Here is a 72,089-nt window from a genome sequence, read left to right on the forward strand (position 1 = left end):
TTCTGCTTGCTGGATTCGATGTATGTACAGTAATTGTAGGATTAGATTGTGTGACTAAAGTTACCTGCAAAGTTACTTAAAACTTAGTGCGGATTTTGAGCCCATGTAGCTCTTGCTTTGCTCAGTCTTACTGCTGTTGTAATCTAGAGTGAGTTCTTGTAGTGACTTTCCTTGATGAACCAAGCTCAATATCAAGCTACAAGCTTGATTATGTGAAGTGATTATTCCCAAGCTCTGGTTGGTCATGAATTTGATAAAGTTTCCCGGTCACTTATGAGTAGACTCTTGTATTAAGTTAGTTTTTAGATGTTGGTGAGTTTATTAATTGATTGAAAGATGAGCACGCAGTTGATTGTTTTATATTTTATAATCTTCTTTTGAAGGAACCTAAAAGAAGTGGACTTTGACGTGGATCGTTTCTATAAAGATCTAGAATCAATAATGAAGTTTGAAGGCAACGAGGATGCTGCTAGTGATGATGATAATGAGGAAGGGTCCTCATCCGACTTGGACTTCGGTAAGTTGTATATCTTTCTATCATTCCCTTAATAGACTTAATTTTTCAAATATTGTAATGGTCTCAAAATTGAAAACTTTGAGTAAATTGTGTGCGCTCACCAAGAGGAAAAAAACAAGGAACAAAAAGAAAACCATTCCTAAGCACACAGGTTTAATTGAAACCCTTTTGTGTTAAATTTAAACAACTATCTAATAAATGCTCAACATTTAAAATGTTCTTGAAAAGACATGCAATCTTTTCTAGAATGCACGACAAACTGTTATAGGGCTTTCAGAAATATCGATTTCAGCTTGTAGATGGAATTCTTTTGCCCTCCCTCTAAAGGAAAGAGGCACAGCTTGCTGTCTAATTCCTTTCATGCCTCTATTTGTCTGCTCTCTATCATCTAATAAACTAAAGAAGGATGTTTGGCATAACCCTTGAAATCCCGAACAAAGAAAACTGAGTTATGTTGTTCATGCTCATGGAAATTGTGAAGCAACAACCAAGATTCTCCTTTCATCACTTGTGTAAAAACTGAAATTTCATGCAAAAAAAGGGGAGATTATAGTGATACATCGCAAGTTTTATACCAATCTGAAGGACGACCCAACTTTGTTATGTGATGCTTTTTTTGATGGAGTGATGTTTTGATTTGAGTTGCATGATCATAATGTTGTTAAGCTGCTTTGTTTGCTATTCACAGATGAGTCCGAAGATGAAAGTGAGGATGGAGAAGATACTTTCATGCATTCTTATTCTGATGCTTTAAATGAAGAGTTGAAATCTACAACCCTCAAGAAAAGTTTTGTTTGTGCTGATGAACAAGCTCCAAAGAAAGATGAGGTATGGTTGAATTTTTTTAATTCTTATATGTTTGACCTCATATGGTTGCGTATGAATAAATAAATTTAGCTTTCCAAAGTTTTTTGTTTGTCACACATGGTGGTCTCACTGAAAATTTTCAGCGAGACTCTTTGTGGCTATACATGTGGTCTTACTGAAGGGTTACGGCCTGCATAATTCCTCGGACTAGCACTAAATCATGCAGTTTTCTTCCAAAATGAACTTGGTTTTAATAGATAACCTTTTTGTTCGTGGGATGATAAATGAATTGAATTTGTGTATGCAGGGAACGTCACATGCCACAGAAGATATGGAGGAGGATTTCACTCCTGTGGATGTGGATGTGAATCTCGTAAAGAGTCTTCTCGATTCATTTTCTAGTCAACAAGGCCTTCCTGGTCCTGCTTCCAATTTGCTTGGGCTAATGGGTTTACAACTCCCACAAGATGATAACAAAGATAAATGAAGGTCCCATTTCGACGTAAAACACAATTTTGTAACGTGAAAGCTCATGAAGCACGGGGACCTCCGATCGAGTTCATGGGGAGATTGTCATCCTGTCGGAATGAAGTTCGTAACCTTCTGTTGGAACTTTGTAACTACTGCCCCTTTCTGCTCTAATTCTCTTGTTGTTTTGTAGTGATTATGTAGCACGTATTTTTGTCTCTTTTTTTGGTTTCTTTGAATGGAGTTATCAGCTGTGTACCTTTCGTGAAAGAAAATGAAAAAAGTACATGTTTTTACCTGCTATTGTTTTTCTATGTCCTATATGTACAATACATATGTAATAGAAAAAGAGAAGTCATTTTCACACGCCTTTTTTTAATCTGTTACATAATCTTGTTAATTTCGGTTGTTGATTTCGTTTAAGTTATTCAATCTTATGATTATAAATAAAGCGGGGTCTGTGAAAAGGGGGTGAAAATCACTTTCTGGGAAAGAAAGAAAAAAGACGTTTGGTTGTCTAAAATATAATTTACATGGAACGGGTTTATTGTCATTGTTAGGATGTTACAGTGGCGATAAATCTGTTTCAAGGATAATCCTCGGGGCACAGGTCGAGTTTTTGATGAACTGTCGTTTGAGTTTGTTTTACGCAATGCTTAATGTGTACGGCTGAAGGGTTCTCACAATGCACTAGCATGTAGAAAATTAGTATGTGAAAGATGAGATGAGTTCATACGGTAGGGATGAAGAAGCTTGTCTCCTACCTACCACCACTATCACTATCATCATTGCCGTAACCGTCTTCACCATCACTATAAACACAATGGCCACCGCTATCACCACAACTATAACCACGACTGCCACCATGATCGTTGCCGGCATCCTATCACCATTGTTATCTTTGCAGCCTACCATCACTCCCACCATCACAACTATTGCCATGGTCACCATCGTCGTCATCACCCCTACTATCATGTCCATTTTTATTATTATGTACAATTATACCATGTCTACATTAAAATTTACCAAACGTTTTTATGCTGCTTTTCATTTTCACAACGTTTTTAAAAATACAGTTTACCTAATGCTCAGTTAATTATTCTTAAAATACAGCAGAAATAGTATAAAAAAATACAGTAATACCAAACCGACCCTAAATGTGGCCTCGACACACAAAGTGTAGCGCGTGCTAGTCACCCAAATCAATCGTAAAGGCCACATGTAAAATTAGCATTTTCGAACTAAAATGTTGGCTGTTTATGGGATTAAAATGTTGATCACACCCAGGTGACTGACATGATCAAACGCTGAGCAGAGCATCTAACTCTGCCACTTTCCCCCAGAAGAAAACGGGCATGTGGCACCGAACGTGTCCAGCAACTGCACAACAATGCGGGGTCCACACAAGAAAAAGGACCCCAGTTAAATATAAAAGCGGCAGTGGCAATGACAGTGGCAGTTACGCTTGCAGACTCTCCTCCCTCCTCCCATTCAAGTCCCCTCCTGGGGATGCTCTCTGCGGCTCCATTGTAGCAGATCACCCTCAGGTACTTTTTTTCTTCTTCCTTTTTACTTATTTACTTGAAAATTCTGGTATTTGATTTCTTGGAAAAAGTAATCAGCGATTTAATATAATTTTGTGATATGAAAGTGTTCTTAATCGGTCTCGGCTGTAGGGTGAATGCTCTTAAAACAGCTCTACACGCGCGCGCGCACAATTTAACCTTGGCCGTTGTTTCTGTTTAATTTGTTTAATCAAATGGCAAGGCATGAAGTGGGGTGTGCAGAGGAGAAATAAGGTGTGCGGTTATCATTTCCCTGATGAAAATGCTAGCCGGAAAGAAAAAACAAAAAGAAAATGGCATAGATTTCTTGATCCCTAACATGAATTCGTGCCTGTTTTTTTAGTTATCTTTTGATTTATTTTTGTTGGGGTATTAATATTATTTTGATTTGATGAAGTTGGAAATTTATTTCACTGAAACTCCACTGCATGCAGAGACTCAAAACTGATTTCTCTGGTTTTTTTTGGGTGCAGGTGCTAATTCAGCCTTTATCGTTGTATATAAGCTTAAGATTTAAGCATCTTACCTTAAAAATAACATAACTTACATGATTTGCTCCATTTTATGATAAAATGGTGGTTTCTGAAGAGTCTGGAAGCGATGGCTATGATCACAATGGTAATGACAACATGGAACTTGATCTGCCGCTAGAACAACAAGAAGGATTGTCGAAAGACAGCTCTCACCCTTCAATGAATAGTACTAAACACAACTCCATATTCTCACTCACTCTTGATGAAATTCAATGCAAGAGTGGGAGGAATTTCGGGTCCATGAACATGGACGAGTTCCTTGCCAACATTTGGAGCGTCGAAGAAGACCAAGAACCAAGCAAAGGTGATCAAGATTCTGCCAATGAGAAGGACACAACTTTCCAGCCCAAGACTTTGTCTCGACAGGGCTCGTTCTGTATTCCCACCCCGCTCTGCAAGAAAACTGTAGATGAGGTGTGGTCTGAAATTGACAAAAGTCGACCACGATTCCATGACCCCAGCAGCAGCATTGGCAGTTCTGGTCCTTCTGGACCTCCGCAGCGCCAGCAAACAATCGGAGAAATTACCCTAGAAGATTTCCTTGTAAAAGCCGGGGTTGTTCAAGAGTCGCCGTCCAAGTCCAAGCCTTCTGAGAAGAGAGTGGCAAGCACCCCAATTCAACTGCATTGTGGTAACAGATTTGATGCAGATTTTGGAATTGGGGGGCAAGTGTTTGCCTCAGCATTTTTAAACCCCCAAAACGCTATGGAAAACGAATTATTTTCCGGAAATGGATATCCAATTGGTACTACATACCCAATGTTTGGTACACAGAGCATGGGAGAATCATTTTGTCTTAGTGACATTGAGAAATGTCATAGTTTGCCAGAATCGAGTAGCGGGGGTGGGGCAAAGAACAAGAAGAGGATCATAGACGGTCCACCAGAGGTAGTAGTGGAGCGGAGGCAACGCAGGATGATCAAGAATCGAGAGTCTGCGGCTAGGTCTCGTGCCAGGAAACAGGTACTATAGTCAATTATAGTCTTATAAAATGCATATGAAGATCGTAGATGAAACTTATGGTTGTGGCTTTACCAATATTGAATCCTTTTACAAAATAATTTGCAAGTAATATATCATGACGAAAAATTGGAAACTTAAGATTTGCCGGAGTTACCAAGCAAAATAAAGTGTCAAAGTACAAATAAAACTACGATAAAAACAAATATTAGCAAGTTAATGACATAACTAGAGCACCAAAACAGAAGGATATACTTTCCCAAGTGTGAAACACGTTGACAGTATATATGCCATGACAGTATTAGAGCTATCAATCCAAGATAAATAAGGAGGATCAAACTTTGGGACATCACTTGACAAAATGAAAAAGAGTATTCGACTAGAACAACTAGAACAATAGTTAGTCGGTACTCTTACGTTGCTGTAGATGATCACTTTACAAGAGTCTAGTGGTATCCTCTCCATTTGTAAATGAGAGGTTCCAAGTTCAACTCACATTGTTGCAAGTTCAATGCAGATTATGGTTGGCCCATTGTGTGGCTAACTCCATGTTGCTCCCCTTCACAAAAAGAGATGTTATTAGCACTCTAAAAAATCTCACACTTCTTACTATACATGGGGTTAGCCACATTGGCTAGAGCAGATATGCTCCCCTATGCACCTTGAGTTCGCATCCCCTCCATAAATTATAAATTGTTTTGGTAGATTATAGCTTGTGTATAAAAAAAAAAAACAAAATACATTACAATTAATCACACTATGGGGCGTTAAAATTTGTTTTGTAAAAGATCCTTGCATTATCCTTCCTATTTAGGCCAGTAGCATTACTTTTTCCAAAGTGGACGTCTCGAGTCTCTTTCCTCCTTGATCATGAACCTAACATTGTGAAGGCTGTGACTACAAGATCATATTTGCAAAAATTCACTCAAATAAAAAAAAAAGAAGTGTAGTTTTCAAATTGTGACACCTTCAACATGACCCTACATTGTCGATAAACGATGAAATGTTCACGACTGTAATCATATGGCTAAATGTTTCTGCTTCAAGTGAACTTTTTAAAGGATGATATTTGGTTGTTGACCTAAAAAAATGAACTGTTCAGGTAGTTAATGATGGGTCCAAACGAGTAGTCAATGCCTTACTTAGTTACTAACTAGTTAAAGCTACTTTATATGCACAGTGAGGCCCGCTCCACATTATATATAATTAGTTTATGAGTTATCTATTTTTCAGTCTCCATCGAAGGATCATCCGTAGAAAGAGTTAGTCAAATTAAAAACCATATAGACCTCAAACTGTGATATAAATGAACGAACACAACATTTTGTTAGTGAAACACTTAAATGATTATGATAATAATCAGACTGTTAAATGGTTTCTATGGTGGGCCGGGACCTAATAATATTGCGTACCCGAGGATCCTGTAGTAGAAGAGAAATGTATATGATTACTTGAATGGAATCCAAGATTCCTCTCTCCTTAATTAATCTGCATTATTATTACTACTTACAGGCATACACTGTGGAATTGGAAGCTGAGTTGAATCAACTTAAAGAGGAGAACACAAGGCTGAAGCAAAGTGTGGTATTATACACAAGAAAATTCTTTCTCTTGCTTTGAATACAATTTTTGAAGTTCACTAATGAACCATTTTTCACCTTTATTTGGAATAGGACGAGTCTGAAAAAAGGCGCAAGCAAGAGGTAACTAGTAAAACTCTACGTTATGATTTTGGTCCCTGTAGTTTGGTGAAGTTGCACTTTGATACCTACAGTTTTAGTAATCAGAATGATGGTAACTTAGTTTACTAATTGTTTCAATTCAAAGACAATAAGTTAATATAAGACAATAAGTTAATATCGTTGCAAATTTGATCAAAATTAGCATGTCAAGGGCGCATTGTGTTTTTCAACTCGAAAAAAACCCAACTTACCTGCATATGTACCACCGACATGCTAATTTCGTTGAAAGCATTGATGAATTTAAGCCATTGTCTTTGAGTTGCAACAAGCAGCACAGTACACGTTTAACATTGTGAAAATCCGAAGGGTGGAACGTCATTGAAATTACAGGACCAGAATCAACATTTAACTCTAACAAACCTTGTGTCATTTACATATGGCAGGTATTGAGGAGGAAGGAGATTAAACAATCCACAAGAGCACAAAAGTTGGCAGAAAAGTTGAGGACAATGAGGAGGGCTGTAAGCTTGCCGTAGTGAATGAAATTCAAAGTGGCAAAAAGGGCACACAAGGTGGCAAAAAGTTGATCAAGAAAATATGTAAATTGTATTTGTAATATGTAGCAACAAGGGAATTGGTGTCAATTTTCATACGTAGGATATGGTTGTAGAAATAAGTGGATGATGCTGCAATAATAAAATGAATAAAGTGGGACTAGCCCAAATCAGTATATATTTTTATCAAGAAATTCTATTTAAGTCGATAAATAATTTTATATTTCGTCACAGGTCGATGCATAATACATGATCTTTTTTAACAATGTTTTGAATGGGAAAAGTAGAGTCACAGTGTTGGGGTTGTTTTTTTATGTAAAACTAGCTATGTATATGACTAAAGTAAACCTCATGTTCAAAATTTCATGTACAAAACCGTTTAGTAAAGGAAAAAAAAATGTTTAACTTGCAGTTATGGTGGTTGGAGTAGTGGTGGCGACGATGATGGTAGGGAGTGGTGGTGGTGGCGACGATGAGGGTAAGATGTTATGGTAACAATGGTGGTAGGGTAGAGACAATCAATGTGGTGGTTCACTCTATTTATATAGCTTTCAAGTTCTAGAGATGCAAAATGTGAAGGCTCTTAATTACCATATTCATCACGTCTCCCAAAAATCAAACGTCTAAAACAAACGACTAATTGACTTGATGGGTGGGATAATGGTTTGTACTAAAAGTCTTGAACCAACGACAACATGCCACATACGCCTCTCTATGCTCATGCCTTATGGAAGGACATCCCCTTTCCCTTGTGAAATGTAACTGTTCTTTTACTGAGCAACTGTAGCTCTTGAATTTTCATTTATCAAATAAGTCTAACATAAAAGGATCGAAAAACAGGAAGAGAAATTAGATCGCACCATACAAAACACAAAATCTTACATATCTTTCCTTTCGTGATTGCAAATACACAACCACCATTCTCCATCTTGTGTATAATTCATTTCTTAAACTAAAACTTTCCTATAAAATTACAAAAAAATTCAAAGTGAATTTCGTATTTAGTTTCTATTTTTTTGAGAATAAAAAATTGAAAACTTATTTGACAACTACTTTTAGTTTTCAAAAAAATAAAAATTGACAGCTAAATTTTGAAAAATCAATAAAGTAAATAGTTACAATACAAGTTTTCAGTTAAAAAAAAAAACAAAGGGTGAAGTACGAATAACTACCTAACTTTTAAGGATAATTCCAAATAGGTTTTAAAAATAAGAATTCCAAATAACTACCTAACGTTTTAAAAATTAGGTATTCATTAGGTCACGAACGTTAGTGACGATCTGAACAAGTATTGATGTGGGATCTCACTCTCATATCATATATAGAGCTCTAAGTCTCCAAACTTATCTCTGTTAACTAGACAAAATTAGTGTTTAACTTTACTAAGAGGAGTTTATTTGCGAGTTTAGAAGTCTGTAAATGACGTGTTAGTAAAAATTAGTTTTAGTATTTGTTCACACCATGACTTATCGTGAATGACATCATTAGTTAATGATAGTGACGTCATCACTTAATGCTAGTGACCTAACGAGTATGCATTTTTCAACCACCATGGGGTGACCTAGTAGCTGGGAACGAATTAGGCTCGTATCTTACATGACACGTCTTGAGTTTGATTCCTAACGCTATTGAATCCCACAATGGTGGCCAGGAGGAGGCGGAAATATTCTCGACTCCTGGAAGGGTAGACTGTTCTGGCGAAACTACCAACTAGTTCCATTAAATAAAAAAACAAATATGCATTTTTCAAAACGTTGGGTAGTTATTTAAAATATTTTAAAAGGTTATGACCAATTTAAAATCATCTATAAGAGTTAGGTAGTTATTGGAACTTAAACAAAAAATTAAAAACGAAATGATTACCACACTGTTTTTAAAATAAAATCTAATCTCTATCCGTTTTATTGGTTACCAATCCGTATACGTTTTTATTATTGGATTATGATTCTCTCCCCTCATCTTTTCATCCCATCTTCTCACATTCTCTTATTTTGTTTTTCTCTTGCTATAAAAAATTAATATAAGATGTTGACGTGACTTAACCGTAACTGTTTAAATAAGAGGAAAGAGAAGGGGACAGACAAAAAGAGGAGGAGAGTTCTACTCTTTTATTATTAAGGTGTGCGTATTTATATTTTATACAGAGTAAAACGTGTGTGTTTATAACTTTATATATATATATATATACAGCTCGACTTAATCTCTCCCGCTTTAATTACGTACTCCTCTTTCCCCGATTGCCGTGGTTTGAACTTTAATCTGATCTTGACTTGCTTGAATCTCAGGTACTCTTCCAATCCTCCCTTTTCAAATTTTCTTCATTTCATATATTTTCCGTTTAAATTTCGCCTGAATTTAGCCCAAACCCTAGCTTTTCTATTTGTGGTCAGCTTAGGGCTCAGCATGCTGTTTGGATTTGTTAATTTTTTATTAATTAATTCTTTCTAAGTCTCATGTAAGTTTTTGCTGCTGGAAAACCCTGGAAATTAAGGGAAAATGTAAGTTTAAAATTCTGAGCCAAAAGGGTTTGGGTGTAGTTGGATGGAGTTTTGTTTTATAAATTTAAATTTCTTTTTTCGGGAAGAATATGGAAATTTTAGAAGTTAAAATTTCGTTATGTCGAAATGTTTGCCCTTGGAGTAATTTATGATTGTTTTTTTTTTTTAAATTTTTTTTATAGCAAAATTTGATATTTTAATGTCAAAGATGTGATCAAAGTACAATGGGCTTTGATCCAACTAGACATCTTCAGCTTTGGTTACCCAGAGAGTTGTGGAAAAAGAAATTAAAGAACATCTGCTTGCGTTTCTGATGCCGTAAATTTTAACATTACCCAAATAGGCAAAAGGGTTTCGTGAGGCTCAATTGAGGTTGCATTCTTGGTTCTCTCAAGTGGCCATTTTGGATCTAGCTACCGGCATTATATGCTTGTTGAATAGAAGTTATCTTTAGCATTTTGCACTTTCAATTAGTGGATATTTTAGCTTACTGCAGTGTAGTTGCTTGTTGACACAGGTAGGTACTTGATAAGACGCTAACTCCTTTTGTTGGTCATTATGTGATAACAGGTACTAATATATTCGAGTTGATTTAGGACAGGTTCAGAAGTTGCTTAGGTAAGGAACCGAGAGACTAATGCTAAATTCTGGGAATAATGTAAACCGCAGTAGTGCAACACTGTCATCAACTATGCCTTCTTTGCCCCAATGTTTGCCATTGGAGCCTATTATGTTAAGTAATCAAAAGTACACCCGCACAGGAGAACTAAGTAGGGTTCTGGGCCTTCCTCTTGGGAGTATAACAGATGACCATTCTCTTGGAGTTGGCCATTCGAAACCTCCACCTCCGGTGGCAACTGAGGAGCTAAAGCACTTCAAAGAAAGTGTGCAAGATGCCTCTAGAAGGGCCAGGTATTGTGTGTTCACCCTACAACTACTACTTGCGTTGACAGTTTTTGCAACTGAATTATACATCATTGAAGCTGTTGCTCGTGTCTCGAAAGTAATTAAGGATGTTTGCTCAATCAAAATGGTGCATTTGGTAATTGAAGTTGTGCTGCTTGGTATTGTTTATATTTAAGTGTAAATTTACAGCAAACCATTTCCATTGATGTTGGTGGTAACTCATCTCCATTGATAATTACATAAGGATTCGACGTGATCATGGAGTGCCGGCTGTCGACTACCTGACGCCCTCCCCCTCCTCCTTTATCCGGGCTTGGGACCGGCCATGTAAGACATAGGCGGAGTTTCCATTGATAATTACATAATTGTAGTAAATCATCTCTGTTGATATTTTGATTATCGCATCGTTACATGAAATGATTAAATGTTCTAAGAATTTCGATAACATATATTAACAATCTTTTTTTTTTCTACCAGGGACAGAGCAAAAATGTTGCGTGAATCTATTTTCAAATTGGATAAGTACAAAGAAGCTTTAAGCTCAAAGAAGAGACAGCGTAGTGATCTTTCATCAAGTGAGAGGTCCAATGGAGTAAACATAGTGAAACTGGGAAGTCAGATTTATAAAAATCCTCGTGAAAATATGACTCAAAGATTAGAAGACAGGACCAAGAGTGTTGGGTTCAACAAACGTGTTAGGACGTCAGTGGCTGATGTGCGGGTTAGTATTCAGATTTACTTGTGATTTTATCCAACTTAATTAGGTCCGTGTCGCTTGCAATTTTTTATTTATTTTTTAAACGACATTGAATGCAGCAAAAGCTATATTTGATTTAGATTTCCTTTAGCAATTTTTTTTTTCTTAATGTTGCTCTACTTTAGCTTCGTAGTTCATAAGAAACAAACCCGCTTTAGTCTTTATATTTCAAGGAAAAAAAAACCATAGCAAGTACAAAATAAGAGAAGCTTAATTCAAGCATACTTTTAAAACCAGAATTCTGTACTAGATTGATTGGCTAGTTTTCATGCATGTAATGGTTAAACTGTGGCTATATGAATTAATTGGTGTGTTTTCATGCTTTGTAGTCAGATTCCTGTCACAATTAATTGTCTTGATTGACGAGTTTTCATGCATTTAGTGGACCAGTATTCTATACTAAATTAATTCTTTTAATTTAGTTTTTAGCTTCATGCTTCTTTAGGTGATGATCAGTGCAAACTTCTATATACATATCTTAAGATGTGCACATTTTCTTTATGATATCAGGCAGATGTTAGGTCAGCTGCTACCTCAAGGCAGCAGGTAGTCACAGACAAGGATGAAAAAATGCCTCAGGCTGTTAATGCGGCTTCTGTTAGGATTGAAGAAAAGTCCCGTAGATTGCTTGCTCGAGGTGAAGGGTTGGATCAAAAAGTAAAAAAGAAACGTTCGGTAGGAGCAGTGAGTCATAGAATTACAGGTGGCGAACGGGATATACAACGAGCTACGCATCCAAAGCTGAGCGGTGATCTTAAGCTACGCTCTTGTGATGTACAAGGTGTCAGGTAGACATATATGTAAAATATCAAAATAAATTTTCTAATTTGTCATTCTGCTTGAGGTTTGCAGTTTTTTACTATTTAGTATTTGAGCATAGAGAGACTTTTGGATTGGGCAAATATTTTACTTTTCAATTTTTTGGACTAGTACGGTTGTTGCAGTTGTTCTTTATGATTATCCACATTTGGAAATGGTAAAAGGAAATGACAATGATTTTTCCTTTTTAATATTGTTTCTTTTCATTATTGCAGATTAAAAACTTCACTTGGAGTCGGGGGAATCAACAAGTCAGAACCATCTTTTGAGTTGAGTAATCTCAGCACTTGTACAGTACTCAAGAATGATCTGGAAAATGCTCCTGTTCCAAAAGACCGTTCAGTTCTGTTAGAGCAGAGGGTTGTGAAAGGAGACATTAAGTATGTGTTTCGTGCTGTTATCATCCTATCATACTTTGAAGTCATTAGGAATTGTGTGATTAAAACCAGCACATAACCTTGACTCTGTTATTTGCAATCTTCACTTTTAGAGGTTAAAATTAGGCTGTTGATATTTTTTTTCATGGCTCTGTGCATCAGGCTAAATATTCAGGAGGAGAACCCTGTAGGCAGTCTTAATACTGTGATAAAAGGAAAGGTTTCTAGGGCGCCACGAACTGGTTCCATTATGAATCTAGATTCATCGCCTAATGTTCACTCTCCGTCTGCACCTTGTCAAGGTTGGCAACAGCCTGCTGGTGAAAACAAAGGCAAAGTGGCAAGTGTTATGAGTAATCAAAACCGTGCAATGTCGAGTGGTTCTTCCATACAACCCATGGCTCAGTGGGTTGGTCAGAGACCGCATAAAAACTCTCGCACAAGGAGAACAAGTTTAGTTGCTCCTACACCAAACAATGCTGAGGCTCAGATTTCCTGTCACAGCTCTGCAACTTCTGATTTTAGTGCTAGAACTTCTTCTGTTGGGACCAACGGATCACAACTTACGAGCAGTTTAGATAATCACACCCCGAAATCTAAAAGAGAACTTCAGAACGTTTCATCTCCATTTGGGTTATCTGGAAGTGAAGAATCTGGAGCTAGGGGAAACAAGTTGAAAGATAAGGGAATGGACAGCATTGAAATTTCCTTAGCTGCAGATCAAAAAGTTGGGGCTCACTTATTCCCCTACAAGAAGAATAAGTCACCAACTAAAGAAATTGGGGATAGTGTGCGAAGACAAGGAAGAAGTGGAAGGGGTTCATCTTTGACAAGGCCTGGGAGTCCTCCAACTATGGAGAAAACGGAGAATTTACCAACCACGAAGTCTCTTCAAGGCCTGAAACCTATGTCCGATAAGAATAAAAGGTAACTAGACTTTGCCTTATCTGTCCCGCATGTATTGTGTCAATGAATTTAGTATTTTGACTGAAATCTCATCGATATTTTGTGGTACTTAGTAAAACAGGTCGTCCACCCTCAAAAAAGATTAAAGATCGCAAGGTGTTAACTTGTGTTGGGCCTTCAACATGCAATGGTTCGTCAGATTTCACAGGTAGCATTAAAAATGTTTTTGCTTTAAGAAAGTTGATTTTCTATTTTGTCTTTTGCATTTTAAATTCTTCGAAGTATACTGATATTCATGGGCATCGCGGATTTGAAATCAGTATTTCAATTTTGCATGCGAAACTAGATTGTCCCTTCGCCCCTTGATAGACTTTTTTTTTGTTATTTTTCATTTTATGTTATTTTTTTGTTGGCATGCAGGTTGCATAATTTATTTAACTAATTCTGTATGAAATATGGTGGAAACACTTGTGTTAAATATAGAATTTGGGAATAATACCTTTTAATATGTGTTGCCATGTCCTTATCAGGTGAATCTGATGATGATCATGAAGAACTATTTTTGGCTGCCAATTCTGCTCGTAATGCTAGTAGTATGCTTCTTGACCTTTTAATACACACACAGAGAGTTCAACAGTTCTATCAAAAGCAGCATATTTTGTGCCATACATTCATACTTTTGACTTAAGCTTGTGTGGTTTTTGTAGAATTTGCCTGTTCTGGTCCATTTTGGAAGAAAATGGAATTAGTTTTTGGTTCTCTCAGCTCAGAGGACATATCCTACTTGCAGCAGCAGGTATTAAATTGGCCACCTTGATGAGTGTAAAATTTAATGAGTATCCTTGGGCCAGACACTTACAATTATTTTCCCTATGTATATTGGTTGGATTGGATCAGTTAAGTTTTGCAGAGGAGCTTGGTGAGAGTTTGTCTCAGATGTTTAGTGATGAATACAATATTTCGGTAATATAATTAGCCATGGTTCTCGTGACTTTCATTTGTTTTTATGCAATTCATTGAATTTTCAGTTCTTTACAGTTTATTTACTCAACTAAAGCAAAGAAGAAAAAGGCTGTATAGGAAATAGGTCGAACTTTTTTGTGGATATTGATTAGTTGTGAACTAATTCGTTCAGGAAGTTTTGATGCCTAGAGCAGTCCCTAAGCATTCTGGGGAAAGAGAAGGGAGCCATTTTAGTCAAGATTCATTGAAGACTGATGCTTTATGTGAACAACTTGACATGAAAAGGTTGGAAAAGGTCACTCCATTGTACCAAAGAGTTCTTTCTGCTTTGATTGAAGAAGGTGAAAGTGAAGAACTTTACCATCAGAGTGAAGGGAAAAATATACACCTGTGGTGTGCTACTGATGATTCTCATTGTGGTTCATGTAATCAGAATCATATTGATGTTGAACCCAAAGTTTGGGACAGAATGGAATCTGAAGTTGAGTCGAAAGTAGATGTTCCGACTCAGAAATATTGCACGCTGGACAGACTTTCTTGTGATGGAAGCGCTAAAACTTGTACAATTGGTAATGGAAACATGTCCAGTTTTTTACACAGCCAGGAACAGTGGCATGGAGATGATGACCTTTCAGATTCTGATGTGGAGCAACTGCAACCTAGGAAACTAGATACTCCTAGCTTTCCTTCCTCTGACTGCCAATATCAGTTGATGTGCCTGGATGACAGGCTTCTTCTGGAGCTACAGAGTATTGGTTTATGTCCGGAGAGATTGGTAAGCATTCATTTCACGCCTTCATCTGTCTTATAAGCGTGTTGGAAAACTTTTATGCCAGTAATTTTTGGTGTTTTATCCAGATTTCTTACCTTTCTCCCTGTTTCTTCTCCTTTGGTGTGTGCCTTGCTGCAGCCTGATCTAACAGAGGGAGAAGACGTGATTAATCAAGATATAATGGGACTCGAGCAAGAGCTGCATCAACAGGTTGCCTTTTCATAGATATTCTTGTTTCGACTAGCTATGTGAATTATGAGTCACTGTATTTATGCATCTTATTGACTTTCCACATTGATTTTTCTAATTATAAAGCCCCTTCAATTTTTCCTTCTCTTGTTTCTTATGTTTCTTTATGTAACTAATAGATTGCGAGGAAGAAGAAAAACTTAGCAAAAATTGATAAAACTATCCAGAGAGAAAGAGCTACAGAAAGATGGTAGGATTGAGAATGCCTTGGCAGTTTTACGTATTGTACTATTTACCTTATTTTCTTAGTTCAGCCATGATATTTTGGATTAATATGGTTTCGTATCACAGGAGAACTGAACTAGTTGCAATGGACCAGCTTATTGAGATGGCTTACAGAAAACGATTGGTAATTAGTTTCTATTTTCAGCTTTATTTATTCATTTTCAAATTATTCATCCGTTTTAAGTTGTTTTTCACAAATTCACAAATATAGAATTTTGGAGCATAATCTGCCTTTATTGACAGATGTGAGCAAGGAAAGTAAAACATGAATTTTAATAAAGTTAGGCACAAATAAAATTAGGCAATGCCTACTTCTAAGTTTCAAACAAATAAGTCATTAATGTAGTAGCAATGGATACGTTTGTGATTATATAGGTAGTGAACCTTGAATATTACGGTTTCACTTTTCTCGCTGTCTGCCTGTGGGCAAATTACTCTAGCATCTCGACCTATAAATGATTCATTGCACTTAAGTTGTGTGCATGAAGAAAGTTCATAAAACCAATCAACAATATGGGGAGTAAGCCAATTTCTTATAAGCCCTTGCAAGGTTTTTCTTTTCACCAATGTGGGACTCTTTTACCTTCACATCCTTACATGCCCCCTCACGTGTGGCGAATTTTCAAGCCAAACACGTGGACAACACGAATTGGGTGACGTGGAGCACATGTGGCCGTTGGGCTTCACACGTGGGCCAGCCTGCTCTGAAGTCATGAAGAAAGTTGGGGTTCCACCATAAAACCAATTGGCGATATAGGGAGTAGCCCAACCTCTTATAAGCTCTTGCAAGGTTTTTCCTTTCACCAATGTGAGACTCTTTTACGTTCACATCCTCACAGTGCACATGTTACGTTGGTTAATTTTACCGGTCCTAGGACCCTGGATTGAGTGATTCTATTTCCACTCAGTTTTCTATTTCCCCATCCCCTTTTAATAATATTTTATTTCAAATTTGTCCTCATAATATTAACAACAATATTGTCCGCGGGAGATCACCATACTTCCATCGCGGAAATCACTTGGAGTACTAACAAACAGCCCCCACAGCGATTCATGTCCTCTTTGCACTGAGCAATCTTTCTTTGTTCCCATATCATATTAAAATCCGTAGTGCATGTGCCTGGCAATACCATCTTTCTCATTAGGCAATGGTTTGAGGTGGGTGTGGTGCTTTTTATTCTATAATTTTGTTAATGATGTGGGTACCTTGATTGATGTAGTTGGCATGATATATGTCTTTTAGGGTGGGGTGGCACAGGGCTGGGAAAATTTAATGCCAACTTTGTGTGAATGTTTATGAGGAATTCTAATGTCTGCCATAATTGCATGTAGAAGGTGAAATTTTAAGCAGACCAATGGTGAACCTTGGCATATGATAGATGACTGAACATTTTCCATAAACTTAATGATTACAGGCTTCCCATGGGAATTATGGTTCAAAAAATGCTGTACGTAAGGTTTCAAAACAAGTAGCTTTGGCTTTTCTCAAACGTACACTTTCTAGATGTCGAAAATTTGAAGAAAGGGGAATTAGTTGCTTTAGTGATCCTGAACTACAGAAGGTTATATTCTCTGAACCATCATGCAACAGTGCTGCAAAATCTATTGATTGTATTGGCTCTGGAACTGCTAGTAATACCTGCAATGGAGGTTCCCATCAAGCGGAAGTCAAGAGATCCGGTATGTCGACTAGACTTTTAAATACTCGTGTTATCCATGAAAGTTGCGAGTTTTCTTGCAGAGCATACCTTTGTTATATGTTTCTTTACCCTTTCCTTTTTTGTTCTTAGATGATTCCAGTTTTAGGGAAAAATTTATCTAACTATATCATTCAGAAATTGAAATCAGTAATTGTTGTGGGGTACTAAGTAAATAGAAATGTAAGATGTGTTGTTCCATTTGATTTTTCAGGGGCAGCATCCAGTGTGAGTGGGAGATATGATTCCCATAGTGATAATCTCGAAAGGGGTGATAATCTTGAAAGGGGTTCATCAGTGGCTCTTCATGCTGTCATTGACTCGTCTGGTCAAGCTTCTTCGAAGCATGGTTCAGTGTTGAACTTGAACAAGGGGAAGAAGAGGGAAGTGCTGATTACTGATATTGGTGGAAGTGCCTCCTCAATGGTAACTTCAGCTCTTGACGACACTCATCACGAAGTACAGGAAAAGAAAAATGAGAGAGAAAAGGGCCGACATTCAGATAATTTAAGAAATAATTTGCCCAGCGGAGCTGGTCGCACGTCATTGGACTCCTCCGGAAGTGAATTCAAAACAAAAGGAAATTCCAAGCAAAAGAATACTCAGTTACCAAGTCAATCAGTTGCTAATGCCAGCAATACAAGGAGTGGGGTGGGCCCGTCATTACCCAGTAATACTCGTACACCTTCGTCCAAAGAGGCAGATGAACCCGCTGATTTTGCAAACCTGCAACTACCTGAATTAGATTCACTGGAAGAGAATCAAGATCTCAGTACATGGTTGAACTTTGACGAAGATGGCCTGCAAGATCATGATTCCATTGGCCTCGAAATACCAATGGATGATCTCTCAGAGTTGATGCTTATGTGAGACAGTTTAAACTATTTGTTTCACCCTCATCGCCTTCCTGCGGTTACACCGCAAATCCAATACTAATTCCAAGATTGAAATCATGTTAGTCTAACCACTTGGTGCGATGGCAAGTGCCTTCGCCCATGAGCGGTAGGTCTCGGGTTCGAGACTTGGGAGCAGCCTCTCCATAAATGGGGGTAACGAATATCGAGGTAATTGAAGAAATTTGATTGTGAAACCCAGATCTGTTTTCTTTGATTGTAAAAGTTGTTGGCGTTCTTTTCCGGAGAATTATACCAGGCATTACTCCCACTGATGTAATTTTTTGTGTCTGCATATCTGCAAAGTGATTTGGTCTCACTTGTTAAAATGTAGGACTGAAACTAATTATAATTTGAAAGGTAGCTCTTATTCTGCATCTCTTCTTTTATGTACATACCACTGACTTCCTCGGCAAATTAATGTTTAGATCCTGCACATAGTGATCTAATGGATCTTTACAATGGGTAGATCTCGTTTTAAACTAGAGTAAATGTAACGATTGCAGACGTTAGATTGTACTTCTAGACTGATCCCAAAATAATGATCTGTAAATTGCATGCATTTCTTAGCATCTCTACTGGCAAGATTGAAGTATGGCTATTCAAATCCTTTTCAATTTTCTGAAATCTCAAAGCGGAAATTCTCGGTGATTCAGCTCAGACTATGACAAAAATATAGAAACATAAATACAAATATTACTTCATCTATCCACTTGTCATGCTCTAATTCATCTTTAGCTGTGGAATTTTTTTGGTGCGACAAACTAAGTTGTATTTTTCTCTAATGTAGTATTTCGATTTAGTTGATTTCGCTAAAATATGTTATCATAGCCTTACTTGTAAAAGCCCTAAATTTTATGTTGAAAATATGTAGAGTTTTGTTACGTTCATGATACTCTACAAAAATCAGCTAAACCGAAAATCTTCAGTCACTTACTAGTTAGTATATTTATTAAACACTCAAGCCATCATGTAAAATAGTTACATAATGGTTTTAGTGCTTAATCTTTTAAGGTAGACCTTAAAAAATAGATGATTTAGATCATGGCCGTGTGAGCTCAAAAAATGGCATCTACCATATTCTGTAACTTTAGTAACAATTGGCATGTTTTGTTAATAGACTATTAAAACTCATCGGAGAAACTAACGACCTGAAATATTATATATGTTTCGATTTTCAAATAAAGTAGTGTTCACTACAAGAAAAGTGAGCACAACTTACATTACCATTTTAGTGAATGATCATTTTGACTTTTTGTTGGCCATGTTCTCGATCGTTTTCGTGGTATTGCTCTCTCACCCAGTTACTACTGCCACCTCCCAATTGCCCTTAAAGGATAACACTAAATTCCTTTGTAATTCCCTACATAATCAAATCAGTTGTCACGAAGGAAGGGGTTGTTGGGAATTTGCATTATTCTGTATGTTTCTTCCGGAAAGATCATTACGATAAACAAATATCTGTTTGTATGATTATTAATACTTTATTAAATATAACTAAAACGATTGACCATATGTTTAAAATTTATTAAATATTATATACACATATAATATATAAAACCATCATCTACCAACTACAAGTCAATAGCTTGTTATTCTAGACGAAAATATAAATCAATTGCAAACATTGGATTTGGTCTGCTAGACAAGCATTGTTAGTCAACATGCCAATTGCCAAAGAATCTCTAATATAAATTAACACAGAAGTTATATGTTTTAAAACCAAGATTAATTTATGCATAATTAATTCAAGTATTTTGAATCTTCACATTAGGTTTCATCAAGTAATTAGGTTTAATTAAGTTGGTTAGAACTGTTTGCTCAACCCTTCACACTTGAATTTTAATTTTCTTCTCCGTAGTTGAGATTAATTTAGTATATCTTTCATTTGTTAAAAAAAAAACAAAAAAACCGTATATATGTTTATATAAATTTGCATGAATATCTAGTCCACCCTAATTGGATGAAGCACAAATGTAACGCTTAATATTTTGCCTCCCACTTTTTTACTGAAAAGTAATGACGAATGCAGCATTAAATCTTTGGTAAATCATACCTAACCTAAAAAGACGTATGCTTTAAATCTTTGACAAAAACACAAAGTTAATGAAGATAGGGTTAGATTTGTAGCCAGGGAATAACAAGGGCATGGTGATGGTGATGGATTTTGCCAACCCTAGATTGTTTATAATTTATTCCATGTCGACTGTGATGGGCCGAAAAGTAGATGTAATACATAGTTTAGAATGCTTAAAACCTACTAATATGGGGGCTTAATTAGAGTAATTAATCAACTTCAACTACAGTGGTACCAAATCTTCACAGAAAGATTTATGAAGAAATGTGTCAGTATTTGCTTATTGTAAATATATAGGCTTGTTAGTATGTATGTGATTAGAGCCAGTCCTAAAATTTTTGGGACGAGCCACTAAAAAGGGTCCTTGAGTTCTCAACTCCTCCTATATGATCACATAGGGTCTTTTCTTAAGTAATTACTCAAAATAATTTTTTATATGTAATGATTGAGTAAATCGGATGTAACAAGAAAATAAAAGACCAAACAAAATCGTAAATAACGCGAAAACTTATAACTTCATCGAAACATCACACAATCAAGTTTCCTACCAAACTTTTTCCGATAACTAATTATGTCATTCAATCCGTTCTCGTTTGGATGCATTTTTTAAATGATTGCAAGCGCTTTTAGAGAAACTATTTTTGAATTCCAAAAGCATTTTAAGTGCTTTCTACAAGAAATACCAGTTATGTGTTTTTTCTAGGAAGCATTTTAAATGATTTTCCAGGATTTATTAGCATTTTTTACTAAGGCTTGTTTCCAAAAATATTTTTATCAAAAACGCTTACAGTCATTGTCATTTTAAAAGCACATCCAAACAAGCTCGCTACCATTTGGCTTACCATTGCCTTGTACTGTGGTGAGAGTCGATAAGCAGATACGAAATAAGCAATAGCATACCTAATCTTCCCTTGGTGAATACCTAACTAGTGGCTTGCCACGATTCTGTCTAGGAGGCAAATAATAAGAGTGCTCAACAACATCAAAATTAGATAAATGTTGTAAACAGTGGGTATGTTTGCCCACATCTATACAGTAGAGACACATGTGTACAGCAAAATTAAACAAAACCGTGAGGGCATGGTCGGGGCCTGGGCTGGGATGTGACAATTTAGTATCAGAGCCAATCCCTGGCCAGAAGTGTGCCGACGAGGACGTCAGGCCCCTAAGGGGTGTGGATTGTAGCCTCCCACATCGCCCAGGGAAGTGGATCCTGTAAGCCTTATATGTATATTCCCATCTCTACTTAGCACGAGACATTTTGGGAGTTCACTGGCTTCGGGTTCCATCGGAACTCCGAAGTTAAGCGAGTTCGCACGAGAGCAATCCCATGATGGGTGACCCATTGGGAAGTTCTTGTGTGAGTTCCTAGAAACAAAACCGTGAGGGCGTGGTCGGGGCCCAAAATGGACAATATCGTGCTACGGTGGAGTCGAGCTCGGGATGTGTGGGGGCCCAGGCCGGGATGTGACAATTTAAACTGACATACCTCGACCTAGATTGAGGCATGCTGGCCGTCATATGGGAGTGACGTAACCATGTGCACAATGCGGAATCAATAGAGATAAAAGGAATTACGAATAAATAAAAACCAAATCAACTAGAGTACTAGATAAGATAAAGTGCTAGTGCGAGATTAAGTGTGAAACACTCAACCAGAGCATAAATATCCTAAGTGCAGTCAAGCAGGACAAGTACCAATTACACAACACCCAAGGGTGATCCTACATTTACGATGTTCTGTCAGAATCACCGTCGAAATCCCCGCGATCCACCAAAGCACTTCTACCTAAAACCTGGAGGGGCGCAAAACAGAAGGTGTGAGTGGGAAAAAACAAAGCTTTTCACAATCATTTCATTTCTCAAAAGTTCTAACCCCTAACCGTAAAACCTGTATAATTTTCCTAGAAAAATAATAATAAGCTGTATCAGAAATCATACTCAAGGTGAAAATCCAAGGAAGTATACCATGCCAAAGTATCTCAATGCAATGCTATAAATAATCCAGGTAAAATATATCAATATCAAATATCGCATTAGCCAAATCCCTCTAACTCAATCTGCACGGCCGAGTATATAGCTCATAACCAATCTAAATCATATCAAATCAAATCCTGCACACGAGGCCGAACCACCTAAAGTGGTATGTACGACAAGACTAGGTGTAAAATAAATATGCTCTAGTGCTACGATCACGTGGAGCCTGTGCGAATAATCGCGGGTCACCTACGAGTTGGAACCACCTAAAGTGGTATGTACGACAAGCCTGTGCACCTAACTTGGATCCAAGGCGAGCATATGGTGCGGGAGGTGAACATCACGTGAAGGACTGTGCCCTAACTCTGGGCAGGAGCACTAACACCGGGGTGCAGGTTTATGAGCTCTCAATACATCACATCAAATATTGCATAACTAAAACAATCTCATACCTTTAATTTATAAACTCACCTGGCACTTACCTGTGCATCCGCAACACCAATCATAAATATATGCAACTATTAATGTATAATAAAATAGACAGATACTTTGAATGGCATTTCACAACATATAATCATTCAAATTCATTTTCTGGGAAAAATCTCAAGTATATAGGTATATACGGAAAACCAAAAGACCACTCACTGATATGTCGAAGGGTCGTAGCCCCCGAGCCTCGACTGATGGCGCTCGTCCTCAGGATAAGTCTCACCTATATGCGAAATAACTAAATAAACATTATTTTAAGCACATACACAAAACTAGGAAATAACTTCTCATACAAAGCTCAAATGGGATATTGAATATACCACCATGAGCTACTCAACCTCAGGAACATTCCTATATTTTTAGAAAAAAATTTCAACCTCCCACGCGCCGGCCAAGGCACGGCCAGATGCGCCCCCACGTGTGGCCAAACCCTAATTGAAACTTAACTGCTATTAGGAATATTCTCAAAATGAAGCTTAGGACTAGGAGAACAAAACCTTACCACTTTCAAGCCTTGAAATCCACGGGATTTCGCCTGAGGAACCTCGATAATCTGGCCAAACTTGAAACTTGCCATACTTGACTTCCTGACATCCAAAACACTTTGTTTTTCTTCTCCGAGCTTCACGAAGACATCCTAAAGCTCACTGGTAGCTTAAAATCTTCTAAAAACTTCACATTCACGATCACATGAACAGTGACCCAAAACTGGGTTCTTCGGTTCTCGGGAAAATAAGGTCTTCACGCCCAACCAAGGGTATAGGTGAGCTCCTGAGCTCACAAGGATCACAAAGATTACCTTCACAGCCTTGATCCATGACTGGAAGGGAGAGTTTGAAGTTCGTCCGTACGCTTGTACGGAAAGTAGAAGAAAACCGAGAGGGAAGAGAGAGAAAAGGAGTCAACGGGAGAGATAATGTGTGTGTGGTCCAAATTTTCTTACAACCAACCAAAACAATTAGAACCTTTAGTTCTAATTGGGTCCAAAAGGTTAGGAAGACAATAAGTAAACTCAATTGTTTAATTTCTTAGCTTATTTACACAACCCACAACTCAACTTTCAAGGGTAGAATCGACATTTCACGCCATCAAGAAAAATATCTCGGGACGAGCTATCACAAAAAATGTTTCCTTCAAGGATTTTACTGTTCTTCTTCTTCCTCTGCCTCACCTGCTGGATATACCCTCGTGAAGAATTGTTCGCACCATGCCTGCTTTTAGTTCTCAACATAACAGTTACGTATATCTTTGATTTCTTGTTTGGTGCAGTTCCTAATTTCTAACCCAATGTTTATTTATCTTTGCTTCGATCAAAGATGGTGTGGTATCATCGCCCATCTTGGACTGCTGATTTAATTTTACTGCAAATTTTAGGTGGAGCGATAAAATTGCCAACCCTACCCTGCATATTTAAATTTGCCTGCTATTTAATTTTATTGCAATTTTAGGTGGTGTGGTATAATCACCCACCCTGCTCTACATATTTAAATTTCTACTGCTTGAGTGGTGCGGAATAATTGCCCATCATATGCTATTCAATGAGAATGGTGCGGTACAATCGCCCTCCTCATTCATCATGTAAATCTCGAACCTGAAGTTTCAAGTGTTTATCAATTTGGCCTGAAGATCAAAATGAAAAATTTGTAAGAGCCAGAAGTTCTAACAATATATTCCTCCAGAATACAAATTATTGCAAGTTCTTACATACCTCATTTTTCTTTTAGAAAAGAAAATGGCGAACTTGGCAAAACTTAATTTTGTTGCCCTGGATATTATAGGGAAAAATTACCTTACCTGGGTAATGGATGCCAAGATTCATCTGGAGGCAGCGAATCTTGGAGAAACTATTAAGGAGGATAACAGTGCATCCTTTTAAGATCGGGCAAAGGCCATGATCTTTATCTGTCGCCACCTTGATGAGGGACTGAAGAGCGATTACCTCACGGTTGAAGATTTACTAACCCTCTGGAAGGCACTGAAAAATAGATACAATCATCAGAAAACGGTGATTCTTCCGAGCGCTCGTTATGAGTGGACTCACCTAAGGATCCAGGATTTTAAGACGGTGGCTGAGTACAATTTTGCTATGTTCAGAATTACCTCCCAGTTGAAGCTCTGTGGAGAAACCTTTACTGAGGAAGACATGCTGGAAAAGACTTTCAGCACTTTTCATGCCTCTAACGTGTTCTTGCAGCAGCAGTATAGAGAGCGAGGCTTTACTCAGTACAACCAGTTGATATCTGTGCTCCTTGTAGCTGAGCAAAACAATGAGCTTCTAATGAAGAATCATCAGTCTTGACCTACTGGATCAACACCATTCCCATAAGTGAATGTTGCTTCCCTTGAAGGGAATACTACATCCATTCATGGCAATAATTACAAACGAGGACGTGGCCATAAGCAAGGCCGAAAGGGCAAGAACCATGGTGTCCAGTTTCACAACCAGGTTCCAAGGCATAATACAGGCCCGAGCTTTAAAAATGCAAATCGTCAGAAAGGCAAAGCTCATATGAACACTCCTAGAAATCCTAAAGGAGTTTGCCATAGGTGTGGTGGCAATGGGCACTTGGCACGTACCTGTCGTACCCCAAAACATCTGGTGGATTTGTATCAAGCCTCCCTCAAGGAGAAGGGTGTCGAGACCAATTTCCTCGACCAGGCTAAATAGATGGATATACCTGATCCAGTGTTCGATTTATCAGGACAATTGAACACAACCCACCTGGATGTTTCAGACTTTATTATTGAAAGAAGGAATGAAGTGTTTGGGTCCGATTAAATTATTTATGTTTGATGTACTCTTATTTTTTGCACTTGTGATTTAATGCTAGCACTTTCAATTCAATAAAAGTAGTATTCCAGTATGAATAAACTGCTTTTAACTATAATTTCCATTACTCAGAGAGCATGGATAAAAATTATGGTTATTCTAAAAACAAGAGCAATGGTGGAGATTTTTGTCTTGCAGACAGCGCAACTACGCATACAATACTTCGAGATTGAAAGTATTTCTCGAACTTGATACTTGCAAAAGTAAAGGTAACAACAACATCAGGGCAATCAGATGTAATTGAAGGCTCAGGAAAAGCCCAGATCATGTTACCAAATAGAACAATATTGTTCATACAAAATGCATTGTATGCTACTCGATCCATTCGAAATTTGTTGAGTTTTAAAGACATACGTCTAAATGGATACCACTTTGAAACAAAAAGTGCAGAAAATGTGGAATATCTATGCATTACCTCCAATGATACCCAGAAGCGTATATTGGAGAAGTTGCATGGTTTATCGAGTGGATTGTATTATACATACATAAAGACAATTGAGGCATATACTGTCATGAACCAGAAGTTCATTGATTCAAAAGTTTATATGCTTTGGCATGACCATCTGGGTCATCCAAGATCTACCATGATGCGTAGAATCATTACCAACCCTAATGGACATCCATTATTGAGCAGACACATTGATGTCTCAAATGATAACCCTTGCAAGGCTTGTTCCCAAGGGAAGTTGGTAATTAGACCATCACAACTAAAGGTTGATGTTGAATCCCCATCATTTTTGCAAAGAATTCATGGGGATATCTGTGGGCCTATTCACCCACCTTGTGGACCATTTCGATATTTTATGGTTTTGGTTAATGCATCTACCCGATGGTCACATGTTTGCCTATTGTCTATTTGAAATGTAGCATTTGCAAGATTTCTTGCTCAGATAATTAAGTTGCGAGCACAATTCCTAGATTATCCCATTAAGTCAATCCGATTTGATAACGCTGGTGAATTTATGTCTCAAACCTTTGATGATTATTGCATGACATTGGGCATTGATGTTGAACACTCTGTTCCTCATGTCCATACTCAAAATAGCTTAGCAGAGGCATTTATCAAGCGGCTTTAATTAATAGCTCACACTTTACTCATGAAAACAAAATTGCAAGTCTCTGCATGGGGACATGCCATTTTACATGATGCAACATTGGTTCGGTTGAGACCCATAGCCAACCACTAATACTCATCAATACAACTCGTGTTTGGGCATCGGCCAAACATTTCACATTTACGAGTTTTTGGTTGTGCTGTTTATGTGCCTATTGCACTGCCATAACGCACTAAAATGGGACCTTAGCGCAGACTGGGAATTTATGTGGATTTTGATTCACCATCTATCATTAGATATTTGGAACCCTTAACATGTGATATGTTTACAGCTCGTTTTGCTGATTGTCACTTTGATGAGACAGTATTCCTGTCGTTAGGGTGAGAAAGACCGTTCCAAAAGAACGGCAAGAGCTGACATGGGCTGTTCCCACCTTATCTCATTTTGATCCACGAAGCACTCAATGTGAAGATGAAATGAAAAGGATTGTTCATCTTCAAAGTATTGCTGATGCATTTAATGATGCTTTGAAAGTGACAAAGTCACATATACCAACTGCAAATGCACCTGTAAAAATTGATGTCCCTGTTGGACAAAATAAAGTGGTAGCGAATGATTCATCTTGTGCACACCTGAAGCGTGGTAGACCACCGGGTTCAAAATATTCAGCCATTCAAAAGAGAAAGATGAGGGCACAACTGAATCCAAATGAAATCATTCATGAAAGGAAAGTGAATGATAAATCCCCAATTCATGATTCTAAATTTTCTGAAAAAGAAAATGTCCTTGATGAGACACATGTCCCTGAAGAGACAGAAGTACATGAAAGCAAAGAAATCTCCATAAATTATGCATGTACTAATGAATTATGGGATCAAAATGAAGTAATCATCAACGATATGTTCGCTTTCGCAGTAGCCACTGAAATCATATTAAGCGATGACATTGAGCCCCGCTTTGTTGATGAATGCAAACAGAGACATGATTGGCCTAAGTGGAAAGATGCAATCCAGGCATAATTAAATTCCTTGGAAATGTGAAGTGTTTTTGGACCAGTAGTCTAAACCCCATAGTTTACAAATGGGTATTCACAAGGAAACACAACGAGAAAAACGAGATTGCAAGATATAAAGCAAGACTATTTGCACAAGGTTTTTCATAAAGACCTGGAATAGATTATGAAGAGACATACTCTCCTGTAATGAATGTAATTACGTTTCGTTACTTAATAAGTTTAGTGGTTTCAGAGAAACTTGATATGCGACTTATGAATGTCATCACTGTGTATCTATATGGAGAATTAGATACTGACATATATATGAAAGTTCTAGAAGGACTTAAGTTGCATGAAATGACTAACAAACCACAAGGTATGTTCTCAATCAAATTAAGGCGATCATTATATGGGCTGAAACAATCTGGGCGAATGTGGTATAATCGTCTCCATGAGTATTTGATCAAAGAAGGATATGCCAACAATGTCATCTGCCCTTATGTGTTCATTAAGAAATTAAATACTGGTTTCGCTATAGTGGCAGTATATGTTGATGATATGAACCTAGTTGGAACTCCTGAAGAGTTCAATAAAATTGCTGAGTATCTGAAAAGTGAATTTGAAATGAAAGACCTTGGGAAAACAAAGTATTATCTCGGCCTGCAGATCGAGCATTGTGCTAATGGAATTTTGGTCCATCAATCAGCTTACATTGAAAAAATACTGAAGCGATTTGGATGGACAAAGCTTATCCACTTAGCACCCCAATGGTCGTTCGTTCTTTGGACATTAAGAAAGATCCATTACGTCCAAAAGAAGATGATGAACTGGTCCTTGGTCCATAAGTACCATATTTGAGTGCAATAGGTGCTTTATTGTATTTAGCACAATGTACTAGACCAGATATATCTTTTTCCATAAACTTGTTAGCCAGGTATAGCTCTGCTCCAACAATTCATCATTGGAAGGGAGTCAAAGATGTTCTACGATACCTTTGTGGGACAATAGACATGGGTCTCTTCTACTTAGACAAGTCCACAAATGACCAGATCCTTGTTGGATACGCATATGCTGGTTTTCTCTCCTATCCGCATAAAGCCCGCTCACAAACTGGATATGTGTTCATTAATGGAGATACAACAATTTCATGGCGCTCAATGAAGAAAACATTAGTTGCTACATCTTCCAATCACTCAAAAATAATTGCTTTACATGAAGCAAGTCGTGAATGTTCTTCGTTAAGATCAATGATCCATCACATTCGGAATTCATGTGATCTACCTTCAAAGACAGACACTCCAACTGTCATCCATGAAGATAATGTAGCCTGTGTTGCCCAGATGAAGGAAGGATTCATCAAGGGTGATAAAACTAAACACATATCTCCAAGGTTTTTCAGTTCACATAAGCTTAAGAAGGCTAAAGTTATTGAAGTCAGACAAATCCGTTCCAATGAAAATTTGGTAGACTTGTTCACCAAATCTTTTCCAAAGTGCACATTTCAGAAGTTAGTGCATATAATCGGATTACATCGGCTTACAAATTTGAAGAATGTGGAATCAGGGGGAGATACAATTTAGGGGGAGCATCCATGATACATGCATGTTGTACTCTTTTTCCTTCGATTAGGATTTTTCCCATTGGGTTTTTCCTATCAAGGTTTTAACGAGGCAACATAAGCATGCTTAACACCATATCAATAATCCGAGTAAAGTTGTACTCTTTTTCCTTCGCTATGGTTTTTTCCCACTAGGTTTTTCCAAGCAAGGTTTTAACGAGGCAACTGATGTTGATATGTGGGCATCCAAGGGGAAATGTTGTAAACAGTGGGTGTGTTTGCCCACATGTATACAGTAAAGACTCATATGCTAAATAATGAAGTTTTTGTAAGTTTTCAAGGTAGTTGCTATATAAATAAAGCACTACAAGTGTTCAAAACACACGGATACAAAAGCAATAAGAGAAGAAAGATAAGTTAGAATATTTTCTGCTTTCTTCTATTTCTCTTTTACCTACAATCATTCTGTTATAGTTAATAAACAAAACAATGTGATATATTACACCCGCTTCGCTCTCGCTCTGAGCAAAAGTTATTTCTCTAACTTCTCTAACTTTTTCCTATTTATAACAATAAAGTATTAGTTTTTAGTTTTCCTGAGATGAACTCGATGCAACTATTTACTCTCGCAATGGACTCGGTGCACTTCCGAACCAATATTTGTTTCGGCAAAGATAGCGCCTTCGGTCGTAGGTTGATGCTCCTTTTCCTATTGCATGGTCCGCAACCACTGCCTCATTATCAAGATCACATCACTAAAGTTCTTCAATCGGTGTCTCCCCCTAAAGAACATATAAGGGGTGTTAGGCATGGAGAAGAAAATTTCTTGCTTAAAGAATGTAACATCCATGGTGTCATACGTATGGTGAGCAACTGGATCATAACATCGATACGTTTTGTTGTGGTGCAAATCTAAAAAACACACAGCGGAGAGCACATGAATCATAGCATCAATTTACTGTGTTGGTTCTTGTTAAGGTGAACATAAGCTATGCACCCAATCACTCGTGGAGATAGTTGTAACATGGAAGACAAAGTAACATGGTCTGCCAAGACCGCCAAGGGAGTGCGGTAGTTATGAACACGGGAGGGCATTCGATTCATGAGGTACACTACATATGTAACCGCATCGGCCCAATAAGATTGAGAAATCGATCGATGCTCCAATAAGTAAAGCTCGAGAAGTTTCCAAAATATGGCGATTTTTCCGTTATGCAACGCCATTATGTTTTGGAGTTTGAGGGCATGTAGCCTCAATAACGATGTTGTTCTCATTAAAAAAAATTGAGAGAGCTATGAGTAAATATACTCACCACCATTGTCTAACCGAATGACTTTGATGGGAAGAGAAAATTGAGTGTGTATCATCTAGTAGAAATGCTGAAAAATAAAACCAACCTCACCATTATTTTTCTTCATATAATCCCAGGTCATCCTAGTGCAACCATCCACAAAAGTAACAAACCCACGTAATCCACATTGAGTAGCAATAGGGGAAGGTCGCCAAACATCTTAATGAACCAATTCAAAAGGAGCATCTATTTTTTATTAAAACTCAAAGGGTACGAAACACGATGACTTTTAGCTAAAGTGTAAACATAACATTTTAACTTTGAGTGTTGAATACCATAAAATAAATTAGGAACCAATTTCCTTAAATAACTAAAGAATGCATGTCCCAGATGCCTATGCCATAACCAAATCTTCTTAAGCTAATTATTGTCACAACTGTGCGCAGCTAGTTGCCACACTATCTATATAGTATAACCCCTTCCTCTTAGTGCCACGCTCAATAATTGCCTGAGTCTGGATATCTTAGAGCAAACAAAAAGAAGGAAACAATAATACAATACAATCTAGTTGTTTAGTGACTTGACCAATGAAAAGGAGATTATTTGACAAGGTGGGTATGAAGAGTGTTCGATGCAAAGATAACGTGGGAGTAAGAGCAATCAAACCTGCTCATGTAATAGGAAGTCACAATAGTTTTTTTTTTTTTTTGAGGTGCAATCTATCACGCCCTGATTACAAGATACGTCTAGGATCAACATGTGACGTCACCAATTACCTGTATGTCTATCATGTCTCGCCTCTAAGACATGACCAAAAACAGAATTTAATGATTTGATAGCGGAGTAACTTCTCTTTTCTTTCACGGCTGCATCTAATTCTGTGTTAGACTGCCTACGTACCCTAAAATTGGATCAAGTCATTCGTAGTTCATTCTTCATTAGATTCCGACATTTCTTATAGTACGTACGTTTTCTAGCACAATACCGCAATCATTAACATATAACATTTCCAAGAACCAATGATGCACAATATTAATCTGTAACCACATTGTGATAATATCATTTATAAACCATACTTCATAAAATTATAAACCATTCGCTAGAAATCTTGAATGAGTCACATCGATATTCATTTGCCTTTCTAATTTAACCACAAAGGTTCTTGAATCTATCGAATGTCCACATTAGCAATAGCATCAACCACGAAGTTTGCCTAGACATGCTTCCATTTGAAACAGAGGAAAGAGGAATCCAACCATTGAATGTCCTCAATGATTGGTCTTAGTCTCCAATTAAGGGATGCTGCACATGTTCTATGTAATCAATGTCCTCAATGATGTAATTCATGTATTATTATAGTTAAATTAATCAGATCTAATATTAAATTTTAGTATTATCATGGAGTCTGAAACAACTCATACATAACTTGACTATTATATGTGACTAATTTGACTATTAAAAAGGAAATTGCAATGCCGTGTCTGAATGCGTAGTCGTACAGAACATAAACTACAATGCATTTTTTGACAGTCAGTTTAACATATTCCTAAACATAAAAAATTTAAGAAAGTGGCTACTTGTCAGCTATTATGTAATAGCATCAATTGTAATTATTGTTTGTTTTCGGTACATTAGTGCACAATAAAATTATTAACTATTATGAGTGATCTATGATAATTCGCAAAGATTAAATCTCTTATAGAAGTGAAAGATTGAAGAACCCTGAAAAACCAAGAAATGTGAAGAGAAGATTAGAGCTAATGAGAAATACAACTTTGTATTAGAAATCTTAAATTTCAGGTAGACGGACCATGAGCCCACTCCAACAACACCGATACTATCCCCACTTGGCCACCTGCTAAATCCGTCAGGTGTGGGATTTTAATCCAAAAGGCCTCGGTGTTAGTTAGAGTCGGGTAATTCTAGTTAAAGGGCTTGTTCTCATGCTTTTTGGCTGATGTGGGATAGAGGAATTCTAACACTCCCCCGCACGTGAGACCCTATTTTATGGGTCACACGTGAAGTTACACACATTGGCAACGAAGTGGAGCCAAGTCAGGGCTTATCTGTTCGCTCGGGGCCAATGGGGACCCACCTATTCACGTGGCATCTCTTGGCCTACGTGGAGCCAAGTCGGGGCTCACCCGTTCACTCGGGCTCAAAGGGGACCTACCAGTTCATGTGGATGTACGGGCCTGTCCCTTGGCTCTGATACCATCTTAAATTTTGGGTAGACAGACCATGGGCCCACTCCAACAACACCGATATTGTCCTAACTTGGCCACCTGCTCAATCCGTTATGTGTGGGGTTTTAATCCAAAAGGTCTCGGTATTCGTTAGAGTGGGGTAATTCTATTTAAAGGGCTTGTTCTCAAGCCTTCTGGCAGATGTGGGACAGTGGAATTCTAACAAGAAAAGCATATGAAAGTTATTACAGTCAGTTGCTTTATAAAGAGTCTTTATACTTAATGACTACGTAACCCCTTATAGCTATCTTAGCCAAATCCTAGCTAATCTTATCCAAATCTCTCAATAAATCCCACCAGATTCTAACTAATTCTTTCTAAAAAATATTTGCTAACATGGCAGTCAACATTATCCCTACTGCCACGTGTCTTTATATTCCATCATCCCCCCTTAATCTTGGCTGGGAACCAAGCCTGAGATTGTAATAGTGCTCGAAGAATATTGGACCATGCAGACCTTTAGTTAAAACATCAGCGGTTTGATCTTCAGTGGGAACATATTGGACAACCAAATCCTTCTTTTGTACCATTTCATGAACAAAATGGAAATTATTATCAAGATGTTTAATCCGAGTATGAAATACATGATTAGAACATAAAGCCAATGTAGATAAATTATCACAGAGTAAAATAGGAGGATCTAGTAAGATTTGATGCAAGTCCTTCAGCAACATATGAATCCAAGCAATGTCTGCAACAAAGTGAGCAAGAGACTTATATTCAGTCTCAGTAGAACTACGAGAAATTGATAACTGCTTCTTAGACTGCCATGATATTAGATTTTGTCCCATGTAAACCACAAAACCAGTGACAGATCGTCTGGTATTGGGATCTACATCAAAGTTGGAATAAGCCACCAGAGAGTTATCTGTTGATAAAGAATAAGTGAGACCACAATGTAGAGTCCCTTGAACATATCTCAAAATCATTTAACCATTTCATAATGCACAGTCATGGGACTATTCATATATTGACAAGCCACACTTACAACATAAGACAAATCGGGTCTAGTAAATGTCAAATACTGTAGAGCACCCACTAAGCTTTGATACATTGTTGGATCAGACAATGGAGTACCTTCAGACATGAGAAACTGAGAATGTGGCTTACAAGGTGTAGAAATAAGTTTGCAAGTATCTAAACCAGCTTTATGAAGCAAATCCATGGCATACTTGGACTGATTCAGGAAAATATCACCATTATCCTTGTATTGTACTTGTAACCCTAAGAAATAAGATAACTTGCCCATATCCTTCAAATAAAAAACATCACCAAGTTCTGCAATAACTGCTTGAACCTTGACAGAGTTCGAGCCAGTCAAAATAATGTCGTTGACATATAATAGAATAGCTATAACATCAGTCCTATCATATTTCACAAACAGGCTGGTATCAGATTGAGATACTTGAAATCCCATGGCAAGTAAATAACTTGTAAATTTGGCATTCCAGGCTCGAGGAGCCCGTTGCAAACTGTATAAAGATTTGACTAACTTACACACATAATCTGGATGTGTAGAGTCAATGAAACCTTGAGGTTGCTTCATGTAGACTTCATCCTCCAAGTGACCATGCAATAAAGCGTTCTTGATATATAACTGTCGTAATTCCCAATTATTCTGAGCTACAAGAAAAATGATAAGCCGAATTGTGGTATGGCTGTGCAATAGAGCGATCAAGGTTCTTCTTGTACTTATACACCCATTTACTACTTATTATAGACCTGTGAGTTGGTGCAGGCACTAAAATCCAAGTGCCTTGGCTTTGGAGAGCATCAAATTCCTCTTGCATAGCTTGTTGCCAATGAGAATTAGTTGCAACATTCCTAAAAGATGTTGGTTCAGCCAAATCTTGGATTTAAGCCACAAATGAAAAACCACTCATACACAAATCGTGATTATCAATCTTTAAAGTAGACAATTCTGGTAAAGAGGCTAAGTAACCAGAATAATTTCGTCTAGAAATAGTACCAGTTTGCATTCTTGGAACAGAATTAGTAAGAGATGCAGAAGAATTAGCAAATTCAAAAGGAAGAATTACCTCTAACTGTGCATGATGAAGGACATGTAACACTGTAGTTTGAGTTGGAGGTGAGATAGTTGTTTTAGAATTCCGTGAAGAGATACTATCTTGAGGACCTTGTGATAGAGAAACTGATCCCAGGGAAGAAACATTAGGATAACCAGTCAAATTGTCATCACTTGCAACTCGGACATTCTGAGATGAAGGAATGACAAAATCTACAGAGCTGTGTATAGGAGAATATATCTGAAACTCTGGAACAGATGAAGCTGAAACAGTACCAGTACTGGACTTACATGGAAAGTGGTCCTCATCATGAATAACATGCCGAGAAATTATAAACTTCTTAGACTGCAAATGATAACAAATAACCCCTTTATATCCACTGGCATAGCCAAGAAAAACACATAATGTTGCCCAAGGTTGAAGTTTATTATGAGTATAAGGTCTAACATATGGATAAACTACAGTCCCATATATTTTCAAGCCTTGTATAAATGAAGCAACACCAAATAACAACTGATAAGGAGACTGCATGTTCAGAGTTTTACAAGGCATTCGATTGATTAAAAACACAGAATAAGCACAAGTATGAAACCACAAATTTGGAGGCAAATATGCAGCAGTCATAAGTGTGACAGTAGTCTCAATGATATGTCTGTGTTTCCTCTCAGCAACCCCATTTTGCTGAGGGGTGTATGGACAAGAGATCATGTGATGAATACCTTTAAGTTTCAAGAACTCACTAAATTGTTTACTTATAAATTCTCCTCATCCATCAGATTGAAAACATTTAATACCAACATTGAATTGAGTGTGTTTGTACCATACTTGACCAATCCCGAAACTACTGAGCACCGATCAACGTTATACCGTCAAGGACCCAGAAGAGCTTCCCTTCAACCAGGAGGCCAATCACAATGCGACACGTGTCGACATCAGAAGCCAATCACAGCTCGACACGTGTCAACATCAGAAGCCAATCACAACACGACACGTGTCAATGTTAGAACAAAACTAGAAACTCTCTTCTATAAATAGGGATCATTCTCCCACAATAATCTCTAATGTCATTTTGTACTAAACTATTCACTAGAACTCACAAAATGAGAGCTTGAACCTATGTATTTGTGTAAACCCTTCACAATTAATGAGAACTCCTCTACTCCGTGGACGTAGCCGATCTGGGTGAACCACGTACATCTTATGTTTGCTTCCCTGTCCCTATTCATTTACGTACTTATCTTCACTAGTGATCGAAGCAACCAAGCGAAGGTCACAAACCTGACACTTTCTGTTGTACCAAAGTCCTCGCTGATTTTGTGCATCAACAGAGTGAATACAAAATGATAAAACTTTTGAAATACATCAAATGTTTTTGATTTATTAACCAAAGGGAATATCCACATATATCTGGAAAAATCATCCATGAAACTCACATAGTATCAAAAAGATTCTACAGACTTGACATGTGAAGGACCCCAAAGGTCTGAATGAATTTTCTGAAATGGAAACAAACAATTTTCTTTTCTATCTAAAAATGGCAATCTAGACATTTTTCTAGAGATATAATGAGAACACATATGTGATAAAGTATCAGGAGTACTAACTATATGAGATTGCTTAAGCATTGCAGCCATCACTTCATTACTTGGATGAGCAAGCCTTTGATGCCAAACTTCATTCTTCACTTTCTGACCAAGTAGAGCTACTGATTTATTTGACTTCACTGCATAATCGGAAATCAACTTGGTTGGAATTCAAAACAACTCTCCATCATTGCTCATTCCGTGGTAAACTACAATTTTGGTTACCTTGTCTTGCACAAAAAAATCTTTCTCATCACATATGAACCAACAAAAATTGTCCTTACACAATTGTTTAACAGATAATAAACTTACTGCAATAGTGGGAACATGCAAGACATTTCTTAGAATTAAAGATTGAGATAAGGTTTGCAAGTGTGCAGATTCAATGTACTTAATGGGCAAACCTTCCCCATTTCCAATGGTAATTTGAGCACTACCTTGATATGGAGTAATTTGTTGAAGAGAATGCACATCTATTATCATATGGTGTGAAGCACCAGTGTCGACAATCCATGAATCATTAGGTAGAAAATTGGAAGGAACTTGAACTTGAACTGGAGCTTGAGCCTGCATAGCAGTCAATGATGGAGATGGTACACTCATCTAATAAGCAAAATTATTCCGATGATGACAATCTAAGGCACAATGACCACATTTCCCACAAATCTGACATTCAACAACTTAACCAACAGAATTTGAAGTTGTAAACCTCTTCCAGCAATTAGGAGCAGTATGGCCCCTCTTAAAACATATCTGACATTTAGGGATAATACTCGACCGAGATTAAGTATTACCAGACCAAGTAGACTTATGACCATAAGTTGAAGAGGGCCTGAAACTCTGATTACCAACCCGAAGAGGTCTAAAACTTTGATTCCCATTGGATTTTGAACCAAAGAAAGGTCTGGAACCATTATTCTTATTAGAAAATGATCTTGGTACATTGCTGTTACTCACAAAGCCATAGGCATTAGGAAATTCAAGAGGATACATTGGAACAGGTTGTGGTGCCATATATAAAGTACCAGGATATGAAGGGTACATCATAGGAACATTAGGATAATAGGGCAACTGAGTAGACTGAAATGAAGACCCCTGAGAAGGATTAGCATATGACATTCCAGAAGACATAAAATTATTAGGTACCCTTGTGATAATACCTCCAGTAATAGAAGGAACATCATTAGAGTTACTAGAAGAACCCTGAGATGAACTAGAAGAGGAAGCCATCATATTATTCCATTGCATAAACAAACCAGAAAAATTGTTTGTCAAACTACTCATTGCAAAGTCTACTTCCTTTTCAGCACAAAGCAATTGTTCTTGAAATTTTCTCAGAGAAAGAGATGTGTCCCTGGTGAGAATAACAGTTCTAATCGTAGAATATTCTCTAGGTAAACCAGATAAAGCAGCTAGTATAAAATCATTATCAGAAACAAATTCACCAGCAATGTGTATCTCTAATGTTCTTGATCTTAGACAAAAATTGATCAAGGGAATCACCCCCTTTCTGTATCGTCTGAAACTTTGTCTTTAATGTATTAACCCAGGCTTTAGAGATAGAAGCATAATGATCTTGCAAACTAGACCAACCTCATGTGCAGTTTTACAACCCAAAACATGTTCAATTGCTTCATCAAACAAAGTAGCAAGAAGTAAACTCAACAAGGCCATATCAACAGTTTCCCATTCCAAGAAAGCCTCATTAATATCATTAGTTACCCCACGATCAGTATCAATGATGAATTTTGGAGGACAAACAGCCGAGCCATCAAAATGTTCAAACAGTTTATACCCTTTCAAGATTGATTTGAATTGAAACGCCCACTTAGAAATTTTTTTATCATTGAGCTTGATTGTTAACATCCCCAGCAAACCCTCGATTTTTACACCAGAAAACGTCATCTTAACAATCCAGAAGATAGTCAACAAGAACTTCGAAAAATTGCAAAAACCAAACACACCAAACCCAGAAAAATTCAGTCAACAAACAAAGATGGCTTCGTGTCACAATCAACAACTAAAGATGTCTTCGTGCCACAATCAACAACTAGAAATGGCTTCGTGCCACAAACAACAACTAGAAATGGCTTCGTACCACAATCAACAATATAAAGATTCACAAACTTTAACCAAGAAAGAAAGAGAACCCAGAAAAACCCATATAACTCTTTCAACTAAAACTGAAAAATTTCACCTGAATTCACTGCACAGATGATCAACACCATTGATGAAGCTAGCAAATCCCTTCAATTCCTTCAAAAAAACATAACTTGAATCTTCAAGAACAACAAACTTCTAGCGCCACGAATGAACCCTAAAAAAAAAAAAAGAGTCACCAATCCACAGTAGAATAGCTGATACCATATTAACTATTATGAGTAATCTATGATAATTTGCAAAGATTAAATCTCTTGTAGAAGTGAAAGATTGAAGAACCCAGAAAAACCAAGAAATGTGAAGAGAAAGATTAGAGCTATTGAGAAATACAACTTTGTATTAGAAAACATATGAAAGTTATTACAGTCGGTTGCTTTATAAATGGTCTTTATACTTAATGACTAAGTAACCCCTCATAGCTATCTTAGCCAAATCCTAGCTAATCTTATCCAAATCTCTCAACAAATCCCACCAGATTCTAACTAAATCTTTCTAACAATATTTGCTGACATGGCAGTCATCACTGTACCTACTGCCACGTGTCTTTATATTCCATAAAAAATTGATTAACTTATTTATAATTAGCATAAATATTGTTGATCTTTTGTAATTAATATTGTAACATTTTATTGATTTTAAAGAAAATGACCCAATAATTTATGTTGTATTCTTCTATTAATAAAACATATATTAATGAGAATAATTATATAACAAAATATTATTACATTTCTATTTAAATTTGGTCTCATGCCAACAATATGTTCTAATTGTATAGCTATTAAAGTTCAATAGACCCATTACGCTATCAAGTGAAAAGCTAAACACGAACTGCTAGTTAACGGATCACTAGCAAATTCACCAGTTATTCACAGTACAGCCGGTTAAAGCTCAACCCAAATAAATATTTTGGGATACTTTGGATGCGATCCCTAATCCTTAACATTTTTTGACTAAAACCTTAATAATATTCAAAGTTTGATCAAAGCCCCTTAACTTTGTACACCTCATTATATTACAATTAATATTTATATTTTTATAGTTTTGACATTAATTGTTTGATATTTTATGAGATTTATAATCCTATAAATTTAAAATCTCTCATTATAATACTATTAGAAACAGTTACAATAAAAAAAATTCAAACATTTTGATTGAATAAATGGATAAAAACTATGTAAAAACAAGAAATAATAAATGGCAAAAGAATGTATCCATAGTGTTAAAAAATTCGGTACATTTTACAAAACAAATTGGTACATTTCACATATAACAAAGTGGTACATTAATAAAGAAGAATGTGTATATTATAAATAAATTAGGGTACAGATAAAAGATTAAAAAATTATGAGTACAAATGATTTTTTTTAAAAATGTAGGCGCTAAAAGAAATTAATAAATGGGTACAAAATAAAACTAAAAAGAAAATACTACAAATTTAAAAAAATGTTGAAAATTAAAAGTGGGTACAAACCAAAAATATAAATATATGATACAAAGTTTAGGCATAAAACATAAATATACCATAGGTAATTTTTCTATCATTGATTAAATAAACAATGTCACGTGACGGTATACACATAGGTACAAACACAAATAAAACTTTAAAAAATATGGGCACACAGAAGAAACTAATATATGGGTACAAATTAAAAATGAAAAAAAATTGGTACAAATTAAAAATAGGTACAAACTAAAAATAAAAATATATGAAAAAAAAATTTAGCCATAAATATAAATATACTAATTGTAAAATTTTTAACACTAAAGGAATATATTTAAAAATAAAAATATTTTATTATTCAAATAATTAATGATATTAATATCCAGGGACCTTGATCAAAAATTGAAAATGAATATGATTTTAATCAATGGAGTAGTAAAAAGAAGAATGTGAACCTAATTTCTCCATAAATTTTCATGCATGCTCGTATAGTGTCATCTGTTTGTGCATAATTTTGCCAGGTATAGTTTGTATCTAAAATACGTCTCATCAAATTATGGACAGACGCATTCTCTATAATGAACAAGTGTTCATATGTTCACCTTTTCCGCGAATTGTTCCTTGTTCATATAATTTTAGGTCAAACATCTCTCTCTCTCTCTCTCTCTCTCTCTCAAAAACTAGGCATGAATGCACACACATCATCTTCGTCCGTTTGTGGATTAAATAATCTCCATTTGTGATTAATTTGCAACCATTTAGTATAAATGAAGATTAACAACCAAACTTTTCCTCTATGTATATCCAACTTTTGTGCACAAACGATTAGAAAAAAGACAATCAACTCAGTTTATATTCTATCTCTACCCTCGTCGCTTCTACACTACAATACTCTTCTTCTTCACAACCACTACATATAAATGAAGTGCGTGCAACAACCATCTCCCTCTCTCTCTAAAAAATACAACCATTTTCGTTTCGAGAATTCCTTCTTTCGATAAAGACACTAGACGATGGCAACATATTGAGTTCTTTCTTTGTCCTTCTCTCACTTGCCACCTTTGTCTCATGGTCATCTATATTATATATATATATATATATATATATACATACACACATTAAAATTTCATCATGACAACAAATGAGTAAATGATTTTAGACTGAACTAAATCTTTTGCAAGGATGATCCATGAATAAAGACTTGAAAAATAAATGGTTCAAATTGTTGAAGTTTGTTGTATAAATGAGCCCCACAACTAGTCACCATTTCTACTAAAAAATGAGAATTCTTTTTTATAAAGGATAATATATATGCAAAAGCCGTTTAGGTCGAGATAATATTAGATATATGCTAATAGTGTGTAGGTGAGGTTTAAATAAAAAACAACAAAATTTGGTTTTGTGAAATTACCATAATTTTGTTGTTGTGATAGAAGACTGAATAATCTTTTCACTCTCTTTTGGTTGACAAAGAGGATTTTGTTAGAAGGTAGTTTAGATATGTATGGTTGACCAATTATATATTTTGTTTCATCATTTAATCCTTTTTTTTCTTTGTTTACCAAGTGGAAGAACCTTCTCATAAAAAGGTCGTACCCAGTGCACAAGGCTCCCGCTTTACGCAGGGTCTGGGAGAGGTGAATGTCGGCTAGCCTTACCTCCATTTATGGAGAGGCTGCTCCCAACGGAAGAACCTTCTCATGCACAGAAAATATTGAATTGCATTTACAAGATAACGTAGTTACATGAAGACATAAAAAGTAGAAAATAGAAAATAAGAAAGAAAAAATTAGTATGTCCTATCTCTTCTAAAGTAGCTTAATCAAGCTAGAAGCATCCAGCACCGGCAATAATGGATCAAGGACTTCTTCTAAAAAGTAGCTCTCTGCTGGCTACTGGGGTTTGATCAAAAGGATGAGAAATGATTCTGCGAAGGTTGTACCATTTGCAGGTCTGTCGTCGTTTGGCACGAGTTATCATCGCTTATCATGGTCCTGCATATGCATAGTATAACATAAACAGTAATTATATGTTATCGTTGTTAACTAGCGCATTATACGTATAAAAGGAGAAAATTTTCGGATTGTATTTTATTTATTAGTCTCTATGATAAGATTTTGCATGTTAAAGGTGTACAATAAGAATTTGCTAACTTTCGATTTTTCTGCAACAAAAACAATAATACTACGGTTTCCTGCAAAAAAAAAAAAAAAAAAAGAAGAAAGGAACCGCAATTTTGTAGTTTTAAGTTACAATGTGGTTAAACAGAAAACAAATGAAAGAGGGGAGATAAAATACTGGCAAAAGAGAGTTGTACAGTCTCATCCTAAAGAAAAGAACAACTAATTTTCATAGAGTAATAAACCCTAGAAAATGTGTACATGACAAAGTCAACTTGAAACTGTCATGGATTTACCCAGCCAAGAAAAATTAAACACATAATAAACAGTGATTAAAAACTAACCCCTTGTCATTTAAGTTAAAAAAAATTGAACGGAAAGTAATGATCATGTTATGCAAATCTTACTCTCGCGGTCGAGATGCCCAAAGAGAACTAAGTGCTCTTAATCGTCCATAGTACTCTCCGATTACAAGAAAGCATCTCGCTGCCTGACGAACTGTCAATATCCGACGTAACTGATGAAGGGTTTGTTGTCTAAAATTATCAGCCTGAGCAATTGATCAACACAAATAATGAGAAACCTAATTCTTAAGAGTAAACAAAATATAACAGACCCAATAATACAAAAAGAAAAGAACAAAACAAACATGTATAATTAAAAAAAAAAAAAAAGATTAAACAAGAACCATTATGTAGCCCTTCGAATGGGTCCCTAGTGCAAGGGAAGGGGCACAACCTTTAAACAATATTTTCAAAATGGTTGAAATTGGAAAACTTGTTCCTTTTATGAATTTGGACTATTCCAATCATGGTTTAGAAAAATAATAAAACCTCACTTAGTTTATTGCTTATATTTCCCATTTCAATTTTAAATTCATTCGATAGGTCTAGCTACGGTTTTCCTTTCAACAAACATCACATTCAAACCTACTCTTGAAAGAAACATTTGGAATGGAAAAACTACACCAAAACCCTAGCATTCAGCAACCTGATTGACACCTCAGCTAAAAATACATGTTAGTTCACCCCAAAATTATGGGTGATATGAAATTATTGTGACCCAATGAAGCATTGCATACGTGGCAAGCACGCAGAGGATGTGATCAATCTAGCTGTATAATATTATATAACACCTATGTCAAAAATTTGACCAGTAGCATGACAGTGACACCTGATTAATAGAAAGCCTAATGGTCAATTGAGATATTCATGATCATCAAGACCTTTGATAGTTGTTTATTAAAATGAATGACTTTTACATACTATTTTTAACTTTTCATACGTTATGTTTAAGAAATTTTATTGACCAGATCAGAAAAGAATATCAATGACCTAAATTAAAAGGGATATGCATAAAATGAAAAAGCGTGTGTAGAAATCACTTCTTTGACTAAGTGATGGGTGAGAATAAAGGGATAGAAATGTACATACAATATCTAGTTGACTACACTATAGATGTTCCCATTTCTATTTTTAAGTAGTGCTTGAACTAAAAGTCAATTTAAATGTTAAATCAAGGTGATGTGTGAAAATGAAACCCTTAGATTCTTAACCTTCTGGCGTATATCAGAGAATGGCGGCGCAAAACAAGAAGACAGAAATAAGGAATAGAACGAAATAATTGGAATAGAAGGACAACTCAGATCAACTACCACGTTTGATGTCACCTACCAAAGTTCTATGCTTTGATCGAAAATAACACCTTTCTAACGATATAAACATATATAAAACTAAACGTAATTAACGTGATTGATTGACGTGCAGTCGTTTATAGGTGGATCCTATATTAGACCTTACCACCATCAAGGATTTAAAGTCACTTATTTCCATTAATGTAATCTTAATCATGTCCAAGGTGTTAGCAGATTCGTCAAGTGAGATCTAATCAATCCTTTGATAATTTTGAAAAGGGTTTCAGTTCATATGGAATTGAATTGGTTTCATGCATCCATATGTATTGGTCAAGTCTGGTCTGCAATATGAAAGTAGGACAACTCTCAAGTCTTTTCAAAAAACACCTGAACAAGGCATGTATTTTTCTATCATGACCTGCCCTTATAGTCAAATTACTTCTCAAAAAGCATCAGGAAAGTTTGCTAACATAGTATAAAATTCTTTCAAAAAATAGCAACTAATAACCTCCTAGGGTTCATTTAAATTATGAAGAAAACTCCTAGGGTTTAAAAGAACAAATAACTTAAATGATAAATTAATATAATCTGCAGGTTATAATGCAATTCCTAACAAAGAGATTACAGAAAATGATGAGAGAATATTGAGATTAATTACGTGAAGTGCATGCATGAATTTGCAAGATGTAAGCAAAATGGCCTTTGGTTTTTAAGCTAAAGAAATTTACGTCGGAAGTCGGATTATTTAATCGTAATTAACTACCTGGCGAACGAAGCCTTCAAGATTGGTGAGCTTGCCCAAAGCCACGGCCATCTGTTGCATGCCGTCGATGACTGGCCCGCCGGCAATGGTGTCGATCAGAGACTGATGAAGCTGCTCTAGACCTTGAGTAAGAGCCTCTTCAGCTTGTTGTGAGGACTGTTGCAGATTATAGATCCCCATGAATTGCTGTTCTGTTAGTGGGTCTAACTGTGCTATTAACATCTGATTAATAACAAAGAAAGAAACACATTAATAATCAATAAGTCGCAAGGATAGGAACCATGGCTAGTTGAATATTTATTTTAAAAGAAATTGTAACAGGCAAGTAAATTTTGTATGCGTTGATTATATCTTTCCTCTCAGAATATGAGACCCATCACATGGTAGCATGCATATTATGAGGGAGAGAGAGAGAAAGAGAGAGAGATAACCGGCGCATACACTAAGTTTTTCGTTAAACTACCGAAGTGGTGAATTCTAAATGCTATAACAATTTCAGAATATAGGGTTGAACCTTGATGAGCTCAGAGGGTCTAAAACCACCCATCCAGAGGAAGCAACGTTCAGCTGGAGTCGTCCACATTCCAGTTATGAGGTGGAACACATCAGATTTTGCAGCCATTCCTTTCAGCTGGAAGATTTCATCGTAGTGAGAAACATATCCGTCCACAACTAGTCGAAGATCGCTGTCCGACAAATGTGCTTGTAACCCTGTTCGGAGCTCCGACATTTGCCGGTGGTCGTCTTCTAGCCATCTTACATATTCCATATCAAATATTGCAGCACCTACAACAACAATAATAAACACTTTAAAATCATGCATACACATTAATTGTTTGAGATTCAAGTTACGTATGATCATTTACTAGCGAGATCAATTTATTATATAGAAAGCAAACCACATGTTTTGAGAGTACGTTTAGTTTTTTTTTTTAATTTATTTTTAGTTATTAGTATTTATTTGGTGAAAGAGTGCATTATTGTGCTACAAGTTGAAAAAGTTATATGCGCACGGGGCTTCAATAATGCATGCAAGGATAAAAGTTAAACCCCGGAATGGCTTTTGTGTTTTGGAAAAGGCCAAACAATGGTCAAATATATAACAAATCATATTTTTTTTTTTGTTAAATGATAAATTTTGTTAGATTAAATGCTAGATTAGTCACCGACGAGATTCGAACTCACGGCATCATGCAAGGGCTCAACTCCTTCCTACCACTATGGTAAAGGCCACAATCTACAACAAATCATTTTATTCATGGGAAAAATCCGCTCCCTTAAAATATTGCGTAAACCCTAATCCAAGCTCTCTCAATATTGAAAACTTTGGTCAAACTCCGAGATGTGTACAAGTAAACATAGACTTAAATTCGTTTCCCAAAATTGACTGGAAGCTTTAATATTACAAAAAAAGAATAATGTTAATAGATATTAAGCTAGTCAATTATTTTTTTATAACCTCTTTTTTCCATTAATTAATCTACAAGAAACTCACCTGAGCTGATATTGCCAAGACCACCACCACAACTACCCAAGAACAAACCCTAATTAAATAATTTAAAAAGAAAAATCAATACATTTAACAAAATGAACAATAAATAAATAAATATAATAAATAATTTTTAATAGGTTAACGATAAAACCAATGAACAATAAATCAATAAATATAATAAATAATTTTTAATAGGATAACAATAAAACCTGAGCGCGCGCTCTTTGAAGGTCTTGCTCAAGCTGTGTAAGCTTTATCCTGCTTGACTCTAGCTGCTGTACATAAGCCTATATATTGACAAGGAAACAAATGAAATAAGTATTAGTCGGTAGTTGTGTTTTTTTTGTTTTTTTTTTAAACAAAGGAAAACATAATAAATAGTGGGTATGTGAGATAATAAAATAGTATATGCTAAACATTATAGAAAATTAATGAAACATTTTCAGTGTGAAAAATGACATCTCTATACCTTTTTTCTGAGGCGGCTTTTTCTTGCAGCTTCTCTGTTTTGAGCTAAACGTCTCAATGTCTACACGAAAATAAAAACAAAAAAATGGTTGCTCAAAATTTGAAGTTAATAAATTGGGAAAATAATGTGGAACAAAAAATGCAAGAATATTGTCATGTTTAAAACCTTAGCATCAAGTTGTTTATTCTCTGATGTTGAACCAGCTCCCTTCCTCTGGAACATTAAAAACATGAATTAAGAAAAAGGGGGGGGGGGGGGGGAGCGAGAGAGAGAGTAAATTAGTTAGCAAATTGTTTTGATGTCTGAAAAAAAGGTGGAATCTCTATTTTTGGAGGAAAAAAAAGAAGAAAATGCAAGCCCTTTGTGTTTAAATACATATGATTCTGTACTAAAAAAAACACATATGATTCTCAGAAAATAAATCACAATGATTAGAGAGAATTATCTGACAGAGTTTCTGCAAAACATTTTTTGTTCGAGGCAGGCAGGCAATCAGCAAACGTGATTTTTGCGATGTGGGTTTGGTCTGAGTCATATGGAGTGAAGAAAGTAGGTATTTCTATTATTATAACAAAGAAATAATCTGCTTCCAAAAAAAAAAAAAAACAAAGAAATAATAATAGTGGTAGAACTACTGTGAAGATTCTTACTATGTTGCCTTTTTCTTTTAATTTTATTTATTTATACATTATTTATTTGTGCGTTTATACACACTCTCTCTCTGTTGTGTCAGACATTTTTATCAGAAAATCGTTCAGAAATCAGGTAACTTCTGACTCTCTTTGATTTTCTGATGTTGTGGGGATCTGTGCCATAATATTTCATGAAGATGTGCCACAGAGAGCAGAGAGAGATGAAACAGTAATAATAACAATGAAGATGCCAACTTTTTCCTCAGTTGTTGGGGATATGGGAGATCTTTTGAGAAAGATATCGACTGACTGACTGACCTAGAGATAGAGAGTACAGTTCTAATTAAAACAGTAATTAAGTTAATTAATTACCTTTTCTTGGGAGGGTTTTTGAGCTGATGCGGTTTGTGAATTAGGTCCGGTGTCACTAATTGCCATTTCTTGCTGTAATTGTTGCTGTTGCTGTTGAAATTGTAGATGCTTCTGATCAAAAGCAGCTTGTGAGGAAGAAGGGTTTTTACTCATGGGAGATTTTGGTTCCAATTCCAACTGATTTGTTGTTGTTGTTGTTAGAGTGTTCACTTGTGATCCTGAGTCTGTGCTTTCTTCCTCTCCTGACTTTGGACTCCCCTGCTTTTTTACAAAATCATAAATCAAATAAAATAAAAAAAGCCACCAAAATTTAATCAAATTTTAATCTGGGTAAATCAAATATCAGAAGAAAAGAAAATTAAAAGGGTCAAAGGATTACTCCTGGTGTTTGGTGGAATCTCATTGGCCAAGAAGGGAACATTTCCAGAGTTGCAGCAGGCCTGCCTGCTCCTCCTCCTCCTCCTCCTGTAAATAAAGCTGCAAACAAAGAATCACAAAATCCCTATCTTTCAGACATCACGAAAATAAAGATTTTTTCAAAGCATCACCTAATCCCTTTATCTCTCTCTCTCTCTCTCTCTCTACTTTTCTGCAGTTATGGAGTCATTAAAAAAAATCATGCTATGCAGGTCAGCTTTCCAAGTTTCTAGACACATGCCATTCAACTCTCCTCTCTCAGAATCATTACTGTATTCGAAATGGAAACCGCCCATCCCCTTCGCTCTGCCCTGATCAGAAGACATATCCAAACACACTCTTTCTCTTTCTCTCTCTCTCTGCTTTTTGTTAGAGTTTGTTATGCTTTATCAGACGTCACCAAAAGGAGAGAAATGATGAGAGGGGTGTAGAAAGCATACGTGCTTGAGCTTCATCATTTCTAACTTGCCGCGCAATTGCTTCTTCCAGCTCCCCAAAATCAAAGGCAGATCCTTCTTGATTACTACCAAGTACCAACCAAACAAAACAAAAACAAAAACAAAAAGCAAAAAATTATCAGAAACCCGTAAAAAATAAAAATGAACAGATCAGAGGAAGAACAACAATTTTTTTTTTAATGAAATTTCAGAAAATAAAATAAACCCAATTCGAAATTAGTCTTGAAATTGCAGTATCTGAAAGAAAGTTTGGAAATTGATGAGAATTTTTCGTACAGAAAACTGGTGGAAGGAGCATTCATCCCATGAAGAACAGCATAAGGGACATGTTGATTGGAAGGTCCTAGTTCCGATGACAAACAAGCGGTGGTGGCAGTGGCGGTAGCGGCGGTAGCGTCTCCAACTCGATGACTCGCCGCCATGCAAGATTTTCTCAGACCATTTTCATCTTTGTACTCCAAGAAGAAGCTGGAATCAGGACATGTAGCAGAAGAAATAAAAGCCATAAACACACACACGCACGCAAAAAGTGGTTTTACCTTTTTATTTTATTTTATTCCTTTCAGTTAGCTAGATAGAGAAGAAACAGAGGAGTTGGGGGGAATGAGAAGAAAGAAAACAATTTCCCAGAAATTATTCAGTTTGCTCTCTTTACCTCAATTTTTGGATTTAGATTCCTAGACCAAAGCCTATATGGAGCAAACCAAAACAAATTGAAAGAGACCAAATATCAAAGGGAAGTTAGAGAGAGAAATTACAAGAGAGAGAGAGAGGAGAGAGAGGAGAGAGAGGGGCCAGTCATATTTATGTCTCTATCTATTTATCTCTCTGCTACTTCTCTTTCTCTCTACTTCTCTATGAAGAAAGCTTCTAAATTGATGTGTTTGTGTTTGTGTTTGGGTTCTCCTTTATTTCTCTGTCCCTAGTAAATATTATCAAAATTTTGGACAGAAAATCTTGTCGTTGCAGACAGGCCTCTCTCTCTCTCTCTCTCTCTCTCTCTGGTGTGTGGGGTTTGAAAACAGGAAAAAAAAGGACAATTTTCTTTTAAAATAAATAAATTATTTAGTATAAATAAAGTTTTAAAAGACGTTATAGGCTAGTCCGGCAATGAGCTAAGTTTAGGTGGATTTAAACAAATTTATTGTATATTGTATGGATATATGTCTATTTATACTTAAAAACACATAATTGTATACATAAATTACAAAATAAAATGACATATAGACTATAAATTATTATAACATATTGAAAATAGAGAACAAGCATATAACAAGTATTCATCAAGTATTTCACAAGTCTCTTACATTTTATTGAAAAAATAAAATGCAAAATGAAAGTTATCGATTTTTTGCCTAAATGAGAGTGCGGCTTAGGCGGGCTAAGCGTACGCCTAAGCGGGTCTAGACGCATTTTGTTAATTTTCAAACGTCTATAAACTATCGGGATGGTGACCAACCGTCTCACCGCCTAATTGCGGCCATACAGGATTTTTAGATCAGTGAGTATAATATTGAATTACAAAAAAACAGAAAAGAAAAAGGGAGAATCAAGTGTAGAACCCACTGGAATCACTGACTCCTACTCCACTCTCTCTCTCTTCTAACCGCCTGTGATGTGCCATTGGTTCTTTATATTGTGATCCTCACGGATGTAAGTACTTGGTAGATAAAAAATAAAAAGTGGATATATTCAACATTTTATAACAGATGAGACAAGGTTTTCTTTCACAAAGATGGTAAAAGCTGAGGACTCTGGAGAAAAAAGAAAAGTTGCAGAGGCTTCTTTTTTATCCATCTTTTTATTTGCTCAAGAAAGGGGTTGAGTTTATTTTTCACAGCTAGGAAGGTTGAGGAAGAAGAGAATTTTTTTATAAATATTTTTGTAAAGTTGTTCTGCTTAATTATATATACCATTTCAACTAAAAAAAAATTAGAATAACATAATCTACAAGCAAAACCCCAATTATATATATTAAATCAGTGCCTTGTGAGATAGGTTTGTTTGGTCTTATCAGGCTTTGTTGATGGGTCAACATCCATTCCCTGTCATTACCTAAAACAATGGCACATTAAGATTCCTTACTATTAATAGTAATATGTTTATCTGAGTTCTAATTATAATTAACCAGTAGCCTCCATGGGGTGTGTGTGTGTGTATATATATGTGTATATTTCATTATTTGTGTTTGATTTGATTCACAGAGTACTCCTACTTCCAGCATTAGCTGTTTTTTTGTTTGTTTCAGTTTGTACCAAATCCTAGTGTCTTTTAGGAAAAACCCAATTAAAACTGCCATTAGTTTATACATAAATATAGAAAAAATAAAACCAATTTAGACTAATAATAATAGAATTTTATCACAACAAAAATAAAGGAAAATGAGCTAGCCTTTCAAACGATTTCCTTTGGTTGCTATCCCCAGAGGGTGATTAAAAACACATTAATATAAGGGTTTTAGATAATGTATATCCTCAACAAGCATTATTGAGGTAAATATATAAATTTATAGTGCACATATATAATATATATAGGGAGAGAGAGAGAGAGAGTTTGTGAATGGACCCATTATCTCTTTTTAATTTAAGAAATTAAGAGATTGATATGTAAATTGATAAATAATGTTGTGCTCATCTACTACCTTTGTAGGTAAATATGCCTTCTACCAATTATTCCTTTATATGATATATACATGCCAATGCTTGGATTTAAAAAAGGTGCATGGTTTGGTTCAAATTAACAAGTGTATACATGGATTAGGTAAATATGTATTTAATCATACTTTTGTTCCCAACAAACCTTACAACACCTTCTCCACGTGAAACATCTCCAAACTTTGCCAGATTATTATGTATATTGCATGCACAGAGAGAGAGAGAGAGAGAGAGAGAGAGAGAGAGAGAGAGAGAGAGAGAGAGAGGGGGAGATCTTACATTCCTTCCAACTGCAGTTGTTTATATGTTCTCTTGCTTGTTTAATTATGTATGCGTATAGGGTTTTATATGTTAATTAAATGGATTTAGTCATAATTGATTGTCACCTAAGCAATCTGGCCTAAATAATTACAATATAGAAATTGTGGTAGTCTTAGTTTATAAATATTATTGGCTTCAACCAGACCAACTTGCATTTTATATTAACAAAGTAATTTGCATGCGTGTCAAGTTCGTAAGGATACATGCATATGAATCTGCTTCTTTTTATAGGTAATAGTGTAACTCAAAAATATAAGAAGGGGATGCCATGAAGGGTACGTATATAGGGGTGTTTAGGATATATATAGATCATGGCGTTGACCTTACACCAATTAATGGCAACAGGATTATGTTGGCCAATGATTAGCAATGGACCCATATTATTAGATAGTAATCATGAAGATCGTGATTAACAAAACTGATCAAATTTAACAAATTAACTAGTTCTTGTTTGCAACATGTGACAAATATTTGGGGTTCAAGATGTGCTACTAGTTTTAGTGGGTTACCAAATTGTTTTGCTAGCGGAATTGGGCTTCGATACTCCTTGTAGGCTATGATTGAGTTTAGCTCAAGTAACTTTGCAACTTCGTATTATGGTTTTTCACTTGTAAATAAGAGGTTTTATGTTTGATTTTCACTAATGACGAATTTAACCACATTATTGTAAGTCCATTATGAGGCTGAACCACCCCCTCCTCCGTACATGTATATAATATCGTTTGTTAAAAAAAAAAAATTTCAAGTAACCTTGTATTTTGACTCCGTCATGTGATACTTCAAATGGCTTATATTATAGCTCAAATAATTACGACTATTTACTTATACAATTGAAATTTTTTGTTCGATTCTCTCATCCTTCAATATTTGTTATGTATATTGAAAAATTTATTAGTTCTTATCCGATATGTAAGTGGATGCATGGTGCAATGGGAAGGACTTGAAGGTCTAAAGTGGTCAGCAAGCGCAGCGGTGGCATATGCATAAGCCAAATTTGCACACCAGAAAAGAGAGAGAAAATACGCAAACGGTTTTGTATTTATTGCCCAGGGGCACATAGCCTTTGAATTCTAAAGTTGTTTACATCCCAATACACATTCACACTGGTCGGAGAGAGATCTTGACCCACTCAATTCACACATTCACATTGTGATATGGCATGATTTTATTTTTATTTTGAAGAGCAAGATAACTTTCATATCATTTATTCTCAAGAGAACAAAATAACGCATGTTCTCTCCAATCCAAAACTCAAATTTTGCTCATATATTCTTATATTTGAGTTTAAAATATGGTGGGTTTGAGTGTTTTAATCTTCTCATCCTATACAAAAACTAAGTGCATGTTCGTTAACGTTTTGTAAATTAGTTTTTAATTTTGCAGATAAAAAACGAGTGAAAATAAACTTACAAAATGTAACACATAGAAAAAAAAATATAGGAAACTTCATTCTAATTCTTGGCAAAGATGACTTTTAGACTAAAACCATGAGTAAGTCCAAATCTAATTTTAGTCCCTAATACATTAATCACCTCATTTATTAATTATATTTTGAGTTTTTAATTATTTCTCTTTTTCTTCCTAATTTTAATGTATTAATTATTATTTACATTTAATTCATTATAATATATTTGGTTGTAAACATTTAGATAAACTAATTTTTGTTATCCAATATATTTCAATATGTTGAAGTCATACTTAGAATAGGAATATGATTGTGTAAATCCTAGTAGATATGATAATGTATCTTATATTCCTATTAGGAGTAGATTACCTATTAAATGTTGTAATCCTAAAGGGATATGTTTTTACCTATCCTACTACTATAAATAAAGGCACAATGGGGTGAATCAAACACACCTCACAATTAAATCACTCTCTCTTCTCCCAAAATATTGTCGGCCCCCTCTCTCTCTCTAAACCCTAGATTGTTCAATCAAATGGGCCTGCAACACGTTATCAGCACGCTTTTGCCAGAAGCTAAGGAATTGACGCATCGTAGGAGGAGGCTATCATTCGCCAAATTCAAAGGCTCATTCGTTTTATGCTAATCAGGTACGCTTAAAATAAAAGAAGATATTTGAAACGTCCACGAAGCATGAAAACATTCCCCATGATGCATGAACCCCTCTATGTTTATATTTTCCTTCCGATATATTGTATATGTTCATATATTTGTCAATATATATATTTGTTTCATGCATCGCACAATTAAATTGTTATGTGGAATTTGTGAGTTAAAGTATCAAATTAAATTAGAAGCATATTTAGGGTTTCCTAAACCTTAGAGGATTTTGAAAAAAAAAAGGGGGGATTGGACATGGTGCGGCACACCCACCGGACCATCATTATGCACGCAAAAACCAGGCCTTGGCCTGGACTTCACCTCGACAGGGCCTAAAGCCCTAAGCCTATTTGCTGCCTTGGCCCGCGTCACGGCAGTGTCCTCCACGCTAGTCCACATGGCTGGGCTTAGTCCTTGTGGCCCGCACACATGCAGCTAGCCCTTTTTATGGCTGGGCTCCGCATTTGTGCACCAAAAACCCTCAGGCCAACACTGTGTTGGACTTGCCCGTGCCTTCCCTTTCGGACCAAAATTGAAACCTAGCTGCGGCTGGGGTTTCTCCCTCACCTCGTGACCTGAAGTTCACACTCGAGGCCCTTTTTGGGCCATGCCTTTTACTCAAGGCACCCAACCTGAGACCAATTATTTTTGGGGCAATATTTTTTGACCAAATGCTATTATTTTAGCATTCCAAATAATTTTAACCCGTATGTTAATATTATTTAGCTTCTATAATTGGCCCCGTATGGCCCGATTTATTGAATTAATTAAAAGTGACCTGCAGTCCATTAATTCTTGACCTGAAGATTGCTTTTGGATGTTAACGATTCAATAATTTATTTTTATACTTTGAATCGTCACATACTTTCGTAGTAATGAAGCTCTCACACTTAAGTTCCCGAAAAACCTCAAATCCATTATATTCAAATTAGTATATTGCATTATGTGTTTCTTGCAAGAACCTCTCATTATGAACTAATTGTTTATAAAACTAAATTGAACCTGTAGTTTCAAATTTAGTGCCTCCGATGTTTTCATTTAAAACATACCACATGAAACCTGTAGTTTTCATGCATAAATTAAACCAATACATGTTTATAGAACCTGTATGTTTTACGATATATGTCTATGACTTACCATATGACTACTCACGTTTTTCCCTTTGTTTTAGGGACATGCCGAACTTAAACAAGCTCGATTTCTCCTCTCTGGAAGTCTCTAGGAGAAACTATCTGAAGTGGGTTTAAAGACGTAAAGCTCCATCTGACTGCAAAGGGCATTAGAGCCACCATCAAGGCACTTATCACCGACAAACCTGTTGATGAAGCTCAGAAGGCTACTACAATGATCTTTATTCGAAGACACATCTATGATGCACTACATATTGAGTATCTCACTGAGGAGGACCCATGCACCCTCTGGCATGCTTTGGTCGATCGTTTCGATCACCAGAAAGACATATACTTGCCTGAAGCAAGACACGACTGGCAGCATCTTCGCTTTTAGGACTTTAAGTCTGTGAATGAATACAACTCTGAAGTTTGTAGAATCGGTTCACTGTTGAAATTCTGCAAAGTGGAACTAACTGAATCAGATTTCTTGGAGAATACCCATTCCACCTTCCATGCCACCAATATTTTCCTGCAGCAACAATATAGGGCATAGAAATTCACCAAGATTTCATATTTGATCTCTGTTTTACTTCTCGCTGAAAAACAGAACCACATTTTGATGTAGAATCATCAAGCTTGACCCACTGGCTCAAACGCCTCGCTTAAAGTGCATGCGACCTATTCTAGCAGCCATAAATGACGAAAGAATTGTCATGGTCGTGGCAATAGGCGGCAAACCCAACCATGGGCCCAAGGTCAACAGAGTGCCACACCTAAGGGAAAAAAATGTGACCCAGCAGTGTCCACCACTCGCTCCTAAGGCCTTAAACTTTAAGAACAAGGGTAAAGCTCTCGTTTAACCTGCTTCTACTGAACTAGACATGTGCTATCGATGTGGATCAAGGGATCATTGGTGATGTGTATGTTGAGCTTCCCCTGAGGCTATTGCCAAGTATCATTCCCGTCGTGAGTCTAACTTTGCACATGTGGATCATCCGGAAAATGCAACTACATCAATGGAGATATCAGATTTTTAGGAGGCGTCAGCGCATATGGATGAATAAATTAGACATGTTTTTAGGGTGTTTACCCCTAGTGGCCGAACCCACTATGAGTGGCCGGCCCTACCCCCCTATTTTCTAGGTTTATGGTTTAATTTTGAACAATTTTTCTAAGTATTTGGAATAATTTGTTTGGTTTTGATTTGTGTTGAATTATGGATTGTTATTGGAATGGATATTATTTTCTCGAATTGCTTAATTGAATGAATGGACTTATATTTATGCATGTGACCAATTCAATCAATTTATTTCTAGGTATGTTTAGTGGGGAAATTAGTTGTTTGGCAGATAGTGCAATCACGCACACCAACTTGCGTAAACAACACTATTTTAGTAACTTAATACCCAAGAAAGGTCTTTTGACAACTCTCTCAGGCTCATCCAACCTGATTGAAGGATACGGAAAGGCACGTATCATGTTGTCTAATGGTACAATCTTGACCATTAAGGAGGCACTCTATTTTCCACGTTCTGGAAGAACGTTGCTGAGTTTTAGAGATATTCGAGATAATCAATATCATATTGAAACCACTGAAGACAATGGTTCTAAATTTCTTTGTATCACTTTATATGAATATGGCCAGAAGCGTATTCACGAGAAGTTGGAACGTCTGTCGAGTGAGTTGTACATCACAACCATTCGCAACATAGAAGCCCACAGTGTGGCCGACCCTATGCCTGAGTTCCAGGACACTTTGTTTATTTGGCATGACCATTTGGGACATCCTGGACGTGACATGATGCGCCGTATCCTCAAATCTTCACACGGACATAAGTTACATCCCTATGTTGGACTCCCGCCATGCAAAGTGTGTTCTCTAAGGAAGTTGAATACTAAACCCTCATATACAAAGATTATTCACGACCCTCTTAAGTTTCTTATGAGGATTCAAGGGGACATTTGTGGACCTATCCAACCAATATACGGACCATTTAGATACTTTATGGTGTTGGTTGATGCATCGACAAGATGGTCACATGTTTGCTAAACATCTAGATCAAATCATTAAGCTAAGGGCTCACCACCCTGATTATCCGATTAAGTCGACCTGATTGGATAACATTGGAGAGTTTACGTCACAGACTTTTGACTATTATGGCATGTCAGTAGGGATTGATGTGGAACATCCTATTCCCCATGTTCACATCCAAAATGGCTTGGCAGAAGCTTTCATAAAGCACTTTTAATTGATAGCTCAGACTTTGGTTATGAGAACTAAACTGTTGGTATTTGCCTGGGGCTATGCAATATTGCATGTAGCTATGTTGGTCCGCCTGAGGCCTACCGCTACTCAACCACATTCACCATTACAGTTGGTCATTGGATACGAGCCTGACGTCTCTCATTTACAGGTGTTTGGGTGCACCATTTATATGCCAATAGCCCCGGCACTACGTACCGAAATGGGTCCTCAAAGAAAAATGGGAATCTATGTTGGTTATGATTTGCCATCAATTATTCGCTACTTAGAACCCTTGACAGGAGATCTTCTTACCGCACGGTTTGTGAATTGTCACTTTGATGAGACAGTCTTCCCGTCGTTAGGGGGAGATAAGCATGTTAACGTTCCCATAGAATGCCGCGAATTGTCGTGGTATGCTCCCACTATGTCTCATTTAGATCCCCGCACTGCCCAGTTTGAAACTGAGGTGCGACGAATTATAGATCTTTAGAGCATTGCTCAAAGCATGCTGGATGCTTTTAATGATCTAGCAAAGGTGACAAGATCACATATTCCCGTTGCAAACACACCTGCAAGGATAGATGTACCCCGTGTATGTTAACAACCTGCCTGGGAAGGCCGGACCGTCCCCGAAGGTGGGGAGGCCGCACCTTTCACGCGGTAAGGTACATTGATGGCTAGCCAATCATCTGCTCCGACCCTGAAGCGCGGTAAATCCCTTGGTTCAAAGGATTCACAACCCCGGAAGAGGAAAATGGCACCAACTAGTGACCCTAGTTTGAATCTGACCATCGCTCACTCATCTGTTCCAACGCATAAGGTTATTCTAGATTACGGTGATGCTCAGACGAAACATGTCGACCTCCCGAGAATCGTGAGATTTCGGTCCACTACGCAGTATTGGATGAGGTTTGGAATACAAATGAGATGATATTCGAAGATACATTTGCGTACTTAGTAGCTACTGACATCATGCTTAGCGATGAAATTGAACCACGTTCCGTCGATGAATGCCGACGTAGAATCGATTGGTAGTATGATGGCTTACCGTAACTTCAGTGTCTTGAAAACTTTATTTAGTGTGCAAACTTGCATGACTAATAACTTGAATAAAAAACATTTGATTATCAGTAATACTGATAGATATAAGGAAGGGAAAAACAAACGATGGAAGATAGAATTTTGGATAGCAGAAGATTAACAAATGTGATTAACATCTGGAAAAAAAAATTAAAAGCAATTGAGAATGAGTTTAAGATAGAAAGATACATATGTTACACTTTTATCGTATGAAATACAACTTCATATGTATACTCTTAACTGGAAGATTGAAAACCATGCTATAACCAAAACTAAAGAGAACAGTAATGTCACACACTAGTAGGAAAAACTACTTGTGTAACAAAGCATATTTCGTCGCTCAATGACACGTTGCGCAACGATGAACAAATCTTCATCGTGCAAAAAAACATGTCGTCGTGCAAATCTAATAAGAAAAACCCGGTTTTTTTTTTTGCGCGAAAATAAACACGCAACAAAGTTCCCGCTGAAGCTTTGCACGACAAAGTCTTCATCGCGCAAAGCTTGTTCAGTTTCTAAGGCAGAACATTCAACACTTGGGAAACCAAGGAACACTTGCATGACAAAGGTTTCATCACGCAAGTTGCAATCAATTTTCAGTCAGAGCATTCAATGCATGTGAATTAACAGGAATCACTGTATTTTGTGAGGGTCTTTGCGTGACAAAACCTTCGTCACGCAAAGGCCCTGGCTTTCCTATAAATATGCGCTTCTGCTCTCCTTACTCTCCACAATTCTGTCCTTCTTATTCTTCACAAGTTTGTTTGTGTTAAGATGAAGGATAAAAACAAGGATCAGAGCGTGACCGTCGCCTACCTGAATGATTTGAGGCAGCATTTTTAGTTCGCGCATGCGATTGCTGTAGCCATAGGGAACAATTGTCCTACTACTTAGTGGCGTTCTTGGAAAGATGTGCCCGAGAATGAGAAGAAGGCGATGATGGATGAATTAGTAGTAAGTATACTGTTGATGGATCAATAATTAATTTTGTAAATTTTTTTTGTTATTTGTTAAAACTAATTATTTGCATATATGTGTAACAGTGTAAGTAAACTCTTGATGATGATACAAACGAACAATTGATGAAGTTGATGGAGGATGCATTGGAGGGAGGTTACAATAGGTGGCATTATGAAGTCTAGCGGAATGGGGGATCATCGAAATAGTAGTTTTAAATTTATGTTTTGTATGACAATATTTAAATTTAAGGTTTATTTTATTTTATTTTTATAAGTTATGTATTTGGACTTAATTATGTTTTAATTCATGTTTGGTTATTTAAATAATTGAATGGAATATAATATCAATTTATTCAAGGTATTAATTGAATAGAATATTGACACACCCCGACCCGGAATGTCTACTAGGACTCCGAATCGAGCTGTGCTGGCTAACACCTAGAAGGTGACGAAGCCATAAAGTATGGTGATGTGGAAAATGTGAATAAATTTAAACCTAAAAGTGCCTAAAGACAAGAGTGCTGTGAGCGGGAATGAACCCATTTCACACGCGATGTTAGAGCATAAGTAAAGTACAGTAGTGTGGGTAAGCATCATACCCTCAGAGGTAGCCACCTATACTCAGGTTTCCCAAGAATCCTCATCGATACGAACTTTCAGCAGCTAAAACTTGGAGGGACGAAAAAACAGAAAACGTGAGTGGGTAAAAACAAAGCTTTTTGAAACCATTACTCTTTCCAAAAAAATAATAATAACACCTCACCATAAAACCCGTAAAATTTCTTAGAAAATAATAATACATACGTATATAGAAATCAGGCTTGAGAGCAATGAAAACCAAAGTATGTACCATGCCAAATATCTCAGTAATAAATATGTAAGCCAGGAGCTGTGAATCAATATAAAATGATATGTCAGCCAGAGTCACCTAACATGACCTGTACAGCTGAATTTATAGCTTATAAACCAATTCCTGCATGCAAGTCGGAACCACCTATTCTAGTCTGTACGACAGGCTAGGTGTAAATAAGTACGCTCAAGTGCTATGATCACGTGAAGGCTGTACGATGAATCGCGGGTCACCTACGAGTCGGAACCACCTAATGTGGTCTGTATGACAGGTTGGCACCAAACTGGATCCAAGGTGAGCGTGCGGTGCGGAAGGTGAACGATCAAGTGAAGGCTGTGCCTTGGCCTTGGGCAGGAGCACTAACATCGGGGTGTAGGATAATGAGCTCTAAATGCATCTACATATAACCATAAACAATGCAATCACTATCATCCTACAATACTCACCTGAAACTTACCTGGCCTCCGCAGTGTCATACAATATTATGCATACACATACTAATGCATATACTAAATGAAATGCAAGTATGACATGGCACTTAAAAAATATACGCTTATTTAAAACAGTTTATGGGAAAATGTAAAACATATATATGTATGTATATAAAACCAAAAGCCCACTCACCTGGAGTGCGCGCTACAACTCCCTAGCACAAACATCGAGGCATCACGAACGATCGGTGCCAAGAACAATTATCAAACCACATCTTAAAATTCTTATTGATAAAACACGTAACTTACATAAAATAGATCCCCCAAGGATGTTCTAGAATGATTTGTAACCCATTGATCAAAAGTCAACCGTCGGTCAATGGTCGACGGTAGGGTCCACAATGTAACTCAATTCGGAAGATCCGCTCATCGGATTTATGATCTGTAATCTCCAAAGATACAAATTAAGCTTCTAGAATAACATACTAAATTTTCATTACGATCCAACGGTTGGATCTCCACCAATTGCAAATTCAAGTGGCGGTCAACGTTTTATTTTACGAATTTACAAGTCTAATTTGGAAAGATCCATACTTCAGATTCCCGATCCGTAAGTTCCTATGGTCCTCAAATATTACATACTATAAAGTATTAAAGTTTGGTGATGATCCAACGGTCGGATCATCGATTACTATTCTAATCAAGTGGAGGACCTTAATGGAACTTCACCGGATTCTGCAGATTTTGCAGATTTCCTGGGCAATCTTTAGAGCTCCATATCTCACTTGTTTCTCAACCAAATTCAACTTATAATATACCAAATCAAAGCTAGAGATGTATAGAATAAAATTATACCTACTTGTAGTCCAAATAGTCACCGGAGAGGGCCATAAAATGGCCTGAAAGATGACTATCCGCGGGAAAACAGGGAAATTCGCCAGAATTTCTGGGCAACCTTTCAAGGTCCATACCTTTGTCAATACGCAATGAAATCAAGTGATTTAAAAAAAAAAAATCATAGTTCTCGATGAGATGAAGAGATAGGTACCTTGTACAATGGCTATCTCATCGTAATTTGACCGAAAAATGACTCGAAAGTGGCGGAGGTCGTCGGAAACTAGGCAAACTTTAAATCGTTATAACTTTATCATTTCTTCACCAAATTAAACGATCCAAACATGAAACTTTATCTAATCGATGAGAGGAATCAATTTATACCTGCTTAGAGTTCAAAATATGGTTGTAAATTATCTGAATCACCCCTAGAAGTCTCGGCCCAAAACCTTGTTCTTCGAACTCGTGTTTCGGGTCGTTGCAAATATAATACCAATTTATTTAAGGTATTAATTGAATGAAAAATAATATCAATTTATTTAAGGTATTAATTATTTAGTGTATTATTTGAATGAAATATAATATCAATTTATTTAAGGTAGTAATTATTTTTAGAATACATATTATAACTGAAAATTTGTTTGTAATTATGAAGTTTACGTAAACATAGATATGTAAACTTCATAATTACAATAGGTAAACTCTAAATAATTTGCGCGACAAAGTTGTCGTTGTGCAAACCCTTGCACAACAAAGGTTTCGTTGCACAAGTGGCGTTCAGTTTTAGGTTGACGTCTTTGGTGAATTTGAATCAGAGAAATAAATATTGTATTTACTGCAGGTGTTTGAGCGACAAAGTCCCTAACCTTCCTATAAAAATGTGCTTCTACTCTCCTTATTCTTCACATTTCATTTTGGAAACACTTTACAATTCTAACGATTATAATCAGTTTGTTCTTTGAGTGTTGGTACAATGGCTGACAATGCTGCTCGTTCTTCAAAGACAACGGATGGCGAATGTTCTGGAAGGGGTTTGCGTTGAAATTTTTGCATTTGTATAAAGTTTTTATTTAGCTTTAGTATTATGAAAATATTTTTTGCTGATAGACAACAAGAAAAGAGATGCGGTACAGGTCTGACACACTTATGGTGGGAGTCGTTACCGAATCACTGCTGACGAAATAATAGGTGTTGTGAAGTCAGATAAGCGCGATAGCTTTTCGTCTGATGTTGGAGCAATGGTGTGACACGTGTACTTTTGGGGTGCAAAAGGATGATATTATCCTCAAGGCACATCGGAACTTCTACGCACAAGCAGCGGACAATCATGGCACAATCAAGGTCAAAAGTTATCAAAATAGATATTTATTCAAAACCTATTTCATCTATCCTCATCAAATCCTCACCACAAGGTAACCTTCAATTATTCATTCAAAGTAGGATTAATTACCTAAACCCTAAACCCTAATTAATTAATTTCCTAATTGATTGCAAGATATTATTTTTACATAATATCTTGCAATTACACCAAAAAACCACCATATGTGGCATGTTCCCATCACTCCAAAAGGGGCCGGCCACACCCTTATAAATAACACCTCATTTCTCCAAAAACCTAAGTTCAATTCTCTTGCAAAACTCTCGAAATTTCTCTAAACACTTTCTCCCTCAAATTCTAACTTTGACATCAGAGGTTCTTCGGCCAAACCCCCCTAATCATCATGGGCACATGAGGCTCTTGGCCTTGACCTAAGGTGTTAATTGTTTTGCAGGTGCATTTTCGTCGAAGATGGAGAAGGTGGAAATTTGCATCCACAAACACAAGGCTACTAAATTTTGCTATCGAAACCTGAAATATTTGTGTTTAGTATAAGATTCCAAATGGTGTTGGCAATTGAGCAAGATCGTGAAATATCAAAAACTAAAGTTGTAGAACATTCTTTCTTCCATTAACACATTTTAAAACTTCTAACCCACTCTCAAGTTAAGTTTCAAAGCAAACCCTATATATATATATATATATATATATCAATAATGCTCTCAATTTGTGTGTTTGGATTACTCAGCAACCAAATAAAAAGAAGGTAGTTGTAAAAATACATTGAAATCATACTTGCACAAATAAAAAATTGCAATTTAATATGAAGAAAGAAATTAATAATCCCAGAAACCCAAGTCAATGAGTACACAGATCTGATTCAAAACCCTTATTTGATTAGAACCCAATTCGAAACCCTTACCAATTTCCTAGAAACTCCTTAGTGTGCTTTTCTCCTTTGGGACTGCCTCTCCTTCCTAGTTGGTAATCCCAATTTGAAACCCCTATTTGATTCCTAAACCGGGCATGCGTACTAACCCTTAGTACTCCACCCAGACATTATAGTGTACGCGGGAAAATCGTTTATAGTCCACATCATTACTGCTTGCAAAGTGAACATCTTCCTGGTAGATTTATCATACGTGGGAACACCATTTTCCCATAATTATTTTAGTTCATGACCAACGGTTGTAAATAAACACCAATAGACATGTTCTGATCTTCGATTATCAACAATGTCATCATCATATATTCTTTTTTCATGCACTTCTAAGGCAGCAAATTGTATGGAATTGTGACGATTGGCCGAGTTCTATGGTTTTGGTTTAGAACCCCGAACAGATTAAACCCATTTGTCGCAAGTCCCAATCTAACGTTTCGAGGCTCACATGCCGAATCGGGGTACAGTCGATCAAACTCTTTCCATCCATCTGCAGGATGTCTCATAACATCGTCATCCACTCGTCTATCCTTATGCCACCCCATGTCGCTTGCAGTGTGTGTTGACATATACAATCGTTGCAACCTGAGCTGTAATAGGAGATAACGTATGACTTTTTGTGGAATCTTAATTGTTCTATTCGGAGAGGTCATTATAAACCACAACTCATTCAACACCTTCTTTGCACTTTTATGATCTTTAGGCACGCAATTGTCCTTTGGAAGCATCCTCTTGAAAATCCTTAAAAAGTAATCAAAACACTGGTTCGACATACGAAACTTTATTTTGCCATGCATAAACTTAACAATGGTCGTGAGCACCGAAAATTCTTCGCAACTGGGGTATAATTCTTGCTTGGCACTTTTGAATAGTTTTTCATATTTTTCAAATACTTCACTGTCCATGGTGGGAAGGATGTCATATTCTACTTCCTCATTCATATTCGAACTAGCATTTGGAAAAGCATCATTGCTAATGTCCATAATTTGTTCATTTAGGTATCATTTGGTATGCAGATGGGACAAGGCGGAATGGAATGGGACAAGACGGGACATGACAGGACAGGACAGAATGAAGAGGAAGCAAAGATGCCCTTGGATGGAAAAAAGGAGGAAGAAGAAGGAGATGGAGAGGTTATAATTTGTGTTCCACGGATGTGGAACTAGTCATTCCATAGGGATGAAGCGGAACGAAAATTCACCCAAATTTCGTCCCGTGGAACAGTGCATTCTACCCGTTTTAGGCACATCAAACGTGGGATAGAACGCCTCGTCCCACTCCGTTCCGTCCCATCCCACGTACCAAATGGTACCTTAGGTCCACAACAGATTCAACTGTCTCTACTGCTCGGGTAATGTGTGAGGATGAAGCATGTTGTATTTCTTCTCCATGGTGATTCCACGTAGTATAGGTTTCCATCATCCCATTTTGACTAAATGGTATTGAACAATTTCAAAATATTCAATCATTGAGTTGTTACATTTTCTATAAGGACACCAAATTTGAGTTGAACCCCGTTGTTTGCAATTGGAAAATCAATGAACTGATTTATTCCATCCAAATAATCATCAGTACATCTGTTAGGATTATGTATCCAGTGTTTGTCCATATCACCGGCAAGCATAAATTTTTTACAAGGGTTAGAACAACTTCAATTATGATATGCCACCTTATGCCTCCGGTATGAGTCCTATCTCATTCGAGAATGCACAGTTATGTGTTGTAATTTATAGTTACAATACATTAGAGTTCGATCGTTAGAGAATTTAGGCAGCATTTCCCTGCAGTTCTTCAAGTGCACGATAGATACAAAAAACTACGATGCACTCAAAGAACGCAAAGAGATGCTACCAAATTTCCCACGTTCAAACTTTAGTGCGTGAACCGCAAAATACATGTAACTGTGCATTCTCAAACTATCCAAAATTTTAGGACAATTCAAGAATTAATTAGACTGCAGTCATGCTTTTGCTTCCATTTGCGAAATCCAACTAATTCTCAAACGAGAAATTAAGCTCATATGAACATTGCAAACCATATTTTGTACATCCATACAAAACTGTTTGCATACAAATACATAAACTCACAACAATTATAATCTACATACAAAACAATCTACATGAATGGAAATTAAATAAGTTAGTTAAGAAAATATACGTCCAAGATTAACAGCAACACATATAGAACTGCTTGAAATTTCAGGAGGAAGGCAGCTGCTGCAATTGTTTTGCAGGTTTTGCCTTCCTGCATTATGGTTAAATTCAATAAAGTGAAAAGACTTTGCGCGACGAAAGCATCGTCGCGCAAAACATGGTGTTTCCACTTTTGGCGCCATCTAACTAGCTTTGCCACGTTTTTAGAACACTTTGTGCAACGAATTGTAAAAAAAATTTGCGTGACGAACCACAGTTCGTAGCACATTAATTTTTTTGAAATTTTTTTTTCGTTTTTTGAAAAAAAAACAATTGAATTTTTTCATTCAATCTTCAATTTCTTTTCAAACCACATAAATATTTAGTATATCAAGAACTTATTTCATTAAACCATTCATGCATAATTAATTAACATAAATATTTATTAAAATGTATTAATTTTATTCAAAATAAACATGAAGTACATATTTAATTAAACCTTTCATAATAAAAAACTTCTAATTTAGATCTCATTATTAAATAAGCAATAAAATTATAAAAAATAAAAATAAAAATAAAACACTATTCTATTCCTGCGCTGGTAATTATGGTTCTCGATGTACTTCTGCCGCACGTTGATTATCAAACTTCCACTCTCGAAAACGAGACTTGAAGATGTTGTCGATAGCCTTCATCAGATTTGGGTTACTTTTGTCAATGTCCCAATTTGGCTGTCATGCGAAAATTAAAACATTAAAATCTCACTATTATATTAAATTTAACAAAACATAATTTTTATTTAACTAATAACTTAACGCATACTCATCGATCAAGTGCATCTTCAGCTCCTTGGGGATGACTCTCCAAGACTCCCAATCCACACCACATTTGTCACGCACCAATACTCCAACATCAGACCAAAAGTTGGCGCGTATATCTAACCTCACAACCCCTATTAATTCGTCTTCTTCGTTCATGGCTTGTTGCCATTGTTCATACTCGAAACTATCCATTGCTTCCTTATAATTCCTCGAGTCTGGATTTGCCACTAAATGATCTACCTCCTCAAGATTGAAAACAAAGTGATATTTTAATCTTCTAGATGGTTCCCTTTTTCTTTTACTCCCACTAATTTGATCATTTCTCCCACTATTTATATCTTCCATGAAAATATCATGACCATTATCCATGTCTTTCATGATCGACATTGTTATGATTACCCATGTTTATGTCTCCCACTTGGTCATTGTAAATTTCATGATCATGAGACAAGTCTAAATCAAGATGGAAATCTTGATCATCCATAAGAGAATTTTCTTCTTCCAAAGATTTCAATTCTTGTATTGGATGAACCAAATCATTAGTTTCAATAAAGTAGGATCTATACTTTTGATCAATCCTTTCTCAAGATGATAAAACCTAGTTTTTCATGAATCATTGGCCTCAGAGCCAAGTTTCTTATGAATCATAACAATTTGCCCAGTTTTCATATGAGGACGTCTCGAACTACGTTTAAGACTTCCTCTTCGTCAAGTAACAAATCCAACAACATTCTTACTAAGTTTCTACTTGAGAAGAAATTAGGCAGGAGAACGTTGGTGGATAAGGAAAATATGGAACCAATTTTGATCTAAAGTTCGAAATTGGTATATGAGAATTTCTTACAGAACCCAAACTCACGAAAATACCCGAACGTTCACACATTATAGCCTATTTGAAATCACATCCTACAAACCATTTGAACCCAAGCCTGAATTAACCCAACAAGTCAAACGATACTCACCCACACCATTTCGCTTGACAAGAACAACAACAATAAGAAATTTCAGAATTCAAATCCATCAAGTTTACTACCAAAATATAATTACCATTATCAGAATTTGAACAAATTACATCCAGAGTGTTTATTCAATCATATTAGAACCTTAGAAATCCATTGTAGTCGGCATTGCTAGTTGTAGAAGCCAAATATGCACAAGAAAATTCAGACCCACAAAAACATAATGTTGAACCTACCTATGTTGAAGAGATTTGGTCATTAAGCCAAGGAGACTTACCTACCATTGCAATTGATTCGTAATCCTTCGCTAACTATAGCAAATCTGAGACTGAACCCACGATTTTCGCTCCTACCTCTACCGTGGTCTCGGCCTTTAGCTTTGGCCACGCAGCTTCGTGGCAACAACGCTCAGAAACTGCACCATCGCAGACAACCACACCCCTCGGAAATAGAACCATCATGGTCTCATCTTCCAGCAGTGCTCTCGCGGCCTCACTGTGACACTTATCGCAAGCAGCACTGTTATCCTCTAAAGAGAATTGTCTCCACCATTCGTGAATATCCACCAGGGTACGGATCAAATTCCTTTCAAAGTGACAAAAGTGATAAACATAGTCAATTTTGTGAAGTTTTCCGACGGGCATGTTTTCCTAAAAGAAAAGAAGAATTTCTTGAATTAAGTGACGACCTACACGAGCAAAGTGTGAATAAAAGGGTCAATCTTGCAAGAAGCCCAACAAGTTCAATCCATAGGTCCTTTGAAGTGGGCTCCTCTTATAGTAGGCCTAATCATGGATGTAGTTGAAAAGAAATATGGCCCTAAATCTCAAACATACATTCAGTTATTGTTTGAGGAATACAATGGGACAAAAGTGGAGGAAACTGATTCTATGGTCGATTATATTACTAAAATGAAGGTAATGGCAAAAGACTTAAGCCAATGCAAGCCATCCAGTTTCCGATAAAATGCAAGTTAGTATTCTTCTTGGTAGACTCCCAAATTCTTGGGAAAATGTAGTTACTTCCATGACTTATGGTTAAGCATAATTAACGATAAATACATTGCCTGCAATGTTGGATATTGAAGAAGTTCATAAAAATTATAGGAAAAAGGAAATTGGACAAGGCAGAGCAAACTTCCTCGTAACAGAAGATTCTCAGAAAAACAAGCAACACATGCACAAACCACATAATAGTAACAAGTGCTTGAAGTTCAAAAAGTTTGGAAACCGCAAGTAGAACAAGTTCAAGGGAAAGGTGAGTGCATGTTTCAACCGTGGAGAGATTAGTCACTATAGGTACAGGTGCCCCAAACGATGAAAGAACAACAAAAATCCTAAAGAATTGACTTTGACTATCTCCGAAGCACTCATTGCTGAAGATCAAGGACAATGGTGGATAGACTCAAGAGCAACTCGACATATATGCAAGGATAAAAGTTGCTTCATCAACTTTAAGGAGAGAACACTAGGAGAATATCGTCTCTACATGGGCAACAATACTTATGCTGATGTTTTGGGTGAAGGAGATTGCATGATCAACAATTGTAAATCTACCATTGTGCTTAAAAATGTTCTGTTCACACCAAATATTATGAGAAATCATGTCTCTGTACTAGAAAAGAAAGGTTTTGAGACAAGGTTCATGAATGGTGCTGTCACTATTAGGAAAAAGGGTTATATTTATTTAAGGTAGAGTCAATGGTACTCAGTTTACATTAATAAAAGTATTTTTTTTTGCTCAGTTTACATAAATAAAAGTATTTTTTTTCTAAGTATGCCATTCCCTTCTGTTCAAAATTTGTATATTTATGGCATTTACGTTTAGGTCACATAAATAAAATGATATGCATGAGTAAAAATAGAATGTTGCCTCTAGTAAATGCACATGATTTTGATACATGTGAATCATGTATTAAAGGAAATATAACTAGAAAATCATTTTCTCAACATTGGACTTCAACAAATTTACTTGAAATAGTACATACAGATTTATATGGACCTATGAGGACTAAAACACATAGAGGAATGAAATATTTTGTGACTTTCATCTATGATTATTATCATTATAGACATGTTTGCTTCTTTAAGCATAAAAATGATGCCTTAGACAAATTTAAAGAGTTGATGCCTTGGACAAATTTAAAGAGTTCAAGGCAGAAGTAGAGAACCAGAAGGAAAGATCCATAAATACCCTTAATAGTGATAGAGGTGAAAAATTTGAAGTCTTTGATGATTTATGCAAAGAGAATGGCATAAGGCATAATTATACCATGCCTTATACACCGCAACAAAATGGAACCATATAAAGAAGAAATCGAACTCTCATGGACATGATGTGATCTATAATGTCTTATGCTGACTTCGCCCTACATTTTTAGGGTGAAGCTTTGTCTACTGCAACATTTATATTGAACAGAGTTCATATAAAGGCAAAGCCATTGACTCCATAAGAATTATGGCATGGGCGAAAACCTGATTTATCAAACTTAAAAGTTTGGGGTTGTAAGGCACAAGTCCTCATTCAAAAGCCATTACAAGATAAATTACAACCAAAGACTTTAGAATGTAAATTCATAGGATATCTTGATAATAGTGTCGAATATAGGTTTTTATCATCCTAAGAAAGGATTGATCGAAAGTGGAGATGCTACTTTTATTGAAACTACTTATTTGGTTCATCTTTTTGGAAGAAGAAAATTCTCCTACGGATGATCAAGATTTCCATCTTGATTTAGATTTGTCTCATGATCATGACATTGACAATGATCAAGTGGGAGATATAAACATGGGTGATCATAACAATGTCGATCATAACACACATGGATGATAATCATGATATTTTAAGCGACATCCATTTTCCGATCCTGTAAATTACCCAATTTCTATCATTCATTAGCAGTCCACCAGAAAATTCATTGGTTCTCATTCATTAACTCCATTATCATCATTGTGCTTTTGATGGGATTGCTTACTTTACTCATAATGCGACGCCCTTAAGAATGAACTAAGAAAGTAATACATTATTCACAATCTTTTTCCAACTACATTATGTTTTTACTTGGTCAACTTAGTGTAATGAATCTTGTTGTAGGTCCTCAAATAGGGATGACGAAGAAGACAAAGAGGTTGGCTAGAAATACATTCATGGCGATGTTTTCATATATCCTCCATGTTAAAGTTTGAATGTGTATGTGTATGAATTTAAAGAAATGAAGAACAAAATACTGAAATTTGAGAAAATGATTGATGGTTCTCTCTCTCTCTCTCTGCAAAATAAGCTGAGGAATGTTGTTCTATTTATCTCTTTAGCAAACACAATCGTGCATTGCATAACAGTTAATTATGCAGCTGGATTCTTTCCATTACATTAAAGTGATCTCAGCCACACATCTAGCTGGATTCTAGGATTCAAACACATGTCACTTGGACAAATTACAATATGAGCCCTACACTTGGTAATTTATAACCAAAGTGGATACACAACTAAATACATGGCTTATTACTACTACAATGTAATCAGCTCATGGCTTATACATTAACACTCCCCTGTAAGCTTTGAGCTAATATAAGTCCAAGCTTTTCTCTTAGATGAATGAACTTCTCCTTTCGCAGAGCTGTAGTAAAGATGTTTGTGACTTGTTCTTTGGTAAGACAGTAGACCAAATCAACAATTCCTTGCTTCAAAGCATCCTTGATGAAGTGATACTTCTGATCAATATGCTTTGTCTTTTGGTTAAACACTAGATTCTTAGTTATAGAGACTGCAAATGTATTATCACACTGCAATGGAGTTGCTTTAGCTTGAAGTTCTCCAAAATCCTCGAGGACAAACCTGAGCCATATTGCTTAAGTTGTTGGTTCTGAGGCATTGATGTATTCTGCCTCAGCAGTTGAGAGTGCTACATAGTTTTGCTTGATAGAAGCCCATGAGAAAACTCCACTTCCAAAGGAAAATGCATAACCTTATGTGCTTTTGTTGTCATCCATTGAACCACCCCAGTCAATGTCACAAAAACCAATCAACATTGCATTCTTTCCTTTTACATGCTCCAAACCATAGTGTAGAGTACCTTTAACATATCCAAGTACTCTATTCACAGTTCCATAATGTTTGTTTATGGGACAGTGCATGAATCTTGCAGGTAAGCTTGCTACATACATCACATCAGGCCTTGTAGTAGTGAGATAAAATAAGCTACCAACAATCTTTCAATATTTCTTTTCACTAGCTGGACCACTACCATCATCTTTACTTAGTTTATTAGTGGAAACTAGAGGAATTGTGATAGATTTGCAGTCACTCAGCCCAAACTTACTCAACAAAAAAGTGGCATACTTTCTTTTATGAATGAAAATACTTGAATTGGTCTGAATCACTCATATTCCTAGAAAGTGATGAAGGAGACCCAAATCTGCCATATCATATTTCTTCTTCATATCTTCTTTGAATTCATCCAACATTTCTTGATTGTTTCCAGTGTATAATGTCATCCACATAAATCGATACAATTAGTATATCATTTTCTCCCATTGACTTATTATAGAGAGTTGCTTCACTTTGACTCTTCTCAAATCCACATTGAGCAAAGTATGTATCAATTTCACTATACCAGGCTTTTGTTGCATGTTTCAATCCATAGAGAGCCTTGTATAGTCTATAAACCCTGTCTTCCTTGCCCTTTATCTTAAACACTTCTGGTTGATCAACATAAACCTCTTCCTGCAATTTTCCATTGAGGAAAGAAGATTTCACATCAAGCTAATACAAGTTCCCGCTTCTTTGAGCAGTCAAGGTAATTAGAGTTCTAATTGTGTCCAGACTAGCTATTGTAGCAAAGGTCTCATTATAATCAATTCCAGGTTTCTCAGTGTAACTTTTAGCAACCAACTATTCCTTATTCTTCTGTAATAAGCCATCCAAATTGAGTTTTATTTTGAACACTCATTTCACACTAATGATTGGTTTATCCACTGGTCTATCTACCAATTCCTAAGTTTCATTTTTCTCAATCATAGATAGTTCAACTTTTATTGCTTTTATTCATGCCTCTTCCTATGCAGCTTCTTCATACTTTTATGGCTCCACAATGCAGAGATTACATCGTGCAAGAATATCATTTATCTTTCTCAATT

General features: G+C 36.4%; 5 protein-coding genes and 1 long non-coding RNA gene across 14 annotated transcripts in view; 4 read left to right on the forward strand and 2 right to left on the reverse strand.

The window, feature by feature from the left end:
* Window positions 1-2,088, forward strand: part of LOC103446589 (protein ecdysoneless homolog) — a 4,149-nt gene extending 2,061 nt beyond the window's left edge. Inside the window, exons 3-5 of the mRNA XM_008385719.4 lie at window positions 384-517; window positions 1,206-1,345; window positions 1,632-2,088. Coding sequence (XP_008383941.1) covers window positions 384-517; window positions 1,206-1,345; window positions 1,632-1,811 — 454 coding nt within the window. The 3' untranslated portion in view covers window positions 1,812-2,088. The remainder of the gene's footprint in view (window positions 1-383; window positions 518-1,205; window positions 1,346-1,631) is intronic.
* A 1,114-nt stretch (window positions 2,089-3,202) lies between these two features.
* LOC103446587 (ABSCISIC ACID-INSENSITIVE 5-like protein 1) lies at window positions 3,203-7,280 on the forward strand. Its single transcript, XM_008385717.4, has 5 exons — window positions 3,203-3,339; window positions 3,831-4,853; window positions 6,363-6,434; window positions 6,524-6,553; window positions 6,976-7,280. The coding sequence occupies exons 2-5, from the start codon at window positions 3,930-3,932 to the stop codon at window positions 7,066-7,068; spliced, it is 1,119 nt and encodes a 372-aa protein (XP_008383939.1). The 5' UTR covers window positions 3,203-3,339; window positions 3,831-3,929; the 3' UTR covers window positions 7,069-7,280.
* A 1,948-nt stretch (window positions 7,281-9,228) lies between these two features.
* Window positions 9,229-18,525, forward strand: LOC103446586 (uncharacterized). Of its 3 annotated transcripts, XR_011579285.1 has the most exons (17): window positions 9,229-9,371; window positions 10,155-10,496; window positions 10,968-11,211; window positions 11,758-12,035; window positions 12,282-12,446; window positions 12,606-13,370; window positions 13,463-13,557; window positions 13,880-13,942; window positions 14,057-14,145; window positions 14,247-14,312; window positions 14,485-15,087; window positions 15,223-15,294; window positions 15,453-15,523; window positions 15,625-15,682; window positions 16,974-17,238; window positions 17,470-18,226; window positions 18,288-18,525. XR_011579285.1 is itself a non-coding variant. In XM_008385716.4 (16 exons), the coding sequence occupies exons 2-16, from the start codon at window positions 10,222-10,224 to the stop codon at window positions 18,123-18,125; spliced, it is 3,765 nt and encodes a 1,254-aa protein (XP_008383938.3). In that variant the 5' UTR covers window positions 9,229-9,371; window positions 10,155-10,221; the 3' UTR covers window positions 18,126-18,525. The 3 variants fall into 3 exon arrangements, 2 of the variants coding, with proteins under 2 accessions (XP_008383938.3, XP_070675126.1); XM_008385716.4 differs by having other exon boundaries at window positions 17,470-18,525; XM_070819025.1 differs by lacking the exon at window positions 9,229-9,371 and adding an exon at window positions 10,735-10,817 and having other exon boundaries at window positions 10,357-10,496; window positions 17,470-18,525.
* A 3,285-nt stretch (window positions 18,526-21,810) lies between these two features.
* Window positions 21,811-23,453, reverse strand: LOC139194213 (uncharacterized). Its single transcript, XR_011578974.1, has 3 exons — window positions 23,194-23,453; window positions 22,848-22,914; window positions 21,811-22,021 (listed from the first exon to the last, which is right to left on the reverse strand). It is a non-coding gene; the product is annotated as an uncharacterized lncRNA (long non-coding RNA).
* Window positions 23,454-24,582: 1,129 nt separating this feature from the next.
* Window positions 24,583-24,990, forward strand: LOC103422438 (uncharacterized). Its single transcript, XM_008360503.3, has one exon. The coding sequence runs from the start codon at window positions 24,583-24,585 to the stop codon at window positions 24,988-24,990; it is 408 nt and encodes a 135-aa protein (XP_008358725.1).
* A 16,588-nt stretch (window positions 24,991-41,578) lies between these two features.
* LOC103446591 (transcription factor TGA9-like) lies at window positions 41,579-49,137 on the reverse strand. Of its 7 annotated transcripts, none has more exons than XM_070819027.1 (13): window positions 48,889-49,137; window positions 48,510-48,681; window positions 48,216-48,298; window positions 47,738-47,835; window positions 47,359-47,616; window positions 46,520-46,567; window positions 46,355-46,414; window positions 46,095-46,172; window positions 45,889-45,937; window positions 44,908-45,179; window positions 44,394-44,615; window positions 42,405-42,547; window positions 41,579-41,871 (listed from the first exon to the last, which is right to left on the reverse strand). In XM_070819027.1, the coding sequence occupies exons 2-13, from the start codon at window positions 48,653-48,655 to the stop codon at window positions 41,784-41,786; spliced, it is 1,545 nt and encodes a 514-aa protein (XP_070675128.1). In that variant the 5' UTR covers window positions 48,656-48,681; window positions 48,889-49,137; the 3' UTR covers window positions 41,579-41,783. The 7 variants fall into 7 exon arrangements, with proteins under 7 accessions (XP_070675128.1, XP_017190826.3, XP_017190825.3 ...); XM_017335337.3 differs by having other exon boundaries at window positions 47,359-47,619; window positions 48,889-49,028; XM_017335336.3 differs by having other exon boundaries at window positions 47,359-47,619; window positions 48,510-48,701; window positions 48,889-49,026.
* Window positions 49,138-72,089: the final 22,952 nt, after the last annotated feature.

This window comes from Malus domestica, chromosome 03 (assembly GCF_042453785.1).
Source record: "Malus domestica chromosome 03, GDT2T_hap1".
In the NCBI taxonomy this organism is placed as follows: Eukaryota; Viridiplantae; Streptophyta; class Magnoliopsida; order Rosales; family Rosaceae; genus Malus; species Malus domestica.

Bases quoted from the DNA above. Each gene is read 5' to 3' on its own strand.
- LOC103446587 (XM_008385717.4), top strand. From the start codon at position 3,930: ATGGTGGTTTCTGAAGAGTCTGGAAGCGATGGCTATGATCACAATGGT. The intron at 4,854-6,362 runs GTACTATAGTCA...TACTACTTACAG, and splicing joins GGTCTCGTGCCAGGAAACAG to GCATACACTGTGGAATTGGA. The intron at 6,554-6,975 runs GTAACTAGTAAA...TACATATGGCAG, and splicing joins AAAAAAGGCGCAAGCAAGAG to GTATTGAGGAGGAAGGAGAT.
- LOC103446586 (XM_008385716.4), top strand. From the start codon at position 10,222: ATGCTAAATTCTGGGAATAATGTAAACCGCAGTAGTGCAACACTGTCA. The intron at 13,558-13,879 runs GTAGCATTAAAA...TGTCCTTATCAG, and splicing joins TGGTTCGTCAGATTTCACAG to GTGAATCTGATGATGATCAT. The intron at 15,524-15,624 runs GTAGGATTGAGA...TTCGTATCACAG, and splicing joins GAAAGAGCTACAGAAAGATG to GAGAACTGAACTAGTTGCAA.
- LOC103422438 (XM_008360503.3), top strand. From the start codon at position 24,583: ATGATCTTTATCTGTCGCCACCTTGATGAGGGACTGAAGAGCGATTAC.
- LOC103446591 (XM_017335337.3), bottom strand. From the start codon at position 48,655: ATGGCGGCGAGTCATCGAGTTGGAGACGCTACCGCCGCTACCGCCACT. The intron at 46,568-47,358 runs GTAATTAATTAA...TTAATGTTCCAG, and splicing joins AAAAACCCTCCCAAGAAAAG to AGGAAGGGAGCTGGTTCAAC. The intron at 46,173-46,354 runs GTATAGAGATGT...GTCAATATATAG, and splicing joins AAAGCCGCCTCAGAAAAAAG to GCTTATGTACAGCAGCTAGA.